Genomic DNA, 70,907 nt, shown 5'->3' with positions numbered 1-70,907 from the left:
AGTTCAGGCAAAAGTCAGGGATAACAAAGTCAAAAAGAGGTCATTACATACCCTCACAAAAGAAAATATTACAAGAAAGGAGGATGACTGCCTTTGCAAAATAAACTTCTGTTTTTTGAACCATCATAAATGTCAACGTCATAATTCCCAATTTCTTTTGGAGACTAAACACATAGTCAACTGAGCATAGGACTGGAGAACATCACGAAGATGGGGATGGGTACAAATAAACTTTGAGCCTCTATCTTTTGTTTCTTTAAACCGTGAACCAGGCCACGTTACAACCCTTAAAAGTCCTAACTGAAGCATGGTTAGTTCGAAAGCATACTGTTACCAAAGGTATCCCGACTCCTTAAGGTCTACTATAACTTTTGAGTTGATATCACTTTCTTACAAAAAAAAAACTTCGTTTTATTCAAAAAAAATGTTTTTAAACTTTCAAGACAAACATATGCACCCGCATCTTATGAATTTCATTACAAAGTACACTTGTCTATGTAGTTTCAGATGTTTAAACATCAGGGAGAAGTTGCATGGGGCATGGCTAATGGCTAAAAATCCTACTGACTGACGAAGTAGCTTTAAAAACTCGTCAAAAGAAGAAACATCCCTTACTCATGACTGGGATGGCTAATGTGTACACATGGCATAACTCGTCATTATCCCATTTGCATGGGGCAATCTAATCAAGATCCATTGGAATCTCTCAAGGACGCTGAATAGCCCATGGGGCAAGTCCATCACCTGGGGGCACGTTGCAAAGGTCACTCAGTATCAGATGGTGTCAATGTCAGTCTCACATCCTTTCCAGGAACCTTTATAGGATACTTCTCAACCTGTTCATATAGTCTTCTTTAAGACATGTTCAAATACTTCTCACCCTTTTTAGGAGCCTTTTTCAGACAGTCTTTTAAAGACCCACCTTCTTATCCTTTCTATTTTCAAACCCTTGCAGATAGTCTTCTCTAAGACATATTCCTTTCCAAGAACCTTTTCTAGGTAGTCTTCTGTAAGACATCTCTTAACCTTTTCCAGTTAGTCTTTTAAGACATATTCAAACTTCTCTTACGCTTTCAAGAACCTTGTCAAACTTTGTTTAAAGTACAGAGTCTTCTCTAAGACAATTCACCATCCTTTCTAGGGTAATCTTCTTCAAGATGTCTTTTCCTAAGTTTTGTTTAAAACGCCACAAAAACAGTCTCTATCCTCTATAGGAATATTTTGACCCTCTGCACAAACATACCTCTTCGAGCTTTGTTTAAAGCGCAGTCTTGTTTAAGACAATTTCCCATTCTTTCCAAGGACCTCTTCAGGTAGTCTTATAGAAGACATCATCTCATTCTGAGTACTCAGCAAATCACTGTCCGTCGGACGCGACCGAAACGCATGATTCATTCTGAAAAGCATCTACTTCACATTCAAATCAACACTTAGCATCAAGGAGACCTCCAAATTGGCCTAATCAAAGACGATCATTCCTGATAAAGACTCTTGAATGGGGAAGCCACGTCCAGAGGGTTTTCCTAAAACAGGGGCATACAATCAAGAACCCTATTGACTAGGGGCATATCTTTCAAGAATTCAAACGCTGGGACAATGCAAGACATGGTGAAACTCGAGTTCTCTCTAAGGGTCCTTCATTCAGATTAAGGAACACGTCTCTCAAAATCTCTGATATTCGGGAGTCACACTAGCATCATACAAAGAGCATTGTTGCATAATTGATCTTCCCACGCTTGTACTATTTACACCCCGCAGGGTGGGATAAGCATACATGCATAATTCTCATTTATTTTGAGAATCTCATTACATGACACATGCATCATGACATTGCATAAAACTAACGCTGCCTTTTCAGGTCACTTCATATTCAGAAGGATGTTATCATCCAATTACAGTGCAAATACGATCGTATCAACGATTCAATCTTAACAGATACGATTCCAATACCTCACTCCAAGTCTTTCTTCAAAGACAATCCAGAAGCAATCAAAGAATTCCTTACCTCTCCAGGTAGTCTTGTCCAAGACAATCATATCAACCTTTCCAAGCAGTCTTCTCTGAGACCCTTCGTGTCCTTTATAGGAACATTTTCTAGTTAGTTTTGTTTAAAACGTTACATGTCCTTTACAGGAACCTTTATAGGTAGTTTTGTTCAAAACATGCCATATCCTTTATAGGAACCTTTATAGGTAGTTTTGTTTAAAACATATTGCTCCCTTTATAGGAATCTTTCTAGGTAGTTTTGTTTAAAACGTATCATATCCTTTATAGGAGCCTTTCTAGGTAGTTTTGTTTAAAACATTCCACGCCCTCTATAGGAATCTTTCTAGATAGTTTTGTTTAAAACGTATCGTATCCTTTATAGGAATCTTTATAGGTAGTTTTGTTTAAAACATTTCATATCCTTTATAGGGACCTTTCTAGGCAGTTTTGTTTAAAATATCTCGCATCCTCTATAGGAACCTTTCTAGGCAGTTTTGTTTAAAACGCTTTCAAATCCTCTCTAAAGATTTCTTCAGGTAGTCTTCTTTAAGACATTCTTTTTCCAAAAAACCTCTTCAGGTAGTCTTCTTCAAGACATTCTTTTTCTGAGGACCTTTCCAGGTAGTCTTTTCTGAGACAAGCATCGTCATTTCCAAAAAAAAACCTTGCCAGGTGGTCTTCTTGAAGACAAATTTTCATATCCATCCCAGAAACCTCTTCAGGTAGTCTTATGTAAGACGTTACTTCTTCTCTCCTCAAGATACAATCAAATAATCCAGGGCTGAAAAGCATATGCTTTAGACAAGTACCTTACTAGGCGAATGGATGGCATCTATAAGCCCATCTCCCACAAATCTCCTTTCCTATGCAAGCAAATTTCAGGGCATTTTAGTGTCCAATCGTCTTCCACCTCTTCAGGTTCAAGAAGATTGAACAGGGGCAGCTGTCATACCCCAAAATTTTCCCTCCCATATTCCATTCACAATAATGCAAAGCTCAAGGTTCAGTCCCAAAGATCACTCACTCCAAAGTCCAAGATGATCCATAGTCAACTGGTTTGACCTAAAAAGTCAACCATCACCAGAGCATAGTCAAAGCTTCCCAATTTTGGTCAACATCTAGTATGTGAAGTACAACCATCATTTGATAAAAGATTGATCATGATTCCATTAATAGAAACTCAGAGATGAATAAATACACAAAGGTTCAAATTAGGGTTTCTTAGGAGAAAGTCAACCCAACTTTGACTGGGCATAACTTTCACATGGAACATCAAAAATTCCCCACTCAAAGCCTATGTTGAAGGAAATTGGATTATCTACAAATTTGTCTCTCACAAGCCAGGGCTAGAAATGATTCATTTGAGAGATACAGTGCAAAAGATTACAGGTCATTTTCAGGCATCCTCCAAAAGCAGTTTTTTGTCAAAGAGGATATGATCAAGATAAAAGCCCCAAATGAAAAATATGTTCCAAAGTGGCTTGTAGAGGACCTCTTGAGGTTTCCAAAAAGTATTAGAACTCCCTCATAGCTTAAAAATTGAGTGAGATGTGATCGATCAAAGTCGGGTGATTTTTGAGGACCAAATGTGAAAAAAGAAGTTTCAAATTGAGAAATTTTACAAATGGGCCCATGTTTTACAACTCAAACTCGATCCACAAGTTACCCAAACCCCATGCCACAAATTTTACTTTCTATTTAATTAATATATAATTTTATTTCATTTTTTAATGATTTAAAATAAGTTAATTAAAAGAAAATCAAATATTTTGTTGGAAAATATATTTTGGTGATTTCCAATTAATATTAATGACAAAATATATGGCAATTTTCGTGACAATTGGATTGAGAAAGAATAAGTGAGGTTTTGGCCAAAATAGAAAGATTATATTCAAAGAAAAAGTCAATTTCCACAAACTTGGAAAGATTGGATTCAAGGACCTTGGGCATTGTTTTTTAACCTAATTATGTTCTTTTATAAGTACTAAACACAAGCCAATGGAATAGGGGATGCAACTCTGGCCACAGAAGAACTTGCAAGAACACAAAAATTACCAAGAAAAGTGGATTTCGGTTTCAAGGATTTAGGGCTTCTCCAAGGGATTTGAAGATTTCAAAAGCTTCCCTGGAGCATTTAGAACGTATCTGGATCATCACGCTTCAACAACAACCCCAGAATACCTCCATATAGGCCCTGGTAAGTCGCACTGAACTTTGAATCGATTAGGCTAATCCTTGTGTTTTTGCGTGAAATTGTTTGTGTGTTATGCTTTGTTATCATGTGGGGATCGTTTCTGGATGATTTTGATTGAAATTGCATGACCTAATCGTGTTCTACCATTGATAGCCGAGTTAAGCTTTTAGGGTTCGATTTGGGGTTTTCTTTTAAAGGTAAAATTAGGTTAAAATGATGGTGTAATTGGATTCGTGTGATGAAAACGAAGAGAAGGAAAGGGTCGCGCCTTATTTATTTTGGTTTAGGTGCTGTTCGTTATTTTGGTAGATTCGTTTGCTACGGGCAAACTCGTAGCTGTTTCGTAGCAAATCTCCAGAAAATATACAGGTCCCATGGGGAAGATGACTGCGTGGCAATCCACCACTGGCTCGTTTGAATTTCGCGCGCGTGGTTTCCATTTAGTTGTATTGTTTTTATTTAATATATGGAACGTGTATATTAATCAAAGCGCGCATTTGGTTGAACTGGCTGGAGCGAATGTAAGTAAACGAAGGGACGAGGGTTTGATCCCTCGCTCCCATGTTATTTTTTAACAACAAAGCCTATTAGTGATCATGTGCGTGTGCGGTCCAAGATCATAGCGTGTGCCCTTCTGATATGGACCATTAAATCTCCCACAATCCATATCCCACGCTCCAGAATCAATCCCCATATTATGAGCCCTCAAGCCAACCATATTGAATCAAAATCTCTAACTAGTTTATTTATTTTAATTAATTTAAATATTTTGGTTAATCACATTTAATATTTATTTGTATAATAATTTATTTTTATAAATAAGTTAATATATCATAAAATGTTAAATTTCTAATTTATTGATTCGTTTCGATTAAATCCATTAATCGTGATGGGCGATAATCGATTTTCCTAAATAATTATTTAATTAAAATATCAATAATTTCTATTCAGTTAAATAGTTGCAACTATTTTATTAGTTGTGATGATTATTTTTCCCATTTTTTTCAATTTCCAATTTGTTATTATTTGTAATCATGTTAATCGATTATGAGGGGTAACAATACAAAAATAAAATTCATAAAAATAATAAAAACACATTAATTCATTATTAGTGATAATCGAATCAATCGATTTGAATTGGTAATGGTACAAAACCCCTAATCTTTTGACTATGGTGATCGAACCTATTGATCATTGCGGTTAATTGTGCCAAATCAGGGTTGTACGCCCAGAACATCTAAAACAACTTCAAAACACTTTTCAAACATCTTTCAAACTTCAAGTTCAAAATACAGATTTTTATCTACGATAGGCTATTCAAAGCCTTCAAACCTTCAAATCAAATTTCAAACCTTAAGGGCGTACAACCCGCGCCCGAACTACGTTGACTCTGATTCTCCCTAAGGAGATACGTAGGCACTTGGCAACAAGGCGAGTCCCCTTCCCTAAAATCTCAATTTTCCCCTTATTCAATTCTTTAGCTGTAAAACCTTAACTTTTAGCCATAAAACTTGACCCTTAGATTCAAAGCCAATAGGAAAGGGTTGAGGGTGCCTAACACCTTCCCTCGACCTGAATATAGTATCTTACCCTGATCTCTATACTGCGTAGGGTTTCCTATTCGCCCTTCAGAATAGGTGGCGACTCTCTAAGTTATAAATTTTTAGGCAGGTTGCTACAGCTGGCGACTCTGCTGGGGAACACTTAAATGGTGAATACTATGCTCCTATAGGTTTTAGGTTTTGGCAGGGTTTAGGTTTGACAACTTTTTAGGGTTTGGCTAATTCGCCTTTTTTAGGGTTTGCAATTATTTTGTTGTTTTTTGTCTAAAAAATATTTAATTGTTTATAATATGTTTATATTTAATTGTTTATGTTAATATATTTATATTTAATTGCCTAATTGTTATATTTTTATATACACTGCAGCAAGATAATGATCCTTGATCTATGACTCCTCTCCTATACAAGTTATCTTTTGTAGCTATTTTATTCTGAATAAGCTGCCAGACTAGACAAGCGACCTTTGACGGCACTGAAATATGCCATATCTTCATCCATGGGAGATCGGGAAAGCTAGCTCTAGGCTCCAAGATCTTCTTATAGATTTCTCTAACAGAGTATTCATTAGCAGTTTCTCCAACCTCTAAGTCTATATTATTCAAATCAGCCCACCAAATAGATCGCTCTCGTCCTCCACTACTAACAGACCTATTGCGCTCTCCGTATCTATTAGACAGGGCTTTGTACCAGAGACCACCTCTATCACATCTTATTTTCCAGACCCATTTAACCAAAAGGGCATCATTAAAGACTCTCAAATTTTTTAAGCCTAGACCCCCCCTTCTAAAGGTCTACATACCCTATCCCAATTAACCCAATTTATTTTCCTCTCCTCCTCTCTACCCCCCCATAGAAACTGTTTAAACAAAGATTCGAGTTTCGAAATGATACCTGACGGAGCCTTGAAGAAAGAGAGGTAGTAGACTGGGACGGCTGACAAGACTGATTTAATAATAACCACTCGACCGCCGATTGACAATTGGTTGTGCTTCCATCTCGATAATCTGGATCTCACGGCATCGATAACTGGATGCCATGTCGCTATTCGTCGTGGGTTAGCCCCAATCGGTAAACCAAGATAAATAAATGGGATCATTCCAACTTTGCAATTTAATATGTTGGCTGCCTCTTCTAACCAACCATGAGAGATATTAATCCCTATAAGCAAACTTTTATGAAAATTAACTTTAAGACCCGACAGAAGTTCAAAAAGAAGGAGGTTTGCCTTCAAACTCCTAATGTTACCCCATCCTTTTCTACCGATAATTAAAGTGTCGTCGGCATACTGTAGGTGAGAGAAACACTCATTGCCCTCTCCATCGAACCTGTATCCAGTAAAATGCCCCAGCTCTAAAGATTTCTTCATCAATAAATTAAATCCTTCTGCTGCTAACAAGAAGAGAAATGGAGATAACGGATCTCCTTGACGGAGACCTCGACCCATTTCAAATTCCTTTGAGGGACTTCCATTGATCAACACTGAGATAGAATTTGTTCGTAAGCATTCTTTGATCCAGTTCCTCCATTTCTCATGAAACCCCATGTTTTGCATGACAAAATTAAGGTAATTCCAATCAACAGAGTCGAAAGCTTTTTCAAAATCTACCTTAAACATCATTACCTCTTTTTTCTTTCTTTTTGCCTCATCCGCGATTTCGTTTGCAATAAGAATTCCATCCAATATTTGTCTTCCAGAAATGAAAGCTGATTGTGTTTCTGACACCACCGAAGCAATCACCTTTTTCAATCTGTTCGCTAGTACTTTGGATATGACTTTGTAAATGCACCCAATTAAGGAAATAGGTCTGAAATCTGACACTTTCACAGGGTTCTTTTTTTTCGGAATCAACACCAAAAACGAACAATTTGCACCTCTAACAAACCTGCCATTAGAGTGGAATTCTGTTAAGACGCGAATGAAATCACTTTTGATGTCTTCCCAGAATTCTTTTACAAAACCAAAATTCACTCCGTCTGGCCCTGGGCTTTTATAACTTTCGCAATCCCAGACAGCCCTGCGAATCTCGCTTTCTGTGAATTCTTTCCAGCTCATCATTTTCCAAGTTGTTGACTCTTTTGAAGTTCAAATTATATGGCAATGGTCTGACACTCCTAGCGGCGAAATGGTTTTGAAAGTGGCTGACTATCTCTTGTTTTATATCATCCACCTCGCTCAACAAGATGTCGTTGCTTTCTAAACTTAGGATTTCACTCTCTCTTCTTCTCTTGTTTATACAACCATGAAAATACCTAGTGTTTGCATCACCTTCCTTTAGCCATCTTGCTCTAGATTTTTGCCAATGGATACTGCAATTGAGATTTGATAATTTGAATATCTGTTCCCATCTTTGTCTCTTGGTTGAAGTCTCTTCCTCTGACAAGCCTTCTGTTTCTTCTTTGATTTCCAGCCTTTTCAGATCCTCCTTTGCTTCTTTGATTTTTTCTCCAAGATTTTGAGCATGATTTTTATGCCACGTTCTGAGGCTCTCCTTGATCCTCTTAAATTTTTCTTTTAAGACGAACATACCCCATCCCTCGACATTCAAATCTCTCCACTTTTCTCTGACGAAATTATGGTATCCTTCTATGTCTTTCCAACAACTTAGCATTCGAAATGGTTTCGGTCCCCAATTTTTCTTATAATCGCAAAGCATAATTGGGCAATGATCAGACAAACCTCTATCAAGGCACCATTGTTTGCAGTACGGCCAATCAACGATCCACGATTCAGAGATAAGAAATCTATCGATCCTGCTCATAGCGGCGCCACCAATTCTGGACCAAGTGAAATTTCTGCCATGTAACGGAAGATCATTCAATTCTGTCTCGCTGATAAAGTTATTGAAATCTGCTATCTCATCTCTGCGAATAGCTATACTTGAACCTCTTCGTTCTGTTTCAGTCCTTATAGCATTGAAATCTCCTAACAAACACCAGCGTGCGACACTTTTATCGGAGATTAAGGCTTTTAATTCTGTCCATAGGATGCGCTTTCTACTTGCTTCACAAGGTGCATAAACGTTTACAATATTGACAATTTTTTTCTCCTCCCCCCATTCCCCTTCAATCCAAAGGATGTGGTCTTTTACCGTTACTTGTCTAGCAACTAAGATATTGCTGTTCCAAATAGTTAAAAGTCCGCCTGATCTTCCTTGTGATGGTTTAAAAGCAAAATTGCAGTATGAGTTTCCCCACATCCACATGCACTGGCTTCTTTCTATGGTTTCCATTTTTGTTTCCTGAATACAAATTACGTCCGGCTTTTGGCTCTGAATTAATTGTTGGATTTCTTTTTTCTTAGCCAATCCACCTAAACCCCTGATATTATAACTTATTAACTTCATGGATATGATTTTAACTCCTACATCCACCAAGAGAATCTCTAGCGAGAAGTTCCCTCTCCTCCCTTCACGCCTAACACCAGTTCTTGGATGATTTCACCTTCCTCCCCTTTGTGCATTAATCCATAGTCTTTACCCAAATCCCAAACATCTTTAGCGACTTCCTTCGCATCACCATGTAAAAGTACCCACATCTTTCTATCTAATTCATTCTCTGTTAATACAAAATTGTGTTTGGCTTGTACCTGATTTTGCCTAGAACGTTTGCTGCAACTACATTTTGATGCCACGTTTTTTCCTTTTCGCCACGATTTCTTTTTCTCCCTTAAAATTTCGATCCTCCTCTTTCTCATATCCTTTGATGAGTAGTATTTTTTTTTTTTTTTTTTAAATTCCAGCAAGTATTTTTATAATAGAAAATTCTCTTTTAATTTATATATAGAGGTAAGAAAAAAAATTTGGTGCCCGTAAAATTATGGGGCCCTGGACTCCCGCCCCGCGAGCCCGTGCTCAGGGCCACCCCTGTTAGTAAAATTGTTTAATAAAATATTTTAAGTTCTATTTAATCATGCTAATGCAATAACATTAAAGTTATTGTTAATATGTGACAGTTATTTTAGATGTAGCTTGCAAGAAAGCAAAAGCACATAATATGGTAGGAAAAATCAATCAGAGATAAGAGGAGACTAGCAAAAAATGATTTTCCAAACTAGTAAACAGTACTTGTCACAAATCTCTCACACAGAGACATTAGTTTTCTTTATCGATTGATTTATCTTTGAAAATGAACCGTTAAATAAGACCCACTAAAATAATTATCAAATAAAAAAAACGAGAAAGATCCTTATCAATTCCTAATTCAATAATAATATTATTTAATTCACCAAAAAAAAATCGATAATATTATTTCAATAACCACTACCATTGCTAGTATCATTGTTCTATCTTACGATAAAAAAAACCGATCGAAGCGACGAATCAACCACCACTCTCTCCGCCGCACCATGTCGGAAGCACCGTCTCAGCCACCACTCCCCGCCACCGAGACACCTCCTCCTTACTGGTGCTACCACTGCGACAAACACGTCTCCGTTGAAACGGTCGCTAATGTCCCCGACGTCATCTGCGGCGATTGCAAAAACGGTTTCGTCGAATCCATCCCCACACCTTCTCGAACTCGCTCACCGTCTTCTTCCTCCGATGATCCTTACTTTGGTTCGCAATTTCTTCAGGTTCTTCGCCTAATCGCTGAATCGTCGCGTGAAGACGACGTGTCTCCTCCCCCTCCTCCGAGTCGTTCTCCGGAAGAGGATTTTCTTAGGATCGAACTCAGTGGTTGGAACCACAACGAGGAAGATGACGATGATGCGTTTCACACCGACGGTGAAGATGACGAAGGTAGCGTCGAGGAGGTTGAAGATCGACCTGGCAACGAGGATCCGAATATGGACGATGAAGATATGAGACGAAGGAGGCGCGATCTGTTACGGCATCGGATTAGGGATTTGGCGACGCGGACTCGAAGTATGCAGAATCGGATCTTGGATTGGGCGGAGATTTTGATGGGATTGGAAGATAATTCGATTGAATTTCGTCTTCAGGGACCGGAATTGGAGCGGTATGTTGGAAATCCTGAGGATTACGTTGACGCGGCGGATTATGAAGCGTTGCTGCAGACGCTGGCGGAGAGTGATGGAAGTGGGAGGAGAGGAGCTCCGCCGGCGTCAAAGTCTGCTGTGGAAGGTTTACCGACGGTTAAGATTGCGTCGGAGAGTGAAGTGGTTGCTTGTGCTGTGTGTAAGGATATGCTTGGTGTTGGAGACATGGCGAAGAGATTGCCGTGTGGGCATGAGTATCATGGAGATTGCATTGTTCCGTGGTTGAGTAGTAGAAATTCTTGTCCTGTTTGCAGGTTTGAGCTTCCAACAGATGATAAGGAGTATGAAGAAGAGAGAGCTTCGGGATCGGGGCGCGGTGGAGCTTCCGCCGTGTGAGTGAGTATGCTCTGTTGAATCATTGTAATATATTCCATACTTTCTATCTATCTTTTATGGACTTCCTTTTTTTTTAATTTTTGTTGTTAGTGTAATTTTATCAAAGCTTGCTCAATCACTGTTTTAATTATTCCAAGCTTTTGACACTAGTTGGTTTCTTAGCTCTGAGATGCTGTGATACTTGTAAATAGCTTTTGGATCAATGTGATCACATTATTTATATGGAATGTGCTGTTTATCACCACTTGGTTGTGTTCATTTTCATGCTGTCAATTGCAGATAGCATATATTGTTTAAACTCTGCTATGCAATAGTGTGCTATAGCGGCTATTTGACAATATTTTCTATTAAATAGCTATAGCGGTACAATAGCATATTGCAGAACAATTGCGGTTTGTTTAAATTCTGCAATGCTATAGTGAATGTTTAACAACATTGGCTCGTTTTATCTTTTGATTACTGGACTTGCTTTCACCGTGTGTTTAGTTTGTGGAATAACCCTACAGGTTTAGTGTGTCATTTGATCTTTGGGGTCCATAATTTTCCTTGAGAAGATTGATCTTGTTATTTCATAGATGAAATGTTGTTTAGCAATTAGGAAGGGAGACAGGGCTAGGCATAGCATCTTCTAGTCTCCTGATTTTTTTTAATTGAGTTACAACTGGTCATTTCAGTGGGAGTGCGTCAATTCGATAGCAATTTTTTTGTAATCATTATGTGAGTGGGCATTAAGAGGCCAAATATGAATATATCCCTGAAGAGAGGTATATGCAAATAATTGAGGTCCAAGATTTACAATCAACCGAGTCTCAAGCTTACATTCAATTGGCACCGTTGCTTGAGTTTAGTGATCTCTTAAAGGAGAGGCGCCAGTATTGCTTGAGATGAAGATAGTGATGGTTAATTATCATACACACGGCAGCAGTGTTGGCTAGTAATGGTGGTGTATTGCAGGCACTCAAAGTTTAAGTCCGGGTGTTTATGAAAGAGGTGAGTGAGAGGTTTTGAGTGAATACATACCGTTAGAAGAGGTGTAACATTCTTTATATACGATCTTGAGTCAGTAATAGCAGAGTAACCATTTCTGGTAAGACCTTGAGGTGACAGGCTGACAGCTAACGACTTCTATCTCCACAACTGTTCTTGAGTTGGCTGTTACTACCAATGTTTAGCGGGAGCTTCATTTTGGCTTCAAATGTGTTTGAGGCCGACCGGTGCAGAAATTTATGGTATGACAACACTTTGATGATTCTTTTTTCCTACTAGAGACCCTACTAAAAGAACGAGCAGAGCTCTGATTAAACATTCTAAACGGTGTATCTGCATTTTGGAGAATCATAGAGGAGTTTGGAATTGGTTCTACTAATAACTTCCGAGTCCTTCTCTCGTCTCAAGTTTTTGTTATATTTTGTAACCAATGTCTCGGAAAACACAGTTTATCTCATATTTTGTTAATCTGTTTGCCAAACAAGTTCCACTGATGTAGGTCAACAATCAGATTCCGTTTGAAATCTTTTACGTAAGTGAATGACTTGTAAATATCAATAATGAAAAGAAAGAAAAAACCCATGTCTTCAAAATATTCTGATCTATTTGATGTGTTTAATATAAATATTTGAAAAGATGATATCTTCATGTTTTCCACAATTTTGTCCTACCTAAAAGCAGCAAACCCAATTTTGTTAGTTTAACCAAACTTTGGTTTTGTGGAAGACACGTTGATCAACCGATCAATGGTGGCATGTTTGGTTGTCTCTCTACCTTTCGTTTCGTAAAATGTGCTCTTGTCATCTTCAAATATAATCCTAAACAGTATTACATTAAACAAACAACATTACTGACTATTCAAACTTAAAACAAAAATGCAAAGCTTATACTAATAATTTAGAAAGAAAAGTAGAAGGGTATAACATTTTCTTGGGCATGACAATAAAATCCATGCCAATAAAATCTGTATCTATGGGTATTCACCAGAATCTCTTCGAAGTTGACGGAGAAAATAGAGAGTTAGGATTTGGATTTTAGGTTTTTCTCGATTACAAAATATGGAGACGGATCGGGTAATGAGGACATTAGTTCTTATCCCGAACTCGTCCCGTTTTTTTCATTATGTATATTATTATTATTTATATTTGATAGTTTATATTATTAAATATGTGGTTAATGTTTTGATAATTTGATTTGACGGGTCGGGTAATGAGGACATTAGTTCTCACCCCGAATTCGTCCCGTTTATTTTATTATGTATATTATTATTTATATTTGATAGTTTATATTATTAAATATGTGGTTAATGTTTTGATAATTTAATTTGTATTTATTATTTAAAATATTTGAAATGTATGTATGCAATTTTTTGAGATTGTTTTGTTTTATTATTTATAATGTAATTTGACTTTGAAAAAAAAATATTTCTATAGAAAAATTAATTTTATTAAATGGATGATGGTGGGGCGGAGATACCCGAACCTAACCCGAACCCGTTTGAGTCTTAATTCTTCATTTCTGGTTGAATTCGGGGGCTGAGAACGCGAATTGTTTGAGAATTTGGGTTTGAGTTTGGAGGAGGTAAAAACCGTCTTCGATCCACCCCATTGTCATGCCTAATAGCACTGCCTTGCCGTTATTAAAAATTAATGTTGGTGGAAGTTTTGCCTTGAAGAAATTTGTTGTATTTTTGATCTGATTACTCATAATTTTTTCGCAATTGAATTGAGGATGATGAACCATATAGTACTTGATTATGAGATAAATGATAATTGATAGATGAATTAAGAAAGCCTTGATCGATGCGATAAAGTTTAAGGAAGTAACACATTGCACCCTTGTACATTCAAGTCCTATGCGAAATTCCTAAAATGTCTCATGTTTTTGGAGATGTATTTTCGAACGGACCAAATCGTTTTTGTTTCCCATATGGGAAGTAACACATCGTTTTTGTTTCCCATATTTCTGTCACATGACACATTGCACCCTTGTGGGTCATCGTTTGTTTTGATTTCCCATATTTCTGTGGTGTATTTTGATTTCTCGTCTTTGTGCGGGTATTTTGTTTTTCCGTTTTTGTGCGGTGTTCATTTGTTTCAGGTTGAAAGATTAGTTTCGATCTAGTGCAGATTCAATCAATGACTTTGGTGCCGTCAACGCTACAGATCCGAAAGCATGAATATTTCGGACATCTCAATACAATCAATACATTAATATTTGTAGGCATATGCAAGTTGCCGTTTTATGCTATTAACATGGATGCTGCGGATTTGTTTGCAGATTCATCCTTTTTGTTTTTGGCGATTTTGAATTTGTATTGCAACGATGTACTCTATCGATTTGAATGAATGAATATCATTTATTTTCTGTAAAAAAAAAAAGTGGTGCCGCTTAATAGGGTTCAAGGGCTTGACTCTTAAATTCTCATGAAAGGGATATAAGACACAAGGCTTTATTAAATGTGTCATATTAATAATTCGATTAATGGTACCGAGACTTCATGTGTGAGTTTTGAACACTTGTTCTAATAAATAATTGGTTAAAAGTTTGTCTACCAATCTATTCATGAATGAGTGAAAATTTAACTTACTAAGTAATGGTTCAAATCGTAAGATACCTTTATTTGAAACTATGCAATTTCTTGAATAATAGATTTAGATATATTTTGAAAATGGTGGGGGATTGTTAGTGAGATTTCCAAAATATTTAATTGATAAATAATATTGATTAAATTAATTTCATGAGTTTTTCCAATAATGAATGTAAATGTGGTGTAGTGGTTGAGGCGTTTGATGTTGAACTAAAGGTAATATGTCTGAATCTTGATTTGAACAATTTTTAGATTTATTTGGATAAAAGAAGCTTACCACCAGACCAACACAACTTATCATGAGAGTTTTGAACGTTATTCATATATAATTGTTCAGAAACGACTATGTTGAAAAAATCGAAACATTATTTCTCCTCACCAATTTGTACAAATTTCTCTATAGATAGAGACATTTGTTAGACATAAATGGGACACAAAAATTGCGTGTTTCAAGTGCCAAAAATTATATCTAATTCATTCTTTTATTTTTCTATTGCACAAGAATAAATGAGAGAACTTTATTTTGTAAAATATCAGTGATCGATATGCTTAATGTGAATATGCGATTCATGTTAAGGTTTCTAAAGTATTTTGAAGGGTATTTGCCAGATAACCTTTTTGTATCCAATTTGCCTAAATTGTGGGGGTGAATCGAACCTAAAGCTTAGTGTAAACACACGCTTTAAAATTTATTTTGTGCAACTTTCATCATACCATCTTCATCTTTTTCTTGTTCATGTTTTGCATTAGACACTCAACACAAGATCTAACAGACCTCTAAGGGTGGAGATCTCTGGGAGACGTGTGATTGTCGTCTCCGCCTCTAGAACCATGAGGGGGAGATTGGCGAGCCTGGGAGGGGGCGATGTTCTAGCGATTCGAGAGCCCTGCGGTGTTGCAAGATGGCGTCACTAAGTATTTTTTAAGGTGTGGCTTTGAGGTTATCATGTTGTACTACTTCTCGCTGTTTGTGACCTCTATATGAGTATGAGTCTATTTGTCTATTTCCTTCTCCTCGTAGGAACCTTTCAGCTTGGTGATATGCATTTTTTTTGTCGTTGCTCCAAATTGTAGATGTTAGTGATCGATTATTCACTCCTTGCATTTTATGGTTAGTCTGAAGCAACTGCTAAGAAGGCTGAAAGGGCGGAAAAATCAGGAAAGCGTTCAGATTGATAAGTGGAGAAGTTGGAGTTTGAGGACATGAGATAGTCGGAGAGGTTACTAGGACTAGACAGGCTCCACCCGCAGATAAGATGAAACTTCTAGCGTGGGAACGAGGACTGGTGCGGTGACTTCCTCTACAAAGACATTGCGATGAACGGATATTCGAGCTGACTTATAAGCTACCATTGTCGGTGAAAAGAGTTGGAAGACGGTCCCCACATATGACCTCACTATTGTGGTTCAGAATAGAAAATTGATGACATGTGAGTATGAGCTCTTTTGATGCGGCCGTGTTGATCTTCAGTATGGTAGAGCAAGGGTGTGTTTGCAAGGTTCGCGCTCTAACTTCCAAGTTAATGAAGTCAGAGAAGTGTAAGTTGCAAGAATGAATGGAAAACTTCATGTTATGGCACGTGAACGAGCTTATATAGGATGAACTGTTAAAACCACTCTCAATTGATCAGATGCAGAATGCGGGAGACCATCTAATTAAATCTGATAATTGAAGATGGGTGACTGGTTTGAATTATGTATGTGGTCCTCTAACGAAGGTCTACCACATGTTCACCTCCCTTCATGCAAGTGTAATCTAGATGGGGTTTTTGGTGTTGGACCTTGTGTGCCATTTGGCCAACCCATAACTCTTTTCAGTAAAGAAACAATTTAAGTTTTTTTCTTTTAAGTATTGTTTAGTGTGTCATTCAACATTATAGTTGGAAGGTTAGTTTTCTGATCCAGACAAACTTTTTCTTGAACATTACTATTTAGTCTGTCATTCATCTTTATAAGTTGGCACATTAAATTTTTCATGCCAGATCAACCTCAAAGTTCTGTTATGTAAACTAGTAAGTGACCCGTGCGTAAATAATTATGAAATAAAAAAATAGATATAAATGTCATAACCCTTAGATAATATCAAATACAAATGTAAAGTTTTAGATATAAATGCAAAATTTAAAATGATTTACTTTTTTTTTTTAAAAATGAACGGTAATCATATATATTTAATTATATTAAATAATCATACACAAAGAAGAAAAAATATAATTGTGAGATGGCGAAAAATTAATATTTAAAAACAAAGATTTTGTCTCTTAATTTAAAATAATAATTGATTAAACTAAAATAAATATTGTCTTGTTAGTGACCCGTGAGATAAATATATTTTTAATGTTATTAACATTAAAAAATATATTATACTATCATGCTATTAATATGGTATAAAATTATTTAAATATAAATAAATTTAAAATGAATTACTTAATTATTAAATAATTATACAAAAAAAAAATTGACCCATGAGACGAAAAGAGAATAAAAAGAATTTTAACATTTGAAAAAATAAATAAAATATGTATTCGGTTGATAGTGACCCGTAAAATATAGCTTAATAACACGTAGATTTATTTAATACTGTATAAAATATATTTAGAAATATATAAATTAAAAATGAATGATTTAATTATAAATGAATAATAATCATAAAAATTCATCTACATTAAATAACCATATAAAAAAATATGTGAGTTGGAAAAAAATGAAATCTATTATAATAATAAGAAATTATTATTACCACTGTTTTGAAATACTAATGAACAGTACATATACAAATTTTTAAACTTGTAATAATGACATGCACACAGTAACCAAAGCCATATCATTATATATAACACCTATTGGTATGTGAAAAACATAACATTGCAATCGTTTCTACGAGAAATAAGATACTACCAGTCTCTTCTATCTCTCTGTATTCAGTATTCTTAACACGTTATCATCACGATCGTTTCTATCAAAAGTGTTTACTACACTAGATATAATCATGTCCACTCTTAAGCATCAATTCAAAATTCTAAGCATAATGGGAAAACTTCATAACCTGGAACAACAATTTAATAGAGTACCTTTCATGTGAGGGACTTAACAAAATCCTTGAAGGAGACAATTCTGGAAAAACAACAGATGACCCAGAAGAAATGGAAAAGAAAAAGTCAAAAGTGAACAGAATAATAAAGCACCATCTTGATGATGGATTACAAACCGAATACTCAAATGCTAAGGATCCCAAGATTTTATGGGACAATTAAAGAAAAATTTGAACATCAGAAGAAAGTCCTGTTACTCTCATTAATGGATCAGTGGAACAAGTTACGGTTCCAAGATTACAAAACTATCATTGCATATTTATAATATGCACCATATTATAGCAAAGCTAGAATTTTGTGGCAAAACTATAACTGAAAAGGAAAAGTTAGAAAAAACATTTTCAACCTTCCATGCATCCCAGGTATTATTACAACAACAATATAGAATGAGAGAATACACTGAGTATTCTGATTTAGTTGCAGTCCTTCTGGTGGCATAACAAACTAACGAGCTCCTTATAAAAAACCACCAGGCACGACCCACAGGAACAATGCCATATCCTGAAATTAATGCCACGACCTTTAATCATGGGCGTGGTGGCTTTAATCGTCTTAAGAGACGTGGTGGTCATGTTCGTTTTGATGGTAATAATGGTCATGCTCGTTTTGATGGACACAATCAAGGAGGATATCATGGTCGAAATATTTTCCATGGTCGAAATTTTTTTCGTGGTAGAGGACGTGGACGAGGTCATGTGAATAATTATAGATCCCCCAGATATGACCAAAATAATTGGAATCGCAAAGGAAAGGGTAAGTATATTCAAGAAGGTCCCTCAAGGAATTATGAAGATATATGCTACATATGCGGAAAGAAAAGCCATTGGTCTAAGGTGTGTAGAACACCAGAACATTTGTGTAAAAGACCAATGTCATATGTTGAAGAAAAGGGAAAAGAAGTGAATTTTAATGAGATTGAACCCATAAACAATAATACCTATTTTGAGACTGCTAACTTTGTTGGAGGTGAAACTGATTAAGTAACTATTTAAAATATGTATTTGAATAATGTTTGGTGTGCTTGTTTTATATTTGAAATATGTAACAACTTAAGCATTTGTATGTTGTTAAGATGTATCTTATGTTTGCATGAAATAATAATGTTAAATATGTTGTTAATTTACTCTATTTAATCTTATGTCTATTTTAAGAAGGTTATACATGGAACATGTCAAAGACATTTGCATTCCGGACAATGGAACTACATACACAATCCTCAAAAGTAAGAAATATTTTACTGAAATAAATCCCACTAAAGGTATAATAAATACAATCTCAGGTCCTGCAGATTTGATTGAAGGAACAGGTAATGCTATGTTCATATTACCAAATGGGACAAAATTTGTCATTAACAATGCTTTATACTCTCCAAAATCAAAGCAAAATTTGTTGAGTTTTAATGACATATATCGTCAAGGATATGATACTGAAACTGCAACTGAAGGTTGTTGTGAATTCGATGCCAAAAACAAAGTATAATACAAGGGAAGAATAAAGGACAAGGAAGAAGAGGAACACAAGAATTGGTTATAACTGCTATTCTTTCACTTTCTCTTAAAACAAGATTACAAGTTTACAAGAATAACAAATAACCTCTCTCACCCCAAATTAGGATTTGCAGCTTAGCAATAATGAGAGACTAGTATGCTATTTATAATAAAACCTAACATACTAACTAATGGGCTTTTTCAGCAAGGCCCATTACACAAGCCAACTTAATAAACAAGCTAACTTAACAAATTAGGGTTTAAACACTAAAACCTAATTTAACATGCTAACAACCCTAGCATCTTCGACATCTGCACGCTAGACCCATCTTCGACTACAGCATGCACACTTCGACACCAGCATGTGAACAATCCTTCGACTTCATGCTTAACTCTGTCGAACTGTCGAACCAAGAAGCTACCATTCGACAATACTAGAGTTCGATCCAATATCTCACAAATCTCCACCTTGGACCTAACTCTACAATGTCAAGGAACAAACTAGCTTTCTTCATGCAGCTTTATCAACTACATACAGTGGAAAAACTTGCAACTCTGCAATGTCTTGGTGATTATATCAGCAGCATTGTCTTCAGTCGAAACCTTCAGCACTTGGACTTCTCCATGGTCGATTACTCCTCTGACAAAATGCAGCCTCACATCAATGTGCTTAGTTCGCTCATGATAGGCTGAATTCTTCGACAGGTGTATTGCACTTTGACTATCACATTTAACAGTGATACCTCGACCTTGAAGTTTCAGCTCCTTCGCAAAACCTTCAAGCCACAATGCTTCTTTCACAGCTTCAGTTAATGCAATATACTCCACTTCAGTGGTTGATAGAGCAACAACCTTCTGAAGTGTTGTTTTCCAACTAATTGCTGTGCCAAACATAGTGAAAACATATCCAGAAATAGATTTTCTGGAATCCATACAACCTGCATAATCAGAGTCGACATATCCTTCTATTACTGCTTTACTATCTTCACCCAAGGCTCCACCATAAATTAGGACTCTATTCAGAGACCCATTTATGTACCTTAAAATCCACTTCAATGCTTGCCAGTGAGCCTTTCCAAGATTCGCCATGTACCTGCTTACAAGACTTACTGCGTATGCTATGTCGGGTCTAGTACAGACCATAACATACATCAAAGAACCGACTATATTAGCATATGGTATGCTATTCATATAGGCTCTTTCGACATCAGTACTGGGACACTGATCAATACTCAGCTTGAATTGAGGGTTTGTTGGAGTCACAACTGGCTTCGAATTCGACATACCAAACTTTTCGAGAATCTTTCGTAGATATGCCTCTTGAGATAAGCATAACTTCGACTTCTTTCTATCTCTTTGAATGTCAATTCCAAGAATCCTGGAAGCCGCTCCCAGATCCTTCATATCGAACTCCTTATTGAGTTCAGCCTTCACCCTCGTCACATCTTCAACATTGTTGCTTTCTATGAGAATATCATCCACATAAAGCAACAAAATAACAAATGAATTACCAGGTCGAAATCTGAAGTAAACGCAGTGGTCGAACTGACTTCTAATGAAACTTATGCGTGCCATGAACTTGTCGAATCTCCTATTCCACTGTTGAGGAGATTGTTTCAGCCCATACAAAGATCTCTTTAACTTTCACACATAATCTTCCTTCCCCTTTTCGACATACCCTTCAGGTTGCCTCATCAGGATCGTTTCATCTAGATCACCATACAAGAACGCAGTCTTCACATCCATCTGTTCCAGTTCAAGATCGAACTTTGCCACCATGGCAAGCAACATTCGAATGGACCTATGCTTCACAACAGGAGAAAACACATCATTGAAGTCGACACCTTCTTTCTGAGTGAAACCCCTTGCGACTAACCTTGCCTTGTATCTTTTCGACGTCAGTCCTTCAATTCCTTCCTTAACTTTGAAAATACATTTACAGCTGACTAACCTTGCCCCAGCAGGTTTCTTGATCAGTTCCCAAGTATGATTATCATGAAGAGATTTCATCTCATCATCCATGGCTTTCAGCCATTCAGTCTTATTTCGACTCCTCATAACTTCCTTGTAGTCTCTAGGTTCTTCGTCTAGAACCTCACTTGTAGAGATTAAGGCATAAGCTATAAGATCTGCATATCCAAGTCTCTGAGGTGGCTTGATGACTCTTCTCGACCTATCTCTCGACAATAGGTAGTCATCGTCAGTTTCCTCAACTTCCTCAGCATCTTCTGCTTCTTCTTCGACTTCATCAGGGATATGCAATTCAGCATCAACATGCTCCACCTCAACAGGAATCTCTACCTGTTCCAGCTCTTCGTCAGATGTTTCTGTACTTCGATCAACATCATCAGTTTTCTTAAAAGCCATTTCAGCTTCATTGAAAACTACATCTCGACTGGTGATACACCTTCTGTGACCTGGCTCTAGGCACCATAGCCTATAAGCTTTGACTCCTTCTGGGTATCCCATGAACATGCATTTCAGAGCTCTAGGTTCGACCTTGTCTTGCCTAATGTGAGCATAGGATACACATCCAAATACTCTCAGTTTGTCGAGATCTGGTGGATGTCCCGACCAAACTTCTTCAGGTGTCTTCATATCTAACGCTGTCGAAGGACATCTGTTTATCAGATATGTTGCTGTCGAAACAGCCTCAGCCCAGAACACCTTCGTTAACCCCGCACTAGTCAACATGCATCTGACTCTCTCCAAAATAGTTCGATTAAACCTTTCAGCCAAACCATTTTGCTGTGGAGTACCTGCAGTAGTTCTATGCCTTGCAATACCAGAGGCAGCACAAAAACTGTCGAATGCCTCATTGCAAAATTCAAGGCCATTGTCGGTTCTCAACCTCTTGACCTTTCTGCCAGTCTGATTTTCAACTAGAGTCTTCCAACTTTTGAAATTCTCAAAAGTTTCATCCTTAGTCTTCTGGATGAATACCCATAATTTTCTGGAATAATCATCTACTATGGATAGAAAATACCTTGCTCCTGAATGTGATGGACACCTTGTAGGCCCCCAAAGATCAGCATGGATGTAATCAAGGGATCCATGTGTTCTTTGTTTGCCTTTGTTGAACTTCACTCTGCAAGATTTTCCAAGTACACAGGGTTCACAAAACTTCAGCTTTTCGACTTTGTCTCCACCAAGCAGATTTTGTTTCCCTAATTCGACCAGACCCCTTTCACTGACATGGCCCAATCTCATGTGCCAGATTTCTGTTTTCGACAAAGGTTTCGTGGATGCAACATTTGTCGAACCACTTACAACTTCAGCCTCAAGGGTATACAAGCCTTGTTTCTTCACGCCCCTCAAGACTTCCTTCGAACCCTTCATGACTCTTAGGATACTTTTCTCTCCTTGGAAAACATATCCTTTCTTGTCGAATTCACCAAGAGAAAGCAGATTTCTCTTCAAATCAGGAACATACCTGACTTCAGTCAACAACCTTATTGACTCATCATGGAGTTTGAATCTCATAGATCCAACACCTGCAATTTTGCAAGCTTTATTGTTTCCCAGCAGTACTGATCCACCATCTTGATCATATAATTCCTCGAACAAGTCTTTGTTTGGAGTCATGTGCCAAGTGCAACCTGAATCCATAATCCACTCCTTTCTAGAGTCACTGCTCGAAACCACAAGGACATCAGATGATTCGGAATCATCTTGAACAATGGCTGCATTACCATTATCCTTACCTCCATGATATTTCAGGCGTTCAGGACACACCTTTCTTGTGTGACCCTCCTTCTTACAATGATAGCATCGAATGCCAGATGCTTCGCCACTGTAAGACTTCGACTGGCTTTTGCCCTTCTTCTTGTCAAACTTACCATTCTTTTGTAAGAGTTTTCCTTTTACGGCCAAACCTTCGCCAACAGTCGAAGGTTTATGCTCCTTTCGTTCGTTCAAGTCCTTAGAATACAGGGCTGATTGAACTTCTTCAAAGGTCAGGGACTCCCTTCCATACAGGAGAGTTTCTTTGAAGTGAGCATGTGATCGAGGCAAAGAACACAATAGTAACAGTGCTTGATCTTCATCATCGATCTTCACATCAATATTTTCAAGATCAAGAATCAGCTTGTTGAACATATCCAACTGCTCAACCAACATTTTGTCTTCAATCATCTTGAATGAATACAAAGCTTGCTTCAGGTAGAGTCGATTTACCAGCGATTTGGTCATATACAAACTTTCAAGTTTCACCCATAACCCTGATGCCGTCGTCTCCTTTGATACCTGCCGGAGAACCTTATCACCAAGGCTCAACAAAATTGCGCTGTGTGCTTTCTCGATCATATTCGTCTTCTCCGCTGCCGTCAATTCTGCATTCATGGCTGCCTCTCCCTTCAACGCTTCCAAACAACCCTGCTGAACCAGTAGGGCTTTCATCTTCAAGCGCCACAGACCGAAATCATTCACTCCGGTGGACTTTTCAATCTCATACTTTGTTGAAGGCATCTTCTCCACGCTCACCGCACCAATTTGTTGTGAATTCGATGCCAAAAACAAAGTATAATACAAGGGAAGAATAAAGGACAAGGAAGAAGAGGAACACAAGAATTGGTTATAACTGCTATTCTTTCACTTTCTCTTAAAACAAGATTACAAGTTTACAAGAATAACAAATAACCTCTCTCACCCCAAATTAGGATTTGCAGCTTAGCAATAATGAGAGACTATTATGCTATTTATAATAAAACCTAACATACTAACTAATGAGCTTTTTCAGCAAGGCCCATTACACAAGCCAACTTAATAAACAAGCTAACTTAACAAATTAGGGTTTAAACACTAAAAACTAATTTAACATGCTAACAACCCTAGCATCTTCGACATCTGCACGCTAGACCCATCTTCGACTACAGCATGCACACTTCGACACCAGCATGTGAACAATCCTTCGACTTCATGCTTAACTCTGTCGAACTGTCGAACCAAGAAGCTACCCTTCGACAATACTAGAGTTCGATCCAATATCTCACAAAGGTAATATGAAATACATTAATATTACCTCTAATATTTTGGGAAAGAAGAAAATTTTAGAAAAGCTACCAAAACTGCCTTCTGGATTACATTACACATATTTACATGAAATTGAATGCAACTTAGTAGTAAAAGAAGATCCCAAAATTGTGACTTTATGGCATGACGGTCTAGGTCACCCTGGTTCAACAATGATGCGTAAAATAGTTGAAAGTACACATGCTCATCCATTGAAAAGTTTAAAACCTACAAAAGAAGATAAACCATGTGAAGCTTGCTCTCTTGGCAAACTAATAACAAAGTATTCACCAGGCAAGATTCAGGTAGAATCAACTACATTCCTTGAAAGAATTCAAGGAGACATATGTGGACCTATCCCTTCACCGTCAGGACCATTCAGGTATTTCATGGTATTAATTGATGCTTCTAGTAGATGATAATATGTATGCTTACTATCAAGTCGTGATATGGCATTTGCAAAATTTCTTGCACAAATAATTAAACTTAGAGCTCAATTTCCTGATTATTCTATAAATAAAATTAGACTTGACAATGCTGGTGAATTTACATCTGAATCATTTAATAATTATTGCATGTCAATTGGTATTACTGTTGAACATCCTGTTCCTCATGTACATACACAAAATGGTTTAGCTGAGTCATTAATCAAACGTCTTAAATACATTGCTATACCATTAATAATGAGAACTAAACTACCAGTTACAGTTTGGGGTCATGCAATTTTACATGCTGCAACACTCATCCATCTAAGGCCAAGTGCTGATCATAAACATACCCCTTACCAACTTGCAATTGGAAAGGAACCAAATATTTCTCATTTAAAGATTTTTGGGTGTGGAGTATATGTCCCAATATCACCACCACAAAGAACAAAGATTGGTCCTCAAAGGAGGTTAGGTATATATGTGGGGTATGAATCACCATATATTATTAGATATCTTGAACCTTTAACAGTTGATGTTTTTCAGGCAAGATTTGCTGATTGTCATTTTGACGAAACAATATTTCCAACTCTAGGGGGAGAGAATAAAAAATCAGAAAATGACATAACATGGCATGTACCTCAATTATTACATTTGGACCCATATAATAGATCGTGGGAAGAAAATATAAAGAAAATAGTTCACTTACAATATTTAGCAAATGAATTGCTAGATTCATTTACTGATTTGAAAAGAGTAACAAAGTCACATGTACCGGCTATAAATGTCCCAGCTAGGATTGAGATTTCAAATCAAAATAATGAAGCAAATACATCTAAGGCACACTTGAAACATGGCCGAACTTTGAGATCTAAAGACAAAAATCCCCGAAAAAGAAAGGGAATAGAAAAGGTGAATATGATTGAAAGTGATCTTGAAAAGACACTAGATAATGTTAAGTCCAAAATTGAAAAGCGTGCTCTCAAAGAAGCACAAGATGATGAAAATGAGATCATTGATAGTGAAACTAGAAATAAGAATGATCTTGAGAAATTAGATGAAATATTTTCATTTTCCATTGCATGTGAAATTATTAATGATGATCCAGAACCACGAACTATGAATGAATGTCAAAATAGACATGTCTGGAAAAATTGGAAAGATGCTATAGATACTGAGTTAAATTCTCTTAATAATCGAAAAGTATTTGGCTCTATTGTGGCTATACCTAAAGGTGTGAAACCTATTGGGTATAAGTGGATTTTTGTAAGAAAACAAAATGAGAAAAATGAGATTGTCAAATACAAAGCTCGTCTTGTTGCACAAGATTTTTATCAAAGACCAGGAATTGATTATGAGGTAACATATTCTCCTGTTATGGATGCCATTACTTTTCATTATTTAATTGGTTTATCAGTATTTAACAATCTTGATATGTATCTTATGGATGTTGTTACTGCTTATTTATATGGATCACTTGATACTGATATATACATGAAAATCCCAGAAGGATTTAAAATGCCTGAGACATCAAAACCTAGAGAAATGTATGCAATTAAGTTGCAAAGATCATTGTATGGATTAAAACAATCCGGGCGCATGTGGTACAATAGACTAAGTGAATATTTACTTAAAGAAGGCTATGAGAATAATCCTATTTGTCCTTGTGTTTTTATAAGAAAAACAACATCTGGATTTGTAATAATTGCTGTTTATGTTGATGATTTAAATATCATTGGGACTAATAAAGAAATCAAAGAAGCAAGAAATTATTTAAAGAAAGAATTTGAAATGAAAGATTTGGGAAAAATCAGATTCTGCCTTGGTTTACAGATTGAGTACACTAAAAATGGTATATTAGTATACCAATCAAATTTTACAGAAAGGATATTGAGAAGGTTCAACATGGACAAGGCAAATCCTTTGAGTAGTCCAATGATGGGTAGAACCCTTAATATCGAAAAGGATCCTTTAGACCTAAGGAAAGTAATGAAGAGGATCTTGGCGCAGAAGTTCCATACCTCAGTGCCATTGGGGAACTCATGTACCTTGTTAACTATACAAGACCCGATATAGCTTTAACAGTGAATTTACTAGCAAGAATTAGTTCAGGCCCTACTAAAAGACATTGGAAAGGAATAAAGCATATATTTTAATATCTTCGAGGTACATCTGATCTTGGTTTATTTTATTCTAACAATACAAAACCAATTTTGCTTGGTTATGCAGATGCAGGATATTTGTCAGACCCATATAATGCTAAATCACAAACTGGATATATATTCACATATGGCAACACTGCAATATCATGCAGATCTCAAAACCAAACTCTTGTAGCAACTTCTTCAAATCATGCAGAAGTAATTGCCCTTTATGAAGCAAGCAAAGAGTGCATATGGTTACGATCGGTAACTCAACATATTCAGGGAGCGTCTGGTTTATCAATTGATAATAATCCAACAATTTTGTATGAAGACAATGCGGCATGTGTTACCCAGATGAAAGAAGGTTACATAAAAAGTGACCGAACCAAGCATATCCCTCCGAAGTTTTTCTCATTCACACAAGAACTGGAAAGAAACAAAGAGGTTGATATTCAGTATATTCGTTAAAGTGATAACGTGACAGATCTCTTTACAAAGGCACTTCCTACATCAATTTTCAAGAAGCATGTATAAAATATTGGAATGCGTCACCTTCGAGATCTTTATAAAAGACCTACATGTGTTCTGTTGAAGGGGAGCATAATGTTGTACTCTTTTTCCCTTATTAAGGTTTTTATCCCAATGGGTTTTTCCTAATAAGGTTTTTAACGAGGCAACTTATGTTCCCATAGGATTCGTCTCAACAAGACTTCAACGGAGCACTGCGGAAAATATTTCAAAAAGGGGAGTGTTATAATAATAAGAAATTATTATAACCACTGTTTTGAAATACTAATGAACAGTACATATACAAATTTTCAAACTTGTAATAATGACATGCACATAGTAACCAAAGCCATATCATTATATATAGCACGGCTTGGTATGTGAAAAATATAACATTGCAATCGTTTCTACGAGAAATAAGATACTACCAGTCTCTTCTATCTCTCTGTATTCAGTATTCTTAACAAAACCTACATTTGTATTTGTTAAATTTCATTTTTTTAGATATAAATGTAAAAGTAGAAAAAGTAGAAAAAGTGAACAATTAGAGACTAACAATTGGCTTGTGGTTGTCGTAAAATAGAAAAAATGATATGTTATATTGTTAGTTACATAATTGTCTTTTTTGTTTGTAAATGATTTTGGAGTGAAGGGTAATTTAGTCAGTTTAGTTAATCTAATAGTAATAGTAAGATAGTAGATGAGAAATCAAATAAAAATAAACCATTTACAATTATAGAAAAACATATACATATTTTATCAAATCCTTAATGCTTTTGTTTTAAGGTAAGATTTGCAGTTTTTATAATTAGATAGTGAAAATTCAGTATGCAAAGTGAAGATCATAGGTTGTTTTCTTCAAAGAAAGAAAGATGTTGATGATCTATGTAAAAGAACAACAACTAGCTTTTTATATTAACAATACAATGTAACATATTTGTACATATTTGGAACCTCTGCAACTTCAAAAAATAATTGATGAAGCAGTAGGGATAAACAATTTGACTATTTCTACTTTTCTCTCTGAGATCGATAGATAGCCTGCTGGAGATATCTTAAAGCTTTCCGATAATTAAAAAAACCCATAAACCAGAAGTCAAAACCATCCACAGTAACTATTTCTATATACTTTTCCGAAGGTTTCTTCACATTTTGACTTTGGTTGACATGCTCTATCTTTTCATGTGGAATAGAGACCTGAAATAGTATATACAAATTGAGGTTAAGGCCGAAGACAGATAAAAGAAATTGCGAGCATTAACATAGACAATACAAAAAAAGTAAGAAAATCACCTTATAATGAACTCTAATAAATTCTCCTTTTGGAGAAGTAATCTTGATGGATTTCTCACTGCAAAAAGCAACTTTGTGAGTGGATATGAAGAGGAGGCCTGCTATAGGACCTGATGTCGTTGATAAGTAGCACTGTGATGCTTTCAACAACTTCTCTCCATCTTTAACACTAAAAAGTTGCATAAACACTTTCTCTACTCCTCCAACTTGAAGAATTCTCGTTCCCAACCTCAATTTCCCTTTTATAGTATCTGTCATCTTAGTTAGAACTGAATTTAATTTACCTGAAAAATATAAAAATGACCATGATCAATAAAATTAAATATGATGTAAGTATTTGATTGATGAAATACATATTTGGTAATGTAGACGTGTCCTACCCTTCTTTGACTTTGTGATAGACTTGCAGTATTTGCCAGAAGAATCAGGCAAGTATCTCTTTGAGGACTTCCCAGCTGGATAAGTTGAGCTGATAGAGATTCCATTAAGTAGCTCATGAAGAAATGAAGTATTCATTTTAGTGTTTTATCTTGTTCTTGCCTTTGAGGATTTTGTTTCTAGCTTGTAAAAAATATTGAAGAGGTGTAGGAATATGGTTGATGAATGATTGTATTGTAAATGAGTATATATATGATTAAAAGGAAACAAGGTGAGGGTTGAGCTTTTGGAGGATGAGTCAGCTAAGGATCATCATGAAGACTAAAGGAAAAAAAGAAATTCAAAAGTTGAAGATTGCATGTCTAGTTGTCTTCCGGAAACAAATAATAATAGTTTTGTTTGATTGGTCAATACCATGTGGCTATGATAAAACATATGCTAATAAAAGGGTGTGATTAAAGCTTTCTGAGCTGGAATGAAGCCTTTCTGATGCAATACAGTCATGGACAAGGGATAGAGAAATTGGATATTTAGGTGAAAAGAAAATAGTCAAATCACTCCCACAGAAAAATAAACATTTGCATAATAAGTAATTGAGCCTAATAACTTTTTCAGTAATTGGGTAGCAATGCTTATAAAAGAATGCCAGTTGCCAGTCTTAACTTTGTGATGACACCCTTCTTTAACTTCTCTTTTGATAAGATCACATGTATAATTATATTATATTCTTCAACCATAAGATGGTCATAGAGCACTATGCATATCCATCTGGCTGTCATTGTTTGCAAACAGCATACTGCTCAACTTAGTTTTCACTGCTACAAAAATTTCACATGAGATTTCAAGATTTTATTCACTATATAATCAATTGAAGTACAAAATTGACTTATAACTAAACACAAGTAAAGGCTGAATAGAGTAGACAGCACACATGAGACTGATATGTTTAGATTTGTTTAGACATCATAACCACTTTAATGTTACTTATTTTGGGATGACCTTAATTTGAAGAAATTGGGAGGACCACTAACATTGCATTTTAAGATAATTGACTATTGTATTTTAGAGCCTTGCATTTCTAGTTCTACCAGATAAAGTGAGCTTACTGGATAAGGTTATGGAACATAACATTGTGTTGGTAGAAACTAGAAATGGATTGGTAACTGAAATCTGGCCTCCGGTCAGCTACTGACATATTATGCTGACAGCTGACCTATGTAGCATTGACATTTCGTATCGAAGGCATATTATACATTTCAATTACTTTGATTTGCTTAAAGTATTGTATCGGTATTTGTGTAAGTGCTTAGTTGCACCTGCCTTTCAAGTTTAAGGGAAAAAGGAGATTGGCAAATCATTACCACATCATCCTAAGTGATGGTGGTGCATGATGCCAACAATTTGTTTACTCATACAAGATATTTCTTAACTTTTTTTGCTACCTTCAAGAAAAATTAGAAAAGTTACCATATCAGAAAGTTAGAATGCCACAAAAGTTAGAATGCCAGAAAGTTAGAATTCCACTACTCGGATATTTTTGTACCATCTTTTTCAGAAAGAAGCTAAACACACCATGATGTCAAAATATTATCTTGAATAAAAAGCACTTCAAGTTGGCATGCCAGTAGTGTCTTTATTACATCAACAAAGATCATGGTTGAGTCATCCCACAAGATTCACTTCCAAATCTCAATGCCTTTAAGTCATACATTCCTTAGAATACAAGGGATAGATCAAACGAAGTTAACATAGCTTTGTTAGCAATCTAGCAGACAATTCCTCTTTCGACAAAACACATACCTTATTCATGAGATAGATGTAGGAACTCCAACTCAATAAGTTTTTCCTATAAAATAACAAGTCAAAACACCGCATCTAAAAGCCTAAAAAGACTCATGAGTGGTTGAGAAAACTACGCAAACGAAGGTTCCAATAAGATTAGATGGCTGGCAAATAGTTAAACAAAATCAAAAGTATAACATAGTATGACACAGGTGATGGATACTTAATCTTTTAACTATTAGTCCAGTATCAATCCCTGACATGCATATATGTAAAAGCAGTAGCACATTTGGTTAGCCAAAAAAGGGAAATAAAAGCGTAGGCTGAAACCGTGTGACTGATATGGCCACTTTCTGTTGCCCTTCCAGCAAGTAGGGAACACACTTTTAGTTGTTTAATTTATTTTGGAATAATAACAGACTCAGCTTAATATCAAGAAATTGAGAGGACATTAAGAGATGGCACACATGTTTCTGAAAAGGGATTCGCCCCATCATTTCCATGTGCATCCTTGTCATTCTAAATGGATCTGCATGAACATTTTTTTTTAATAGGCAATAATATTAGAAATCGCACTAGGGGTGCAACTCTTACATCGAAAAAACTCTAAGAAGAGTTGAACTAGTTCAAAGGTAATTTATACCAATCATAAAAAATTAGCCTAGTATCGGAAACACTATTACACATCCATCTCCAAGAGTAAAACATTATGTTGGATATTACCGCTTCGAAGCTAAAAGGGGCATTATCAAAGATAATAGCATTTCTCATTAACCATATGCTCCAAATTAAAGCCAACCAAATTAAGATGTGCAGCAATTGTATATTATCATTCAGATTTTTTCGAGTTTGACTGTATTTGGAAAAACGACAAGTGAAAAAAGAACATAAACAACTCATTTTGCTTGCTTACCATTATAATTTGTTTAATATTCATACATACCATACATGTTCAAAAATATAATATAGTAAGAAAATGAAGGTTGAGCAAACTGTAAATGGAAACACTATGTATATAACATATAAGTCAGTCACATGCTTGCTTAACTGCAAAAGAAATCATAAAGCCAACTCATAAAGCTCTGCTGATGCATTCTCACAAAAGTATATCCTTCTTCACTTATACCCATTTTCCCGAAACAGTGTAATTCTCCAAAGAGTTGGCCGACAACATGTCATCTGCATACCATGGGATCTTGCTCCTAAAGATATATGACCCTTTTTCTCCTCACCCTCTAAAAATAAACCCTTTTAAGTTTTTTTTATTAAAAAGCTAACTTATATCTTTCTTCTTTACCATATCTTTCTAAAAGCAACCAAACAATCCATGATGTCAAAATATTATCTTGAATAAAGTCCTTCAAGTTTCCATGTCAGTAGTCTCTTTATTACATCAACCAAGATCGTGGTTGTGTCATCCCACTAAAGGCTCAAGATTCATTTCCTATTTTTCATCCCTTTAAATACAACCTCTTAAGAATACAAAAGGACTGATCTAACCAAGTGAGTCCAACTTCCTTGAAATCTACTAGCTTTCCCTTTCAACATGCAGACCTCACTTCTTCACGAGCTAGTTGTTGGAACTCCAGTCATATATGACCAGTTTCAAAAGTTGGATAACAGATACTTGCTTGATTACGGCTCACATCAATTTCAATATCCATCTAAACATCAAAGAAAATGTAAGAATTTCTTTTCCTTCTTTACAGATATATATTCATTAAGTATTGATGGTTTTACTAATATAGAGTGCTTCAATGTTTCAGGTAGAGCAAATTCTAACCAGAAAAAACGCAGCAGGAAAGTCAATAGTAATTCTGAAATTTCAGTGAGACCAGGGACAAACATATCTGAAACTATTAAAAGGAAGTTGAGCTTAGGGGCTCGCATTCTTCAAGTTGGTGGAGTGGAGAAAATGTTCATGCAATATTTTAGCGTGACAGAAGGGGAGAGGCTGTTGAAAGTTTCCCAGTGTTATTTGTCCACCACGTCTGGCCCTCTAGCTGGTCTCCTCTTCATCTCAACTGAAAAGGTTGCGTTTTGCAGTGAAAGATCCATAAAAGTCTTTAATCAAAAAGGTCAAATGTGTAGGATCCGCTATAAGGTAAATGTAAATCCTGAACTAATATACTGTACACAAACAAACCTCTCCTTATATCTCAATTTCCCTAATCCAAGATTTGTTATGTGCAGGTTGTCATTCCTGCGAAGAAGATAAAGTGTGTGAATCTGTTAGGATATTGGTTTGGGCCTTAGTCCAAACCAAATAAATAGGAGTTGGCTCAATTAGTTAGTTTTTATTCCCCAAATAATTAGGAGTAGCTCAGTTAGTTAGTTTTTATTCTCCAAATAAATAGGAATTGGCTTAGTTAGTATTCCCCATATAAATAGGAGTGTATGGGGCAGTAGCTAGTATCATTATTATTACTTTCTGTTTTCAGATTAGGGTTGGGCAGTGAGAGAATTCTTTCTCTGACTGAGGAGCAGTAGCTCTGGAAATTCATTCTGTTTTCACATTTATTTATAAAATAATTTTCTCTATCATATTCTATCTTACCTCTGTTCTATCAATTGGTCCGACCTACCGTTGTTGATGCCCAGAGCTCCTAAGATGGCTGACCGTGTTTCTGCAGTGGAAGGACGATTGGGGAGTGTTGAGGCTAGCATCGTTGCATTACGAGAGTCCATTGGTGTTGAGATTCAACGTGCAATGGCTAATCACGACGTTGCCTTACGAGAGTTCATTGGTGTTGAGATTCAACGTGCAGTGGCTAATCGCGATGTGTCGCAGCCAAACGGTGTGACAGTTACCTCACCGCTGGATGAGTTTCGTTTATCTGCGAAGAAGGTGGAGTTGCCGGCATTTACCGGTGAAGATCCGGTTGCATGGATCACTCGGGCAGAGACGTACTTTGAGGTACAACGAATTTCAGAGGATGTTCGTATTCAGTTGACGAAATTGAGCATGGAAGGCCCTACTATCCATTGGTTTAACCTATGGCATGATTCAACCGAGGAACTGTCATGGGAGAACCTCTGTGAGGCGCTGATGGCTCGATTTGGTGGTGGGCGTTTGGAGAATCCTTTTGAGGAGTTGAAGGAACTAAAACAATCAGGATCAGTAGAGGAATACATTGCTGAATTTGAATTGTATTCTTCACAGTGTGGTCGTTTGCCAGAGCAACAGTTTCTTGGTTATTTCATTGGTGGGTTGCGTCATGATATTCGCTCTCGGGTGCGTACCTTCAAGCCTCGTAACCGTTACTCAGCAATGCAATTGGCTCGTGATGTTGAAAGTGAATTTGCAGTGGCTTCTGGTCAAGGGTCTGGATCACGTTACAAACCGGGTCATGGCTCTTGGGCAAAATCTCAAAAACCTACTTGGACTTTTCGCGAAGGGGAAGGGAACGGATCTGCAATTCAAAACCAGACTAATAACTATTTGGGCCGAACGCCTACTGGTTCGGGATCTCAAGCTGGGTCAACACACCCTACCAATTCTACAGCATCTTCCCGCCCAAATTTAGGTGACGATTCGCGCCGTCACTCTCGTGGTGTTCGCCATTTACCAAGTGCAGAGTTTAACGAGCGTCGTGCGAAAGGACTCTGTTTTCGTTGCAACGAACGATGGGATCCTCTCCATCAATGTGCAACAAAACAGTTACGGTTGATTATCTTGGGGGATAATGAAATTGTCAACAATGAAGGAGAGATTGTGGTGTTGGAGGCTGAGTCGGAAGAAGAGCTCGCGCAAGAGGAATTAGAATGTAACACCATGGGACTGTTTGGTGTATCCACTAATCCAAACCAGGTCCGGACGATGAAGTTGGAGGGATGTTTACAAGGTGCATCTATTTTGGTTCTTATTGACAGTGGAGCCACACATAATTTCATATCCCCTAAGGTGGTTGAAGCCCTTGGATTGCCTATGGTGCCTTCTAATCCTTTGGGTGTTAAGTTAGGAGACGGTCATCGTGTCCTAACTAGGGGTAGATGCAATGGAATTCAGGTGAACGTGGGAGCGGTGCAAATTTGTTTTGATGCTTATGTGCTGGAGTTAGAAGGTGTGGACTTGATTTTGGGAGTTGTGTGGCTAGAAACTTTGGGGAAGGTGACCATGGATTGGAAAGAAATGTCTATGGCGTTCAACCATAAGGGCAGTATGGTGAAATTACTTGGTCAGGCTATAGATGATAAGATGGCTATTTTCCAAAGTATTATCACTCCTTCTCGAATGATAGCAGGCTGTGAATGGCCTACCTTGATGGAGGTGCTAAGGTCACAAGTGTCGTGTGTCTCTGATCAACAGACCGAGGAGTTGGAAGGATTGTTGGATCGTTTTGCTATTTTGTTTAAAGCAATTCAGGGGTTTTCTCCCTCGAGAAACACTAGTCATTCAATTGATCTTTTACAGGGCGCTGGTCCGGTAAGTGTGTGGCCTTACAGATATCCCCATTTACACAAGGATGAAATTGAAAAAGAAATTCAGAGCCTATTGCAGCAAGGGGTGGTTAGAATAGTTTTAATTGAAGATATAGTAAATAGCTTGGTCAAATTCCTTGGAATTGTAAAAGACACGACCCTTGATATATTGCATGCTTCTAAAGAGTTTTGTATTTTTCTTGCCGGAGTTACGATTGATTATGCCCAAGCTTCTAGGGGTTTTAAGGAGAAAAGCTGTAGGTTGTTATCTAGAGATAGTGAGAATAAAGATGTGCAGCAAGTCGATTGTATGAAGTCACCTCATCAAGTTCTCAACAATGGGATCCGGAAGATACAAAAGCTACAGTCGTGCCGGTGTTGTGTTTCAAGAAAATGAACTCCAAGTACAGTTTGTGGTTTGCTGAACTGCAGAATTGGTCTTGTTTTAGACCCACCATTATCTTGCAAGGGAAGTGTTTGGCGTTATATGTTGAAGGACATTTTCTCATTTCAACCTTGAGGACAAGGTTGTATTTCGGGTTGCCGGTATTGTTAGGATATTGGTTTGGGCCTTAGTCCAAACCAAATAAATAGGAGTTGGCTCAATTAGTTAGTTTTTATTCCCCAAATAATTAGGAGTAGCTCAGTTAGTTAGTTTTTATTCTCCAAATAAATAGGAATTGGCTTAGTTAGTATTCCCCATATAAATAGGAGTGTATGGGGCAGTAGCTAGTATCATTATTATTACTTTCTGTTTTCAGATTAGGGTTGGGCAGTGAGAGAATTCTTTCTCTGACTGAGGAGCAGTAGCTCTGGAAATTCATTCTGTTTTCACATTTATTTATAAAATAATTTTCTCTATCATATTCTATCTTACCTCTGTTCTATCAGAATCAAAGTCAAAATGTTGTGAAACCAACACAGAAGTACATAAATATAGTTACAGTGGATAATTTTGATTTCTGGTTTATGGGCGTCTTCAAATATCAGAAAACTATAAAATATCTCGAGCAAGCAATTTCACAAGTTTAGATGAATCTTCCTTTCCAAGTCCACCATATGTGCATAATATAACTAGACGATGCTCGAAGAAAGCTTCATGTTGCGATTACAAACATTAAGATTTAAGATATAAAACTTTGAAAAAATGATAACCAACAAGACAAGCTATGGAAAAGATATACCAGGCTGTGTTTGAAAACGGGGGACTTTGTGGATTGTATTGATCATTCAGAAGCAGAAAACATATTGCGGAATTCGGGCTTTCGGCTTTTCCCCCATGATTGACTAGTGAACACATGCACATGGTTCATTCATATCGGCTCAGATGCAGACATGGTTGTCAACATAGTGTTTGTAAAATTATGGATGCAAGAGATCCATGGATGGCAGCAAACAAGATCGAAGGACTGTAAATAGAAAGATTGAGGAAAACTATCAGAAGTTTATTTTCAAGCACAATTATTTAACATGTTTTCAAGAACTTTCGAAATGTATTTAAACCATAAAAATTCTTTAATAAAAATTTGTGTATAGTTATGCAAATGTGAATCTAATTTTAATCAGTCAGTTTAAATAATTCTTTCAAATTACATCAATAAAGAGATTGTATACTCTCAAGTGTTGGAGCATTAGGATAGGATCCTTCAACAGAGGAAACATATACAATTTTTCCACGTTTCACTCTCCAGAAGAACATACCTAACTAATTACTTTCGAACATCAAAGGATCACATCAATTGCCATCTCTATGTGTGGGGAATAGTTCCAAAAATGAATTTTTAGAATATTATAGAAAAATATTTGACATTTTTTGAAAAAATAATTTTGTATTAAATCATAAAAGAATATATATCATTACAATATTTTTAATTTTTCAAATACTATAACGACATAAAATATATTTTGAAAATTAATGTAAGTCCTCCAAAAAGGACATCTCTAGAAGAGCCTACCTTTACTGCGACCATTCTTGCAAAAAAACCATACGAGCTTCACAACCACAATTCCTTCCCCGACAACATCTCACAAAGGATGGAGACATGCTCATGGGTTTTGAAGCAGTAGTTCTGGAATACGACATCAACCTTGCTTTGATGATGACAAATTAAGTTTGTGATTGAGGAAGCTTCGAATGCGACTGGTTACAAAAAAAAGGAATTATGGCACAAAGAGGACGAAGAGGAACGTTGATATGCGTCTGGTACAAAGATAATTGACGTTAATAATGACTTGTAATTGATTTACACATGTGGAAATTAGTAACTGTCCAATTATTCAAAAAAAATTCTCAAGTCACCGTCCACGTAAGCAACCGTTAAGTGAAATAGACGGCAGATAGGGACGGAAAACTTTATAAAGACGATTCTTTGAACGAAAAATAAAATGTTCTGGAGACTAAAACTAGATTTTGAGATATTTATAAGGACCTGTAACATATTTAACCCTTTAAATTTGTTTTCTTAAATATTGTATAGTGTGTCATTCAGCATTATAGATTATAGTTGGAAGGTTAGCTTTCTGATCCGGACAAACTTTTTCTTAAACATTACTATTTAGTCTGTCATTCATCTTTATAAGTTGGCACATTAACTTTTTCATGCCAGACCAACCTCAAAGTTCTGTTATGTAAATGAGAAATCAAATAAAAATAGACCATTTACAATTATATAAAAACATATACATATTTTATCAAAGCTTTAATGCATTTGTTTTAAGATAAGATGTGCAGTCTTTATTATTAGATAGTGAAAATTCATTATGAAAAGTGAAGATCACAGGCTGTTTTCTTGAAAGAACAACAACTAGCTTTTTATATTAACAATACAATGTAACATATTTGTACATATTTAGAACCTCTGCAACTTCAAAAAATAATTGATGAAGCAGTAGGGATAAACAATTTGACTATTTCTACTTTTCTATTTGAGATCGATAGATAGCCTGTTGGAGATATCTTAAAGCTTTCCGGTAATTAAAAAAACCCATAAACCAGAAGTCAAAACCATCCACGGTAACTATTTCTACATACTTTTCCGAAGGCTTCTTCGCATTTTGACTTTGGTTGACATGTTCTATCTTTTCATGTGGAATAGAAACCTGAAATAGTATATACAAATTAAGGTTTAGGCCGAAGACAGATAAAAGAAATTGCAAGCATTAACGTAGAAATTACAAAAAAAAGTAAGAAAATTCACCTTATAGTGAACTCTAATAAATTCTCCTTTTGGAGAAGTAATCTTGATGGATTTCTCACTGCAAAAAGCAACTTTGTGAGTGGATATGAAGAGGAGGCCAGCTATAGGACCTGATGTTGTTGATAGACTTTGTGATAGACTTGCAGTATTTTCCAGAAGAATCAGGCAAGTATCTCTTTGAGGACTTCCCAACCGGATAAGTTGAGCTGATAGAGATTCCATTAAGTAGGTCATGAAGAAATGAGGTATTCATTTCAGTGTTCTTGCCTTTGAGGATTTTGTTTCTAGATTGTAAAAAATATTGAAGAGATCTAGGATTTTGGTTGAAGAATGATTGTATTGTAAATGAGTATATATATGATTAAAAGGAAACAAGGTGAGGGTTGAGCTTTTGGAGGATGAGTCAGCTAGGGATCATCATGAAGACTAAAGGAGAAAAAGCAATTCAAAAGTTGAAGATTGCATATCTAGTTGTTTACAGGAAACAAATAATAATAGTTTTGTTTGATTGGTCAATACCATGTGGCTATGATAAAACATATGCTAATAAAAGGGTGTGATTAAAGCTTTCTGAGCTGGAATGAAGCCTTTCTGATGCATTACATTCATGTAGAAGGGAAAAAGAAATTGAATATTTAGGTGAAAAGAAAATACTCAAATCACTCCCACATCATCCCAATGCTCCCACATGGAAAATTGCATTTTCCTAATAAGTTATTGAGCCTAATAACTTTTTCAACAATTGGTCAATAATGGTTATAAAAGAATGGCACTTGCTTATCTTATTATGTGTAGATGAATCATCAAAGCTTGTTATTTGAGATATAGCCTCCATTCTTAAATTTGTGATGTCACCCTTCTTTAATTTCTCTTTTGACAAGGTCACATGTATAATTATACTATATTCTTCAACCATAAGGTGGTCATAGAGCAGTATGCATTTCCATCTGGCTGTCATTGTGTGCAAACAACACATGCTCAACTTAGAAAAGTTTTGTAAATTCCGCTGCGAGTTAAAAATGTTTATTTTGATAAAATGATTTCGAAGATTAATTAAATTATCGTTTTAAATTCCTGTGCTATGTATCTATATGAAGGTAAATAAGCCGTAATTATTTTTGAATGACGAATATGTGATACCTCAAATCAATTTGTTTGGAATTTATACTCTGATTTTCCGTATAATTTATCGGGTAGATTTGGAGTGTTACATTAGTGGTATCAGAGCAGGTCGGTCCGTCCGGCCAGAGTCGCCTAATTGTTGTTTATCCCTTAGTACGCGACAAGTGTGTACAACACTGTCGGTACTTGTTGTTTTCTAATTTTTTGTTGCAGGAGTTGGCTTGAAGCTAAGTGGGGGAGAAGCTGTGCTTCTCGGTTATGCTTCGGTTGTAAGTTGTTGGTGCAATATACTGCTTAAGGAGACAGTGCAAGTAATGTTGGAGCTTGTTGACATGGAATTAAGATTTTGGTTGTTAATTAAGTTGGAGCATCTTGAAAATAAGATTTGTGTTGAATGATTAGTATGTTAGATTTAAACCTTGCTGAGTTCGGTTGTCTCGAAGGAATAGTACTTAGAGTGTTGTCAAGCACAACTGGGAGATCGGAGAGTTGGAAACTAGAAGAAGTTAAGGATGGTGGTGTCGGATGAATTTTCGAGGACGAAAATCTTTTAAGTGGGGGAGAGTTGTAACGCTCGGAAGTTCCATTATTTGCTTAATTTAGACATTTGTAGCGTTTAGTGAAATTTTCGCATTTTGGGACGATTTAGTCGATATTAGTTCGCAATAGCGGATCGATAATTAACCGAGATTTTTAATATTTTTTTAGTATTAGAAATATTTTTAGAGTGTCGTGTATTATTTTGGGAATTTTCAGAGCAAATTAAATTAGAACGTAAAATATGAGGTAAAGAATAAATGGGGAGTTTAATGAAAATAAATTAGATGGGCTGAGTGTTATGTTGTACGTGTAATCTGGTTTTGGCCCAAATTAGAAGAATTGAGAAGTGAGGATACACCTAGCTTTTTAGAAAGTGTTTCATAACATTTGGGAAAAAGAGAATGACGGCTGAGAGAATAGGAAAATTGGAAAAAGAAAAGAGATACAAGAAGTTTGCCGTGAAGAGAATAACGGAAGGATTACGCGAAGCCAGAAAACATGGATTCGACCGGAATTGTAGAGCGGACTCTGAATATAGGGTAAGGGTGGGGTTCTTGCTCTATAAACAGGGATATGATGGACCGTACGTGGGGTTAAGGAATTAATATTATCTCTCTGTATTGATATAGTTTTTGGTGTTAGTGATGTTATCTATCATTGATAATGAATATCTAAATCGCATGTTTTCCTAAGTGAATGTGAATTTAATACAGTAGCGTCACTTCTTTCTTTTAACTAAATTCAAGAATCAAATTATAAATTACATAACATATGTTAAAACCATGTCAATGCACAAAACAAACATGAGAATGTGCGTACTGTAGCGGTATTTGAGAATCTAGTTTAGTATTTCATGAGAAGCTAATCCTAAATGTAGCGTCGTTTAATATTTTGTATACTGTAGCGTTAGTTTAATTAAGAGTGACAATGTATATAATGTATATTTCATTATAATAATAATAATTTTTAATAATAATAATAATAATAATTATTTAATATTTTAGGAGTTGAGTTAAAGATAAATATTAGGGTTAATTGGCTAACTTAAATTATTTTCAACATGTTAGAGTTGTCAATATGATTGTCAGAGTTGCTTTCGAGTTGCTTAGAGTAAAATCTGATAAACTATAAATTAAAATTGAAGGTACTTGACCCTTTAGAGTTGTTTTATTATTACTTGAGTCATACTATTAGTCAATTTGGTGCATAAGAGTTACCCTTATATGTAATAAGAATTGTCAGTAGGATATTTTTGGGCACTTTAGAGTTGTATGAATTATTGTAGAGTTGTTTAGAGTCCCTTTGAAACTCTGTCGAATTATAATTATATATTATTATAATTTTTATGAGTTAATAATATAGAAGAAGTTAATGAAAATAACAGTAGCACTTTGTTGCCCATCAGTGTAGTGATCAATTTCGTAACAGAGACATTATATAAGTAGCAGAGGAATATAATAATAGACAGAAAGATATATAGTGAGTTGAATAATATTAGGAGTGTTCGGGAATAATCTGATAACTGTTATGCTTGCGGTGTTTTAGGTAATGTTGCGACGTGACGTATTCTTGTGAGTTTTGTGAAGTATGACAATGTTTGCGTGTATTATCTGTGATGAATTATTGTTGTTGATTTGTCATGTGATATATTGCGATGTTGTGATGAGTTTTTCTTTTTGTGAATTATTGCGAAGTGCAGGATTTAAGGTGACGATTGTTTATCAATAATTATTGATATATTTTGGCGATGTAGGCGAATGCCTTTGTGACAATGTTTGGCGACGTGTTTGTGATATAGGCATATGCCTCGCGACGTTGTTTTGCGATGTTTGTGATTTGTTGCATTTCATCAGTGTCTCATGATTTGCATGTTTTAGCGACGGCCTGGATTGGCAAACAGCGACGAAGGCTTATGCCTGTTTTGATGCCTCTATTATCTGGCAATTGGCGATGGGGGCTGTGGGTACCACATGCATGTGCATTTTTTTTAGAGTTGCATTTCATTTGCGTGATTATGATGTTATGTGTTTTGATGTGTGAATTTATGTGACTTGTTGTGAACTTTGAATATGACCTTAGGTGAGATATTGTGACCGGTGTTGTTGATTGAAATAGTGAAGTAAACTAGACGGTAACAATTATACCGCAAAGCGATAATTATTGTAACTTGAACCTGAATATACTGTTTATCATCACCCTGTTTATATGGTTTGATATCTCACCCCTTTCTTTTGTTTCGCCGTTACCTTTATACTGGTAACGTGCAGGTGATAGCTTTGATGAAGATTTAGACGCTGTGAGTCGAGTCGGTGGTCACTCTGATACGTAGCACTCGGGGGGATAAACGATTGCTTTATTATTTGTTATGTTTGCTGAATTTTAGTGATGTTTTAATTTGGTTGTGACTCAAAGTTATTTGTGAAGATGCTATGATGATTAAACTGAAAATAGAAAAGTTTTGTAAATTCCGCTGCGAGTTAAAAATGTTTATTTTGATAAAATGATTTCGAAGATTAATTAAATTATCGTTTTAAATTCCTGTGCTATGTATCTATATGAAGGTAAATAAGCCGTAATTGTTTTTGAATGACGAATATGTGATATCTCAAATCAATTTGTTTGGAATTTATACTTTGATTTTCCGTATAATTTATCGGGTAGATTTGGGGTGTTACATTAGTGGTATCAGAGCAGGTCGGTCCGTCCGGCCAGAGTCGTCTAATTGTTGTTTATCCCTTAGTACGCGACAAGTGTGTACAACACTGTCGGTACTTGTTGTTTTCTAATTTTTTGTTGCAGGAGTTGGCTTGAAGCTAAGTGGGGGAGAAACTGTGCTTCTCGGTTATGAAAATATACTATATAGGAATATCTAATCGTATCTATTACAAGATGAAATCCCTCAATTGAGTAAATAACTTAAAAATAAGAAAAAATAATTTAACTAGTTAATGAAGTCACTAGCATTTCAGTCATATATATGTTACATAGAGTGAAAATGAAGGTTGAGCAATCTGTAAATGGCAACACTATGTATATAACATATAAGTCAGTCACATGCTTGCTTTACTGCAAAAGAAATTATAAAGCCAACTCATTAAGCTCTGCTGATGCATTCTCACAAAAGTATATCCTTCTTTACTTGAACCCATTTTCCCAAAACAGTGTATTTCTCCAAAGAGTTGGCCGACAACATGTCATATGCATACCGTGGAATCTTAATACTCAAGATATGTAGCCCTTTCTCTTACCCTCTAAAAATAAACCCTTTTTAGTTTTTTTTCTTACAAAAAAACTAACTTATATCTTTCTTCCTTACCATCTTTTTCTAAAAGCAACCAAACAATCCATGATGTCAAAAATATTATCTTAAATAAAGTCCTTCAAGTTGCCATGTCAGTAGTGTCTTTATTACATCAACCGAGATCATGGTTGAGTCATCCCACAAAAGGCTCAACATTCCCTTCCTACCTTTCCATCCCTTTAAATATTACCTCCTTAGAATACAAAGGGACTGATCTAACCAAGTGAGCCTAACTTCTCAACAAAACACAAACCTTATTAATCATTCAACATGCAGACCTCACTTCTTCATGAGCTAATTGTTGGAACTCCAATCATATATGACCAGTTTCAAAAGTCGGATAACAGATACTTGCTTGATTCTGCCTCTCATCAATCTCAATATCCATCTAAACATCAAAGCAAATGTAACACTTTCTTTTCTTTCTTTATAGAAGAATCACAATTATCTAATCTAATTTCATTAAGTATAGTTGCTTTTACTAATATAGAGTGCTTCAATGTTTCAGGTAGAGCAAGTTCTAACCAGAAAAAACGCAGCAGGAAGGCCAATAGTAATTCTGAAACTTCAGCAAGACTTGGGACAAACATATCTGAAACTATAAAGAGGAAGTTGAGCTTAGGGGCTCGAATTCTTCAAGTTGGTGGAGTGGAGAAAATGTTCATGCAATATTTTAGCGTGATACAAGGGGAGAGACTGTTGAAAGTTTCCCAATGTTATTTGTCCACCACGTCTGGCCCTCTAGCTGGTCTCCTTTTCATCTCAACTGAAAAGGTTGCCTTTTGCAGCGAGAGATCCATAAAAGTGTTTAATCAAAAAGGTCAAATGTGTAGGATCCGCTATAAGGTAAGTCCTAAACTAATATACTGAGCAGAAACAAACCTCTCCTTATATCTCAATTTCCCTAATTTAAGATTTGTTATGTTCAGGTTGTGATTCCTGGGAAGAACATAAAGTGTGTGAATCAAAGTCAAAATGTTGATAAACCAACACAGAAGTACATAACTATAGTTACAACGGATAATTTTGATTTCTGGTTTATGGGCGTCTTCAAATATCAGAAAACTATAAATTATCTTGAGCAAGCAATTTCACAAAATATAACTAGACGATGCTCGAAGAAAGCTTCATGTTGCGATTACAAACATTAATATTTAAGATATAAAACTTTGAAAAAATGATAACCAACAAGACAAGCTATGGAAAAGAGATATTAGGCTGCGTTTGAAAACGGGGGACTTTGTGGATTGTATTGATCATTCAGATGCAGAAAACATATTGTGGAATTCGGGCTTTCGGATTTTCCCCCATGATTGACTAGTGAACATGCACATGGTTCATTCATATCGGCTCAGATGCAGACATGGTTGTCAACATAGTGTTGGTAAAATTATGGATCTCTTGGATGGAAGCAACCAAGATCCAAGGACAGTAGATAGAAAGATTAGAAGTTAAATTTCAAGCACAATTACTCAACATGCTAATTACGTGCATGTTTTCAGGAACTTTCGAAATGTATTTAGACCATGATAATTCTTTAATAAATATTTGTCTATAGTTATTCAAACGTGAATCCAATTGGATACTTTCGCGTGTTGGAGTGTTAGGATAGGATCCTTCAACAGAGGAAACATAAACACCTTTTCCACTTTCAGAAGAACATACCAAACTAATTGCTTTCAAACAACACAGGATCCAAATAGGACAGAATGGATCCTGTTCCACTAAAGCAGCAGCTACTCTATTTCTCTTAAATTTAAATCCACATTTTTCTCTCTTCATTATGTTCCATTCTCTCGAATTAGTCTCTAAACTTAGTTAATTTAACAATTCTGACACCATGTTTCTACCTTTCAATGATTTTTCTATCATGAAGTTAGTGGCATAATGGTACAAAAGAGAAACAAAAAAGGGATGCAGTTAATCAAAAGAAATTGTGGTTGATTGCAGTTATTGGCTTATTGTAGTGTGGATTTTGATTAACAAGAGTTTTAAATACAATGTTGAAAAACAGTTAATGTTCAGATTTTTCATTACCTCACAAGTAAAATGAGTTTTGGGGTTATGAAATTATTAGTTTTTATAACAATACTTAAAGAAACATGGAGTTCCTAATGCGGCAGAACATGTGATTTTTAAATCACAATGCAATTGCGGTCTGATGCGGCTGCGGAGGCTACCGTATCAGCAACATTGCGGCCACAATTGCAGTTGCGGATTGCAATTTAGAACCATAGATGAATCCAATTAAATCTATATTTGGGATCTCTGCTGGGAAATTTATAGGGTTTCTGCGTGTATAACAAGGGTATTGAGGTGGAAAGAATAAGGCTAAGGCATTTTGTGTCACCACTATTATGAAAATGCATCAGTCTTTTGTTTATCTTTTGTATCTTATAATTGATTTCTATCTCTTTTAGTTAACTATATTTGGATCATGTGCTGATTGAAAGTAATGATTAGGTATGATCTTCTTGAGAGTGAAAAATTGTATCTGTTTTGTCTGTTGCAGGATCCTACACTAAATAAATACTACTACAACACATGAGTATTCAATCTCATTATTGATATAATCTTTGAGAACATGGACGTAAATAATTCGTCAAGTAATTGAGTCTGGAGCTAAAATTCTGACAGTTTTCTTCACTCTTTCTATTTACATATCTAACAGTCACTTTTTCATGCCAGACCAACCTCAAAGTTCTGTTATAAAAATAAGATATCTAATAAAAATAAGGAGACCATTTGCATTTAAATAAAAACATATGCATAATTTATCAAATCCTGAATGCTTTTGTTTTAAGATAAGATTTGCAGTTTTTATAATTAGGTAGTGAAAATTCAGTATGAAAGGTGAAGATCACATGCTTAGTTTTCACTGCTATAAAAAAAAAAATAAAGAATTGAATTTATTAAGATAAATTATGCTAAAACAGAATTATTTATTAATTAAAAAACTATTTAGTAGATAAAAGAAAAACAAAAATATGTAAATGATAAGCATTGCTGTTAAATTAAAAATTAAAATTTAAAAATGTTTGATTGACTCGCATAATAAGCTGTTGTTTTTAAAAAAAATTATAAAATATTAAATGAAAAATATTAAAAATAAAACATTCACAATACATAATACTAAATACGTGTAGTTTGTTGAGATAAATGTGAAAGCAACTCATTACTTGATCAATAAGTTGTTAAAATTTAAAAATAAGTATAAGTTGTTTTAAAGAATTAGGTTACTTAATCAATAAGGAATCTTTGAAGGTATAAAAAAAGTTTAACCTGAAACTCAGTCCCCTAACCTTCTCCTTAGGTAGCAAAGGTGATGGCCAAAAAAAGGAAACAACCTCAACAAACCCTAACCCTAACATCACCGCATCCCAGCGGTTCTCTTCCGTTCGATTTGGTGGTTGAAATACTCTGTAGACTCCCTGTCAAACACCTCCTTCAACTCCGCTGCGTCTGTAAATCATGGAATTCTATTATCTCTAGAGATTCCGAGTTTGCCAAGAAGCAATTCCGCTTGTCAACCTCCAGCCACGACCGCCACCACCTCATCCTATCTTCATCTAAGTTCCTTCTTTCACATTCCTCAATTTCCTCTATATTCACCTCCACATTCACTACTGCTACTTCTACTGTCAAACAGTTCGGTTACGGTAAAAGAAGTATTCTTAACAAAATAGCAGATCGGAATAGCGCTTCCACATGTGACGGCATCCTATGTTTTAAGATACATGATACTTTGGCTCTGGTGTGTAACCCTTTCATTCGAAAATTCAAAAGATTGCCTCTTCTGAAATTTCCACACCAATTCCATACCTCATATACCTTAGTGTATGATCGTTTCACTAATAGTTATAAGATTATTGCTGTTACTAATAGTTATAAGATTATTGCTGTTAATACGAGTAGAATGAAATACGAAGTCAGCGTTCATACATTGGGTACTCGTTGTTGGAGAAGGATTTTGGACTTCCCAGGTCCTGACCTCATTCCAAATTCTGGATCAGGAACTTTTTTGAATGACTCCGTTAATTGGTTGACACGTGATTCTATTGATCGGGCGTATTTAATTGTTTCTCTTGATTTGGAGAAAGAGTCCTATCAAAAGCTTTCACTGCCTGTAGTTGATGTGGAATTCCCAATTTCTATTATGAGTACCTTAGGGACATTGAGGGGTTGTTTGTCTCTCCTCTCTCCCAGGGACACGTTTTATGATGTTTTGATTATGAAGGAATACGGTGATGAAAATTCTTGGATTAAATTGTTCAGTGTTCCTCAAACGAATCCATGGGGTGATTGTCACTATACCAAGGTATTATATATTTCAGAAGATGACCAAGTGTTGATGGAGTTTTGAAAGGGTTGGACTGAGACGAAATATAGTTTGGTGGTTTATGATTCCATAAATAATACATTCAAGATTCCGAAATTTCAAAACAACATCCATGGTCATATGGTGGCAAAAGAAATCTATGTTGAGAGCTTGATTTGTCCTTTCTAGATGTTGTGCTATGTGACCTGATTTAGAGTGCTCATCTTGTTATTTGTTTTATGCTTATTTTGATTACTAGTGGTGACTTATTTGGTTACTCTTAGTTTATGTTATTTTTATTTGTTTGTTAGTTATTAGAGCTGTCGGTTTTGTCATTGCACATTACATATTTAATCTAATATTCTCAATTTTGTTCGGTGTATCATTAGTTGGTTTCTATATTCCGCTACAAATAATATTCACTTGCATGTACAAATATTTTTAGTACAAAATATATATTAATATATGTTTTTTTTCTAATATATATCTTTAAATAATACTTAAATATTTAGTATACATTTTTAAAAGAATACTTAAAATATTGATGACATGTGAGTATGAGCTCGTCTGACGCAACGATGTTGATCTTCGGTATGGTAGAGCAGGGGTGTGCTTGTAAGGTTCGCGCTCCAACGTCCAAGTCAGTGAAATCAGAGAAGTGTAACTTGCAAGAATGAATGGAAAGCTACATGTTATAGCGCGTGAACGAGCTCATATAGGATGAACTGTTAAAATCAGTCTCAATTGATCAGACGCAGAATGCGGGAGACCGTCTAATTGAATCTGATAGTTGAATATGGATGACTATTTGAATTATGTATGTGTTCCTCTAGCGAAGGTCTACCACATGTTCACCTCCCTTCATGCAAGTGTATTCTAGATTGGGTTTTTGGTGTTGGACCTTGTGTGCTATTTTGCCAACCGATAACTCTTTTCAATAAATAAACAATTTAAGTTTTATTCTTTTAAATATTGATTAGTGTGTCATTCAGCATTATAGTTGGAAGGTTAGCTTTCTGATCTGGACAAACTTTTTCTTAAACATTACTATTTAGTCTGTCATTCATCTTTATAAGTTGGCACATTAACTTTTTCATGCCAGGTTCTGTTATGTAAATGAGAAATCAAATAAAAATAGACCATTTACAATTATACAAAAACATATACATATTTTATCAAAGCTTTAATGCATTTGTTTTAAGATAAGATGTGTAGTCTTTATAATTAGATAGTGAAAATTCAGTATGAAAAGTGAAGATCACATGCTGTTTTCTTGAAAGAAAGACAAATGTTGATGATCTATGTAAAAAAACAACTAGCTTTTTATATTAACAATATAATGTAACATATTTGTAACTGATATGGTTACTTGCTGTTTGGATTTGATTAGATATCATCACCACTTTAATGTTACTTAATTTGGGATGACCATAATTTGAAGAAATTGGGAGAACAACATTGTATTTTAAGATATGGCACCCATGTGTTTGGAAAAGTAAATCAGAAACTCATTTCCATGTGTATCCACGTTGACTACTGAATTTTCCAAATGGATATATATAAAGGGGATTGGCAAATCACCACATCATCCTAAGTGATGGTGGTGCATGCTACCAACAATTTGTTTACACATACAAGATATTTCATAACGTCGATATAGTTTACATGGTAAACATGGACACCATATTACCTTTTTTCCTACCTTACTCAAGTGAAATTAGAAAAGTTGTTGGAGCATTTGGAAGATGAGAAATGACATTATATTCAACAATGCAAAGTTGGATGTGGATGAATTATTTTTTATGATTTTGAATTTTTTTTGGTGGTGGTTAGCCATAGAATCTAAGGAAAGAATCCTTTGTAGTTTTTATGAGTGGTTTAAAAATCCTCTGGTGTGTCCTTGAATTCTCAAGTGTGTAGGCTTATCAGTTCGTTCTTGTAAGGGTTGGAATACCCCTAGTACTCCTTTCTTTAATCAAGAAGTTGCTTATAAAAAAAATGTGTAATTAGAAAAGTTACCATATTAGAAAGTGAGAATGACACATAAGTGTGGCAATGTACTATGAAATGTTGTTCCTCTTGTAGATGTACAAACCTTTCTCTAAGCCTCTAAAAATAAATCCATTCAAGGATTTCATTTCAGAACTTTTGAAAAAGCTCATTGGGATGTTTTTGTACCATCTTTTTCAAAAGCAACTAAACACACCATGATGTTAAAATATTATCTTGAATAAAAGTACTTCAAATTGCAATGCCAGTAGTGTCAATATTACATCAACCAAGATTATGATTGAGTAATCCCACAAAAAGGGTTAAAAACTCACTTCATATGATCTCAACCCCTTTAAATAATACATTCCTTAGAATACAAGGGATTGATCAAATCAAGTTAGCATAGCTTCCTTAGCAATCTAGCAGACAATTCCTCTTTCAACAAAACACATATACCTTATTCATGAGATAGATGTAGGAACTGTCACAAATTCCGGCGTGATTCTTTCTCATTATTATTTCTTGTATATATAGAGATTACAGGGCTATACAAGTAATTGCACTAAAAATTACATTTAATGAGAACAAACCCTTATTCTAAGAACAAACCCTTATTCTTATTCACACCCCCCTCAAATTGATGCTGGTCAATGAGCATCAATTTGCTAACAAGAAACTGATGACGTGGACGCGGAACAACCTTGGTAAGAATGTCTGCAACCTGCAACTGAGTACTAACATGAGGAAGAGATATTAGTCGGTCTTCATACGCGTCCCGAATTGAGTGACAATCAACTTCGATATGTTTGGTGCGTTCATGAAAAACAGGATTTGCAACGATTTGGATGGCACTTGTATTGTCAGCATAAAGAGAAGTTGGCTCTATTTGAGGAAATCCAAGTTCAGCCAAAAGACCACGAAGCTAAATTATTTCAAAACAAGCAGCTGACATGGCCCGATACTCAGACTCAGTAGAAGATTTAGAGACTCTCGCTTGTTTCTTACTTTTCCATGAGATCAATGAAGAGCCAAGAAACATGCACCAACCAGTAACAGATCATCGAGTATCAGGACACCCTGCCCAATCGGCATCACTATAAGCATTCAATTTAGGAGCAACTCCATTAGGAAAGATTAAACCACGATGAGAGCTTCCCTTTAAGTAACGAATTATGCGACGAACTGCTGCCAAGTGAAGATGGTGAGGAGAGTGCATGAATTGACTTACTTGTTGAACAACAAAAGATATGTCTGGTCGAGTAATAGTCAAGTAATTAAGGCTACCCACGAGTTGACGATACAACAAGGGATCATGTAAGAGATCACCATAATCACGATGATATTTAACATTAAACTCAAGAGGAGTATCCACTGGATTAGCCGATTGGAGACCAACCATAGAAATTAAATCTGTGACATACTTATGTTGATGGAGGAATATTCCCTTGGACGTAGAATGAACCTCAAGACCAAGAAAATAGTGTAGATTACCAAGATCTTTCATGTGAAATGATGCCTGTAGCTGTTGCTTAAGTCGTTGAATGGAAGCATGATCAGAGCCAGTAATAACCATATCATCAACATACAAAAGAAGCAGATCAATTCCCGCAGATGTGCTATGAATAAATAAAGAGGAATCATACTGACTCTGAGTAAAAGAGAACCCAAGTAGAGTGGAGCGGAATTTCTCGTACCATGCTCTGGGTGCTTGTTTCAAACCATATAAAGAGTGTTTAAGCTTGCAAACACCCTTGGATGAAGAGAACAAACCTTGAGGAGGTGTCATATAGATATCTTCAGTCAGATCACCATGAAGAAAAGCATTCTTCAAATCCATTTGATGAAGAGACCATCCATTAGAAGCAGCTATAGATATTAGAGTCCGAACAGTTGTCATTTTGGCAACTGGTGCAAATGTCTCATCATAATCAATTCCATATTCCTGCTTATTTCCTAAGGCAACCAGCGAGCCTTGAAACGGTTTAGGGACCCATCGGAATTCAATTTCACAGAATACACCCATTTGCAGCCAATAGATTTAACATTAGGAGGACAAGAGACAATATCCCATGTGAAATTATCTTGAAGAGCTTGAAGTTCCTCATTCATTGCTTTTATCCAACACACATCTTTAACAGCCTGTGAATAACAAGTAGGAACATATATGCTAGAGAGTGTGGCGGTCAGAGAAGTATGTGAGGAATCATACCTGTCTGGTGAATATCTTTCTGGTGCTCGAGATATTCGAACAGAACGTCGTGGTTCAATCGTGACAGGATCAGGTGACGGTTCAACATCGGGAAGGGGTGTAGGAACCTATTCTTTGTGTTTTCTAACATATACATGACCTGGTTTATAACGTTCTATAGATTGAGGCATAATAGAAAACTTAAGAAGAGAAACAACATCATTCATGACAGGAGACACACATGGAAACATAAACTGATTATCAAAAGATGTCACATTCTGAGAAATGCGAAAACGATGGTTTGTGACATCATAACACACAAATTCCTTATGAGAGTGACTGTACCCCATAAATGCACATTGAACAAACTGGGCTCCAAGCTTATGTCTTTCAAATGGAAGTAAATGAACAAAACACACACACCCAATCAGGATGAATTTTAAAAATATGAAAGAAAGGAGAATCAAGATCAATAATCGTAGAAGGAGGACGATTGATCAAGAAGACAGCTGTGGAAAGAGCCTCCACTCAAAATCGGGATGGTACAGAAGCTTGGAGAAGTAAGGCGCGTGTTACATCAAGCAAATGACGATTCTTACGTTCTGCCATGCCATTTTGTTGAGGGGTATTGGGACAAGACCGTTGAGACAAAATGCCTTTGTGTTGTAGGTATTCCTGAAACTCACAAGACATGTACTCACCACCAGATTCAGATCGAAAAATTTTAACACTTGCTTGAAATTGAGTTTCAACATATGTCAAATATTTCTTAAACATAGAAAATACTTCAGATTTAGTACGGAGAAAATATATCCAAGTAAAGCGACTATAATCATCTATAAATGTGACAAAATATTTATAGTGAGCATGCGAAACTACAGGAGAAATTCCCCATACATCACTATGAATCATCTCTAAACAACTAGAAGCACGCTGAGCACCAGACGAAAAAGGAAGTGTTTTACTTTTAGCCAATTTGCAAACAGAACATGAAATAGAGGCATTAGAAATAACATTTTTATTTCCCAATAAACCAATTTTACATAAATGAGACAAAATAGAAGAGTTTGGATGACCCAATTTTCTATGTCAATCCTCATAAGAATTCAAAACATTATTACAAGCAAGAGATAATTGATTAGAAATAAACTGGAGTGGAAACAATCTTCCCACTTTAGGCCCCTTCGCGATCTCCTTCCCCGACACCTGCTCCTGCACAAGACAACCAGATCGAGAAAAATTAACATCACAATTGTTGTCCACCAATTGGCCAACAGACAATAAATTGAAAGCAAGACCAGGTGATACAAATACATCCCGAAAATCAAAGTTTATGTCACCAACATTAGTGATTAATAGGTTATTACCATCAGCAATTTGAATTTGTTGATTATCACGATAAAACCGTAAATTGTGCAAGTTTTCAGAGGAACCCGTTATGTGATTAGAAGCACCAGAATCAAGAAACCATGGATGTAAAACATTAGAAGACTTACCTTGAATTCCCAAAGCGGAAAGAGCGGAAAGTACCATTTGTTGAATCATTTCAGGTTGTAGAGTACCAACATTAGATGCACTAGTAACAGAAGGACCAGGGGTAGAATTTGTAGTTACATGAAATGCCTGCACCGGACGTTGTGTTGGTCGTGGAGGACATGTGGGACAATCAGATATAATATGACCTTGCTGCTTGCAATAATTACAGAACTTCTTACTGCAACTCCGAGAAATGTGGCCAAATTGTTTGCAAGAGAAACATTGAACCTGTCTCACATTACGACCTTTACCTCTACTCTGAGCAACATATGCAACCGTCGTAGGCTCAGAAACAACAGCTTCATGAGACATGACTCCTTGAGTAATGAGACGTTGTTCCTCTCTTAGAAGTTCGTCAACACATGTATCCAAAGACGGAACATGATTTCTATTAAGCAAAGCACCTCTAACAACTTCAAATTCTGGACAAAGTTTCATGAGAAACTGATCTCGACAACTTGTGTTATAGACCTCTTGGACAACCGCGAGAGCAATCTTGGGAACATCAGTATGAATAAGAGCAGAGTGTTCTGTCCACAGATTCAAAAAATCAGAATAATACTCTTGAATGGATAAAGTACCTTGTTTGTAATTGGCTATTTCGAGCTCCAATTGAAAATGTTTAGCTGCATTGTCTTGGTTGTAAATACGCTTCAAATGATTCCACATTTCTTGAGCAGTTGAAAATGAACGCAAGTTATTGATCATTTGAGGATCAATGGTGCTAAGTATCCAAGTAATTATTTGAGCATCTTTGATTTCACACGCATCTAATGCAACCTTTTCTGTAGGTGCCTTAGAAGTATCGTTGAGGTGACTCCATAATCCCTTTCCCTTCACATAATTTTTGAACTGAAATTCCCCAGTTGGATAATTCTTACCGGTAAAATGCACACAAAACAATTTTTTTTGTTTCCCATATCCATGACTATATTTCAATTCTGTGAGCACGTGCAACAAATTTTTGTTTTAATAGTAACAATTGAAGAAATATGAAACTTGGAGGAGTAATACCAAACCACCACCAAACAGTAGCAAAACCAGAAACGAACGAACAGGAACCACAAGAACGAATGCGAACCACAAACGAACAGTAGCGAAACTGTGATAAATAAAGCCACAGACAATCGACACAAAACAAAACCACAACTGTCTAACACCGAAGAGTCACCGATCACAGAACAGAATCGCCGAGAGTACAAAATCGTAAATCACAATTGAATCAAGATTACGAAAGTGCAACAGTAACGAACTTACGAAAGATCACGACGGCAGTTTCAATACAAATACGAACGCGGAATACAATTTCGAGAGCGACCCAGTGGGGTGTCGATGTTCATCCAAAATAACAAGGATTCACTGGTTTGATCGAACCCTTCTGATCACAAATTCCGGCGTGATTCTTTCTCATTATTATTTCTTTTATATATATATATATATATATATATATATATATATATATATATATATATATATATATATATATATATATATATATATATATATATATATATATATATATATATATATATATATATATATATAGAGAGAGAGAGAGAGAGATTGCAGGGCTATACAAGTAATTACACTAAAAATTACATTTAATGAGAACAAACCCTTATCCTTATTCACAGGAACTCTAACTCAATAAATTTTTCCTATAAAATAACAAGTCAAAACACCGCATCTAAAAGCCTAAAAACACTCACGAGTGGTTGAGAAAACTACGCAAAAGTAGGGAACATATTTGGAATAATAACATACTCGGCTTAATATGAAAAAATTGAGAGGACATTAAGAGATGGCACGGATGTTTCTGAAAAGGGACCTGCGTGAATATGATCCTTCAATTTATAGTTTCTACATTTAAAAATAACATGTGCAGCAATTGTATTTTATCAATAATAGTTGACGTAATCACTAGCATTTCAGTCATACATATGTTATAGAATGTGAAAATGAAGGCTGAGCAATAGTCTATCTTAGATATAAATCACTCACAGGGTAAACACGACCATCATTTTTATCTAGCATCATAAAGTTATAATGCCAAATCATAAAAGGACATTACCATTTTCTTCAACCAAATCTTCATCCCATATGAATAAATCACAAGTTTCTTCACTTTACCAAAAAGGACATCTCTAGAAGAGCCTGCCTTTATTGCGACCATTCTTGCAAACATATGAAACCATACGAGCTTCACAACCGCAATTCCTTCGTCGACTACATCTCATGAAGGACAGAGACATGCTCACGGATTTCAAAGCACTAGTTGTGGAATACGACATCAACCTTGCTTTGAGGATGACAAATTAAGTTTGTGAGTGAGGAAGCTTCGACTGCGAGTGGTTACAAAAAAAGAGGAATTAGGGCACAAAGAGGACGAAGAGGAACATTGAAATGTGCCTGGTACAAAGATAATTGACTTGTAATTGATTTACACACGTGGAAATTAGTAATTGTCCAATTATTTTAAAAAAGAATTCTCAAGTCACCGTCTATGTAGACATCCGTTAAGTGGAATAGACGGAGAGACGAAAAATAGGGATGGAAAATTTTATAAAGACAATTCGTTGAATGAAAATGTTCTAGGGACTAAAACTAAATTTTGGGATATTTATAGGGACATGTGTTTAACCCTTTAAATATTTTTTCTTAAATATTGTATAGTGTGTCATTTAACAATATAGTTGAATAGCATTATAAGCATTATAGTTGGAAGGATAGCTTTCTGTTCTGGACAAACTTTCTTAAACATAACTACTATTTAGTCTGTCATTCATCTTTAAAGTTGGCACGTTAGCTTTTTCATGCCAAACCAACCTCAGTTCTGTTATAAAAATAATAAATCAAATAAAAATAAAGAGACCACTTGCAATTAAATAAAAGCATATACATAATTTGTCAAATCCTTAATGCTTTTGTTTTTAAGATAAGATTTGCAGGGAACAACTTTGTCTGTTAGATCATGGAACCAAAAGTTTAAGAAACAACTAACTTTTTATATTATCAATATAATGTAAATATTTGTACATATATAGAACCTCGGCAACTTCAAAAAATAATTGATGAAGCAGTAGGGATAAACAATTGGACTATTTCTACAACTTCTCTCTATGAGATTGAGAGATAGTCTGTTGGAGATATCTTAAAGCTTTCCGGTAATTAAAAAAACCCATAAACCAGAAGTCGAAACCATCCACAGTGACTATTTCTATGTACTTTTCTGAAGGCTTCTTCGCATTTTGACTTTGGTTGACATGTTGTATCTTTTCACGTGGAATAGAGACCTGAAATAGTATACAAATTAAGGTTATGGTCACATACTGCTAAAGTCATAAAACAAGATAAAAGAAAGTGAGAGCATTAACATGGACATTGCAAAAATGTAAGAAAATCACCTTATAGTGAACTCTAATAAGTTCTCCTTTTGGAGAAGTGATTTTGATGAATTTCTCACTGCAAAAAGCAACTTTGTGAGTTGATATAAATAGGAGGCCAGCTATAGGACCTGATGTTGTTGATAAGTAGCACTGTGATGCTTTCAATAACATCTCTCCATCTTTAACACTAAAGAGTTGCAAAAACACTTTCTCAACTCCTCCAACTTGAAGAATTCTTGCTCCCAACCTCAGTTTCCCTTTTACAGTATCTGTCATCTTAGTCAGAACTGAATTTAATTTACCTGACAAAAACAAAAAATGACCATGATCAGTAAAATTATATTTGAAAGACTTGTTTGAAAAAATACATATTTGGAAATGAAGATGTGTCATACCTTTCTTTGATTTTGTGATAGACTTGCAGTATTTTCCTGAAGAATCGGGCAAGTATCTCTTTGAGGATTTTCCAGCCGGATAAGTTGAGCTGATAGAGATTCCATTAAGTAACTCATGAAGAAATGAGGTATTCATTTTAGTGTTCTTGCCTTAGAGGATTTTGTTTCTAGCTTGTAAAAAATGTTAAAGAGGTGTAGGAATATGGTTGATGAATGATTGTATTGTAAATGAGTATATATATATTAAAAGGAAACAAGGCGAGGGTTGAGCTTTTGGAGGATGAGTCAGCTAGGGATCATCATGAAGACTAAAGGAAAAAAAGCAATTCAAAAGTTGAAGATTGCATGTCTAGTTGTGTACAGGAAACAAATAATAATAGTTTTTTTTTAATTGGTCAATACCATGTGGCTATGATAAAACATAGTTTTGATTAAACAAATGCAAATAAAAGGGAGTGATTAAAGCAACCAAACAATCCATGATGTCAAAATATTATCTTAAATAAAGTCTTTCAAGTTGCCATGTCAGTCGTGTCTTTATTACATCACCAACATCATGGTTGAGTCATCCCACTAAAGGCTCAAGATTCCCTTCCTACTTTTCAATCCTTTAAATACTACCTCTTTAGAATACAAAGGGACTGATCTAAACAAGTGGCCATAGCTTCCTTAACATTCTACCAACAAAACACAAACCTTATTCATCATTCAACATGCAGACATCACTTCTTCACGAGCTAGTTGTTCCAATCATACATGACCAGTTTCAAAAGTCGGATAACAGATACTTACTTGATTACGGCTCACATCAATTTCAATATCCATCTAAACATCAAAGAAAATGTAAGAATTTCTTTTCCTTCTTTACAGATATATATTCATTAAGTATTGATGGTTTTACTAATATAGAGTGCTTCAATGTTTCAGGTAGAGCAAATTCTAACCAGAAAAAACGCAGCAGGAAAGTCAATAGTAATTCTGAAATTTCAGTGAGACCAGGGACAAACATATCTGAAACTATTAAAAGGAAGTTGAGCTTAGGGGCTCGCATTCTTCAAGTTGGTGGAGTGGAGAAAATGTTCATGCAATATTTTAGCGTGACAGAAGGGGAGAGGCTGTTGAAAGTTTCCCAGTGTTATTTGTCCACCACGTCTGGCCCTCTAGCTGGTCTCCTCTTCATCTCAACTGAAAAGGTTGCGTTTTGCAGTGAAAGATCCATAAAAGTCTTTAATCAAAAAGGTCAAATGTGTAGGATCCGCTATAAGGTAAATGTAAATCCTGAACTAATATACTGTACACAAACAAACCTCTCCTTATATCTCAATTTCCCTAATCCAAGATTTGTTATGTGCAGGTTGTCATTCCTGCGAAGAAGATAAAGTGTGTGAATCTGTTAGGATATTGGTTTGGGCCTTAGTCCAAACCAAATAAATAGGAGTTGGCTCAATTAGTTAGTTTTTATTCCCCAAATAATTAGGAGTAGCTCAGTTAGTTAGTTTTTATTCTCCAAATAAATAGGAATTGGCTTAGTTAGTATTCCCCATATAAATAGGAGTGTATGGGGCAGTAGCTAGTATCATTATTATTACTTTCTGTTTTCAGATTAGGGTTGGGCAGTGAGAGAATTCTTTCTCTGACTGAGGAGCAGTAGCTCTGGAAATTCATTCTGTTTTCACATTTATTTATAAAATAATTTTCTCTATCATATTCTATCTTACCTCTGTTCTATCAATTGGTCCGACCTACCGTTGTTGATGCCCAGAGCTCCTAAGATGGCTGACCGTGTTTCTGCAGTGGAAGGACGATTGGGGAGTGTTGAGGCTAGCATCGTTGCATTACGAGAGTCCATTGGTGTTGAGATTCAACGTGCAATGGCTAATCACGACGTTGCCTTACGAGAGTTCATTGGTGTTGAGATTCAACGTGCAGTGGCTAATCGCGATGTGTCGCAGCCAAACGGTGTGACAGTTACCTCACCGCTGGATGAGTTTCGTTTATCTGCGAAGAAGGTGGAGTTGCCGGCATTTACCGGTGAAGATCCGGTTGCATGGATCACTCGGGCAGAGACGTACTTTGAGGTACAACGAATTTCAGAGGATGTTCGTATTCAGTTGACGAAATTGAGCATGGAAGGCCCTACTATCCATTGGTTTAACCTATGGCATGATTCAACCGAGGAACTGTCATGGGAGAACCTCTGTGAGGCGCTGATGGCTCGATTTGGTGGTGGGCGTTTGGAGAATCCTTTTGAGGAGTTGAAGGAACTAAAACAATCAGGATCAGTAGAGGAATACATTGCTGAATTTGAATTGTATTCTTCACAGTGTGGTCGTTTGCCAGAGCAACAGTTTCTTGGTTATTTCATTGGTGGGTTGCGTCATGATATTCGCTCTCGGGTGCGTACCTTCAAGCCTCGTAACCGTTACTCAGCAATGCAATTGGCTCGTGATGTTGAAAGTGAATTTGCAGTGGCTTCTGGTCAAGGGTCTGGATCACGTTACAAACCGGGTCATGGCTCTTGGGCAAAATCTCAAAAACCTACTTGGACTTTTCGCGAAGGGGAAGGGAACGGATCTGCAATTCAAAACCAGACTAATAACTATTTGGGCCGAACGCCTACTGGTTCGGGATCTCAAGCTGGGTCAACACACCCTACCAATTCTACAGCATCTTCCCGCCCAAATTTAGGTGACGATTCGCGCCGTCACTCTCGTGGTGTTCGCCATTTACCAAGTGCAGAGTTTAACGAGCGTCGTGCGAAAGGACTCTGTTTTCGTTGCAACGAACGATGGGATCCTCTCCATCAATGTGCAACAAAACAGTTACGGTTGATTATCTTGGGGGATAATGAAATTGTCAACAATGAAGGAGAGATTGTGGTGTTGGAGGCTGAGTCGGAAGAAGAGCTCGCGCAAGAGGAATTAGAATGTAACACCATGGGACTGTTTGGTGTATCCACTAATCCAAACCAGGTCCGGACGATGAAGTTGGAGGGATGTTTACAAGGTGCATCTATTTTGGTTCTTATTGACAGTGGAGCCACACATAATTTCATATCCCCTAAGGTGGTTGAAGCCCTTGGATTGCCTATGGTGCCTTCTAATCCTTTGGGTGTTAAGTTAGGAGACGGTCATCGTGTCCTAACTAGGGGTAGATGCAATGGAATTCAGGTGAACGTGGGAGCGGTGCAAATTTGTTTTGATGCTTATGTGCTGGAGTTAGAAGGTGTGGACTTGATTTTGGGAGTTGTGTGGCTAGAAACTTTGGGGAAGGTGACCATGGATTGGAAAGAAATGTCTATGGCGTTCAACCATAAGGGCAGTATGGTGAAATTACTTGGTCAGGCTATAGATGATAAGATGGCTATTTTCCAAAGTATTATCACTCCTTCTCGAATGATAGCAGGCTGTGAATGGCCTACCTTGATGGAGGTGCTAAGGTCACAAGTGTCGTGTGTCTCTGATCAACAGACCGAGGAGTTGGAAGGATTGTTGGATCGTTTTGCTATTTTGTTTAAAGCAATTCAGGGGTTTTCTCCCTCGAGAAACACTAGTCATTCAATTGATCTTTTACAGGGCGCTGGTCCGGTAAGTGTGTGGCCTTACAGATATCCCCATTTACACAAGGATGAAATTGAAAAAGAAATTCAGAGCCTATTGCAGCAAGGGGTGGTTAGAATAGTTTTAATTGAAGATATAGTAAATAGCTTGGTCAAATTCCTTGGAATTGTAAAAGACACGACCCTTGATATATTGCATGCTTCTAAAGAGTTTTGTATTTTTCTTGCCGGAGTTACGATTGATTATGCCCAAGCTTCTAGGGGTTTTAAGGAGAAAAGCTGTAGGTTGTTATCTAGAGATAGTGAGAATAAAGATGTGCAGCAAGTCGATTGTATGAAGTCACCTCATCAAGTTCTCAACAATGGGATCCGGAAGATACAAAAGCTACAGTCGTGCCGGTGTTGTGTTTCAAGAAAATGAACTCCAAGTACAGTTTGTGGTTTGCTGAACTGCAGAATTGGTCTTGTTTTAGACCCACCATTATCTTGCAAGGGAAGTGTTTGGCGTTATATGTTGAAGGACATTTTCTCATTTCAACCTTGAGGACAAGGTTGTATTTCGGGTTGCCGGTATTGTTAGGATATTGGTTTGGGCCTTAGTCCAAACCAAATAAATAGGAGTTGGCTCAATTAGTTAGTTTTTATTCCCCAAATAATTAGGAGTAGCTCAGTTAGTTAGTTTTTATTCTCCAAATAAATAGGAATTGGCTTAGTTAGTATTCCCCATATAAATAGGAGTGTATGGGGCAGTAGCTAGTATCATTATTATTACTTTCTGTTTTCAGATTAGGGTTGGGCAGTGAGAGAATTCTTTCTCTGACTGAGGAGCAGTAGCTCTGGAAATTCATTCTGTTTTCACATTTATTTATAAAATAATTTTCTCTATCATATTCTATCTTACCTCTGTTCTATCAGAATCAAAGTCAAAATGTTGTGAAACCAACACAGAAGTACATAAATATAGTTACAGTGGATAATTTTGATTTCTGGTTTATGGGCGTCTTCAAATATCAGAAAACTATAAAATATCTCGAGCAAGCAATTTCACAAGTTTAGATGAATCTTCCTTTCCAAGTCCACCATATGTGCATAATATAACTAGACGATGCTCGAAGAAAGCTTCATGTTGCGATTACAAACATTAAGATTTAAGATATAAAACTTTGAAAAAATGATAACCAACAAGACAAGCTATGGAAAAGATATACCAGGCTGTGTTTGAAAACGGGGGACTTTGTGGATTGTATTGATCATTCAGAAGCAGAAAACATATTGCGGAATTCGGGCTTTCGGCTTTTCCCCCATGATTGACTAGTGAACACATGCACATGGTTCATTCATATCGGCTCAGATGCAGACATGGTTGTCAACATAGTGTTTGTAAAATTATGGATGCAAGAGATCCATGGATGGCAGCAAACAAGATCGAAGGACTGTAAATAGAAAGATTGAGGAAAACTATCAGAAGTTTATTTTCAAGCACAATTATTTAACATGTTTTCAAGAACTTTCGAAATGTATTTAAACCATAAAAATTCTTTAATAAAAATTTGTGTATAGTTATGCAAATGTGAATCTAATTTTAATCAGTCAGTTTAAATAATTCTTTCAAATTACATCAATAAAGAGATTGTATACTCTCAAGTGTTGGAGCATTAGGATAGGATCCTTCAACAGAGGAAACATATACAATTTTTCCACGTTTCACTCTCCAGAAGAACATACCTAACTAATTACTTTCGAACATCAAAGGATCACATCAATTGCCATCTCTATGTGTGGGGAATAGTTCCAAAAATGAATTTTTAGAATATTATAGAAAAATATTTGACATTTTTTGAAAAAATAATTTTGTATTAAATCATAAAAGAATATATATCATTACAATATTTTTAATTTTTCAAATACTATAACGACATAAAATATATTTTGAAAATTAATGTAAGTCCTCCAAAAAGGACATCTCTAGAAGAGCCTACCTTTACTGCGACCATTCTTGCAAAAAAACCATACGAGCTTCACAACCACAATTCCTTCCCCGACAACATCTCACAAAGGATGGAGACATGCTCATGGGTTTTGAAGCAGTAGTTCTGGAATACGACATCAACCTTGCTTTGATGATGACAAATTAAGTTTGTGATTGAGGAAGCTTCGAATGCGACTGGTTACAAAAAAAAGGAATTATGGCACAAAGAGGACGAAGAGGAACGTTGATATGCGTCTGGTACAAAGATAATTGACGTTAATAATGACTTGTAATTGATTTACACATGTGGAAATTAGTAACTGTCCAATTATTCAAAAAAAATTCTCAAGTCACCGTCCACGTAAGCAACCGTTAAGTGAAATAGACGGCAGATAGGGACGGAAAACTTTATAAAGACGATTCTTTGAACGAAAAATAAAATGTTCTGGAGACTAAAACTAGATTTTGAGATATTTATAAGGACCTGTAACATATTTAACCCTTTAAATTTGTTTTCTTAAATATTGTATAGTGTGTCATTCAGCATTATAGATTATAGTTGGAAGGTTAGCTTTCTGATCCGGACAAACTTTTTCTTAAACATTACTATTTAGTCTGTCATTCATCTTTATAAGTTGGCACATTAACTTTTTCATGCCAGACCAACCTCAAAGTTCTGTTATGTAAATGAGAAATCAAATAAAAATAGACCATTTACAATTATATAAAAACATATACATATTTTATCAAAGCTTTAATGCATTTGTTTTAAGATAAGATGTGCAGTCTTTATTATTAGATAGTGAAAATTCATTATGAAAAGTGAAGATCACAGGCTGTTTTCTTGAAAGAACAACAACTAGCTTTTTATATTAACAATACAATGTAACATATTTGTACATATTTAGAACCTCTGCAACTTCAAAAAATAATTGATGAAGCAGTAGGGATAAACAATTTGACTATTTCTACTTTTCTATTTGAGATCGATAGATAGCCTGTTGGAGATATCTTAAAGCTTTCCGGTAATTAAAAAAACCCATAAACCAGAAGTCAAAACCATCCACGGTAACTATTTCTACATACTTTTCCGAAGGCTTCTTCGCATTTTGACTTTGGTTGACATGTTCTATCTTTTCATGTGGAATAGAAACCTGAAATAGTATATACAAATTAAGGTTTAGGCCGAAGACAGATAAAAGAAATTGCAAGCATTAACGTAGAAATTACAAAAAAAAGTAAGAAAATTCACCTTATAGTGAACTCTAATAAATTCTCCTTTTGGAGAAGTAATCTTGATGGATTTCTCACTGCAAAAAGCAACTTTGTGAGTGGATATGAAGAGGAGGCCAGCTATAGGACCTGATGTTGTTGATAGACTTTGTGATAGACTTGCAGTATTTTCCAGAAGAATCAGGCAAGTATCTCTTTGAGGACTTCCCAACCGGATAAGTTGAGCTGATAGAGATTCCATTAAGTAGGTCATGAAGAAATGAGGTATTCATTTCAGTGTTCTTGCCTTTGAGGATTTTGTTTCTAGATTGTAAAAAATATTGAAGAGATCTAGGATTTTGGTTGAAGAATGATTGTATTGTAAATGAGTATATATATGATTAAAAGGAAACAAGGTGAGGGTTGAGCTTTTGGAGGATGAGTCAGCTAGGGATCATCATGAAGACTAAAGGAGAAAAAGCAATTCAAAAGTTGAAGATTGCATATCTAGTTGTTTACAGGAAACAAATAATAATAGTTTTGTTTGATTGGTCAATACCATGTGGCTATGATAAAACATATGCTAATAAAAGGGTGTGATTAAAGCTTTCTGAGCTGGAATGAAGCCTTTCTGATGCATTACATTCATGTAGAAGGGAAAAAGAAATTGAATATTTAGGTGAAAAGAAAATACTCAAATCACTCCCACATCATCCCAATGCTCCCACATGGAAAATTGCATTTTCCTAATAAGTTATTGAGCCTAATAACTTTTTCAACAATTGGTCAATAATGGTTATAAAAGAATGGCACTTGCTTATCTTATTATGTGTAGATGAATCATCAAAGCTTGTTATTTGAGATATAGCCTCCATTCTTAAATTTGTGATGTCACCCTTCTTTAATTTCTCTTTTGACAAGGTCACATGTATAATTATACTATATTCTTCAACCATAAGGTGGTCATAGAGCAGTATGCATTTCCATCTGGCTGTCATTGTGTGCAAACAACACATGCTCAACTTAGAAAAGTTTTGTAAATTCCGCTGCGAGTTAAAAATGTTTATTTTGATAAAATGATTTCGAAGATTAATTAAATTATCGTTTTAAATTCCTGTGCTATGTATCTATATGAAGGTAAATAAGCCGTAATTATTTTTGAATGACGAATATGTGATACCTCAAATCAATTTGTTTGGAATTTATACTCTGATTTTCCGTATAATTTATCGGGTAGATTTGGAGTGTTACATTAGTGGTATCAGAGCAGGTCGGTCCGTCCGGCCAGAGTCGCCTAATTGTTGTTTATCCCTTAGTACGCGACAAGTGTGTACAACACTGTCGGTACTTGTTGTTTTCTAATTTTTTGTTGCAGGAGTTGGCTTGAAGCTAAGTGGGGGAGAAGCTGTGCTTCTCGGTTATGCTTCGGTTGTAAGTTGTTGGTGCAATATACTGCTTAAGGAGACAGTGCAAGTAATGTTGGAGCTTGTTGACATGGAATTAAGATTTTGGTTGTTAATTAAGTTGGAGCATCTTGAAAATAAGATTTGTGTTGAATGATTAGTATGTTAGATTTAAACCTTGCTGAGTTCGGTTGTCTCGAAGGAATAGTACTTAGAGTGTTGTCAAGCACAACTGGGAGATCGGAGAGTTGGAAACTAGAAGAAGTTAAGGATGGTGGTGTCGGATGAATTTTCGAGGACGAAAATCTTTTAAGTGGGGGAGAGTTGTAACGCTCGGAAGTTCCATTATTTGCTTAATTTAGACATTTGTAGCGTTTAGTGAAATTTTCGCATTTTGGGACGATTTAGTCGATATTAGTTCGCAATAGCGGATCGATAATTAACCGAGATTTTTAATATTTTTTTAGTATTAGAAATATTTTTAGAGTGTCGTGTATTATTTTGGGAATTTTCAGAGCAAATTAAATTAGAACGTAAAATATGAGGTAAAGAATAAATGGGGAGTTTAATGAAAATAAATTAGATGGGCTGAGTGTTATGTTGTACGTGTAATCTGGTTTTGGCCCAAATTAGAAGAATTGAGAAGTGAGGATACACCTAGCTTTTTAGAAAGTGTTTCATAACATTTGGGAAAAAGAGAATGACGGCTGAGAGAATAGGAAAATTGGAAAAAGAAAAGAGATACAAGAAGTTTGCCGTGAAGAGAATAACGGAAGGATTACGCGAAGCCAGAAAACATGGATTCGACCGGAATTGTAGAGCGGACTCTGAATATAGGGTAAGGGTGGGGTTCTTGCTCTATAAACAGGGATATGATGGACCGTACGTGGGGTTAAGGAATTAATATTATCTCTCTGTATTGATATAGTTTTTGGTGTTAGTGATGTTATCTATCATTGATAATGAATATCTAAATCGCATGTTTTCCTAAGTGAATGTGAATTTAATACAGTAGCGTCACTTCTTTCTTTTAACTAAATTCAAGAATCAAATTATAAATTACATAACATATGTTAAAACCATGTCAATGCACAAAACAAACATGAGAATGTGCGTACTGTAGCGGTATTTGAGAATCTAGTTTAGTATTTCATGAGAAGCTAATCCTAAATGTAGCGTCGTTTAATATTTTGTATACTGTAGCGTTAGTTTAATTAAGAGTGACAATGTATATAATGTATATTTCATTATAATAATAATAATTTTTAATAATAATAATAATAATAATTATTTAATATTTTAGGAGTTGAGTTAAAGATAAATATTAGGGTTAATTGGCTAACTTAAATTATTTTCAACATGTTAGAGTTGTCAATATGATTGTCAGAGTTGCTTTCGAGTTGCTTAGAGTAAAATCTGATAAACTATAAATTAAAATTGAAGGTACTTGACCCTTTAGAGTTGTTTTATTATTACTTGAGTCATACTATTAGTCAATTTGGTGCATAAGAGTTACCCTTATATGTAATAAGAATTGTCAGTAGGATATTTTTGGGCACTTTAGAGTTGTATGAATTATTGTAGAGTTGTTTAGAGTCCCTTTGAAACTCTGTCGAATTATAATTATATATTATTATAATTTTTATGAGTTAATAATATAGAAGAAGTTAATGAAAATAACAGTAGCACTTTGTTGCCCATCAGTGTAGTGATCAATTTCGTAACAGAGACATTATATAAGTAGCAGAGGAATATAATAATAGACAGAAAGATATATAGTGAGTTGAATAATATTAGGAGTGTTCGGGAATAATCTGATAACTGTTATGCTTGCGGTGTTTTAGGTAATGTTGCGACGTGACGTATTCTTGTGAGTTTTGTGAAGTATGACAATGTTTGCGTGTATTATCTGTGATGAATTATTGTTGTTGATTTGTCATGTGATATATTGCGATGTTGTGATGAGTTTTTCTTTTTGTGAATTATTGCGAAGTGCAGGATTTAAGGTGACGATTGTTTATCAATAATTATTGATATATTTTGGCGATGTAGGCGAATGCCTTTGTGACAATGTTTGGCGACGTGTTTGTGATATAGGCATATGCCTCGCGACGTTGTTTTGCGATGTTTGTGATTTGTTGCATTTCATCAGTGTCTCATGATTTGCATGTTTTAGCGACGGCCTGGATTGGCAAACAGCGACGAAGGCTTATGCCTGTTTTGATGCCTCTATTATCTGGCAATTGGCGATGGGGGCTGTGGGTACCACATGCATGTGCATTTTTTTTAGAGTTGCATTTCATTTGCGTGATTATGATGTTATGTGTTTTGATGTGTGAATTTATGTGACTTGTTGTGAACTTTGAATATGACCTTAGGTGAGATATTGTGACCGGTGTTGTTGATTGAAATAGTGAAGTAAACTAGACGGTAACAATTATACCGCAAAGCGATAATTATTGTAACTTGAACCTGAATATACTGTTTATCATCACCCTGTTTATATGGTTTGATATCTCACCCCTTTCTTTTGTTTCGCCGTTACCTTTATACTGGTAACGTGCAGGTGATAGCTTTGATGAAGATTTAGACGCTGTGAGTCGAGTCGGTGGTCACTCTGATACGTAGCACTCGGGGGGATAAACGATTGCTTTATTATTTGTTATGTTTGCTGAATTTTAGTGATGTTTTAATTTGGTTGTGACTCAAAGTTATTTGTGAAGATGCTATGATGATTAAACTGAAAATAGAAAAGTTTTGTAAATTCCGCTGCGAGTTAAAAATGTTTATTTTGATAAAATGATTTCGAAGATTAATTAAATTATCGTTTTAAATTCCTGTGCTATGTATCTATATGAAGGTAAATAAGCCGTAATTGTTTTTGAATGACGAATATGTGATATCTCAAATCAATTTGTTTGGAATTTATACTTTGATTTTCCGTATAATTTATCGGGTAGATTTGGGGTGTTACATTAGTGGTATCAGAGCAGGTCGGTCCGTCCGGCCAGAGTCGTCTAATTGTTGTTTATCCCTTAGTACGCGACAAGTGTGTACAACACTGTCGGTACTTGTTGTTTTCTAATTTTTTGTTGCAGGAGTTGGCTTGAAGCTAAGTGGGGGAGAAACTGTGCTTCTCGGTTATGAAAATATACTATATAGGAATATCTAATCGTATCTATTACAAGATGAAATCCCTCAATTGAGTAAATAACTTAAAAATAAGAAAAAATAATTTAACTAGTTAATGAAGTCACTAGCATTTCAGTCATATATATGTTACATAGAGTGAAAATGAAGGTTGAGCAATCTGTAAATGGCAACACTATGTATATAACATATAAGTCAGTCACATGCTTGCTTTACTGCAAAAGAAATTATAAAGCCAACTCATTAAGCTCTGCTGATGCATTCTCACAAAAGTATATCCTTCTTTACTTGAACCCATTTTCCCAAAACAGTGTATTTCTCCAAAGAGTTGGCCGACAACATGTCATATGCATACCGTGGAATCTTAATACTCAAGATATGTAGCCCTTTCTCTTACCCTCTAAAAATAAACCCTTTTTAGTTTTTTTTCTTACAAAAAAACTAACTTATATCTTTCTTCCTTACCATCTTTTTCTAAAAGCAACCAAACAATCCATGATGTCAAAAATATTATCTTAAATAAAGTCCTTCAAGTTGCCATGTCAGTAGTGTCTTTATTACATCAACCGAGATCATGGTTGAGTCATCCCACAAAAGGCTCAACATTCCCTTCCTACCTTTCCATCCCTTTAAATATTACCTCCTTAGAATACAAAGGGACTGATCTAACCAAGTGAGCCTAACTTCTCAACAAAACACAAACCTTATTAATCATTCAACATGCAGACCTCACTTCTTCATGAGCTAATTGTTGGAACTCCAATCATATATGACCAGTTTCAAAAGTCGGATAACAGATACTTGCTTGATTCTGCCTCTCATCAATCTCAATATCCATCTAAACATCAAAGCAAATGTAACACTTTCTTTTCTTTCTTTATAGAAGAATCACAATTATCTAATCTAATTTCATTAAGTATAGTTGCTTTTACTAATATAGAGTGCTTCAATGTTTCAGGTAGAGCAAGTTCTAACCAGAAAAAACGCAGCAGGAAGGCCAATAGTAATTCTGAAACTTCAGCAAGACTTGGGACAAACATATCTGAAACTATAAAGAGGAAGTTGAGCTTAGGGGCTCGAATTCTTCAAGTTGGTGGAGTGGAGAAAATGTTCATGCAATATTTTAGCGTGATACAAGGGGAGAGACTGTTGAAAGTTTCCCAATGTTATTTGTCCACCACGTCTGGCCCTCTAGCTGGTCTCCTTTTCATCTCAACTGAAAAGGTTGCCTTTTGCAGCGAGAGATCCATAAAAGTGTTTAATCAAAAAGGTCAAATGTGTAGGATCCGCTATAAGGTAAGTCCTAAACTAATATACTGAGCAGAAACAAACCTCTCCTTATATCTCAATTTCCCTAATTTAAGATTTGTTATGTTCAGGTTGTGATTCCTGGGAAGAACATAAAGTGTGTGAATCAAAGTCAAAATGTTGATAAACCAACACAGAAGTACATAACTATAGTTACAACGGATAATTTTGATTTCTGGTTTATGGGCGTCTTCAAATATCAGAAAACTATAAATTATCTTGAGCAAGCAATTTCACAAAATATAACTAGACGATGCTCGAAGAAAGCTTCATGTTGCGATTACAAACATTAATATTTAAGATATAAAACTTTGAAAAAATGATAACCAACAAGACAAGCTATGGAAAAGAGATATTAGGCTGCGTTTGAAAACGGGGGACTTTGTGGATTGTATTGATCATTCAGATGCAGAAAACATATTGTGGAATTCGGGCTTTCGGATTTTCCCCCATGATTGACTAGTGAACATGCACATGGTTCATTCATATCGGCTCAGATGCAGACATGGTTGTCAACATAGTGTTGGTAAAATTATGGATCTCTTGGATGGAAGCAACCAAGATCCAAGGACAGTAGATAGAAAGATTAGAAGTTAAATTTCAAGCACAATTACTCAACATGCTAATTACGTGCATGTTTTCAGGAACTTTCGAAATGTATTTAGACCATGATAATTCTTTAATAAATATTTGTCTATAGTTATTCAAACGTGAATCCAATTGGATACTTTCGCGTGTTGGAGTGTTAGGATAGGATCCTTCAACAGAGGAAACATAAACACCTTTTCCACTTTCAGAAGAACATACCAAACTAATTGCTTTCAAACAACACAGGATCCAAATAGGACAGAATGGATCCTGTTCCACTAAAGCAGCAGCTACTCTATTTCTCTTAAATTTAAATCCACATTTTTCTCTCTTCATTATGTTCCATTCTCTCGAATTAGTCTCTAAACTTAGTTAATTTAACAATTCTGACACCATGTTTCTACCTTTCAATGATTTTTCTATCATGAAGTTAGTGGCATAATGGTACAAAAGAGAAACAAAAAAGGGATGCAGTTAATCAAAAGAAATTGTGGTTGATTGCAGTTATTGGCTTATTGTAGTGTGGATTTTGATTAACAAGAGTTTTAA

At 35.7% G+C, this 70,907-nt stretch overlaps 8 protein-coding genes and 2 pseudogenes across 8 annotated transcripts; 6 read left to right on the top strand and 4 right to left on the bottom strand.

Moving 5' to 3' along the window:
- Positions 1-9,986: 9,986 nt before the first annotated feature.
- On the top strand, positions 9,987-11,321 carry LOC131649197 (E3 ubiquitin-protein ligase CIP8-like). Its single transcript, XM_058918953.1, has one exon. It carries the CDS (start codon positions 10,088-10,090, stop codon positions 11,075-11,077), a length of 990 nt encoding a protein of 329 aa, XP_058774936.1. The 5' UTR covers positions 9,987-10,087; the 3' UTR covers positions 11,078-11,321.
- Positions 11,322-28,215: 16,894 nt separating this feature from the next.
- LOC131645901 (GEM-like protein 4) lies at positions 28,216-29,594 on the bottom strand. Its single transcript, XM_058916094.1, has 3 exons — positions 28,993-29,594; positions 28,613-28,896; positions 28,216-28,516 (listed from the first exon to the last, which is right to left on the bottom strand). The coding sequence occupies exons 1-3, from the start codon at positions 29,126-29,128 to the stop codon at positions 28,331-28,333; spliced, it is 606 nt and encodes a 201-aa protein (XP_058772077.1). The 5' UTR covers positions 29,129-29,594; the 3' UTR covers positions 28,216-28,330.
- Positions 29,595-31,846: 2,252 nt separating this feature from the next.
- Positions 31,847-33,103, top strand: LOC131649194 (GEM-like protein 4). Its single transcript, XM_058918950.1, has 3 exons — positions 31,847-32,454; positions 32,539-32,876; positions 32,966-33,103. The coding sequence occupies exons 1-3, from the start codon at positions 32,319-32,321 to the stop codon at positions 33,026-33,028; spliced, it is 537 nt and encodes a 178-aa protein (XP_058774933.1). The 5' UTR covers positions 31,847-32,318; the 3' UTR covers positions 33,029-33,103.
- A 4,842-nt stretch (positions 33,104-37,945) lies between these two features.
- On the bottom strand, positions 37,946-38,946 carry LOC131645900 (GEM-like protein 4). The gene is made up of 2 exons (XM_058916093.1): positions 38,392-38,946; positions 37,946-38,293 (listed from the first exon to the last, which is right to left on the bottom strand). The coding sequence occupies exons 1-2, from the start codon at positions 38,623-38,625 to the stop codon at positions 38,108-38,110; spliced, it is 420 nt and encodes a 139-aa protein (XP_058772076.1). The 5' UTR covers positions 38,626-38,946; the 3' UTR covers positions 37,946-38,107.
- Positions 38,947-43,560: 4,614 nt separating this feature from the next.
- LOC131645898 (GEM-like protein 7) lies at positions 43,561-45,114 on the top strand. The gene is made up of 3 exons (XM_058916092.1): positions 43,561-43,760; positions 43,863-44,200; positions 44,284-45,114. The coding sequence occupies exons 1-3, from the start codon at positions 43,625-43,627 to the stop codon at positions 44,503-44,505; spliced, it is 696 nt and encodes a 231-aa protein (XP_058772075.1). The 5' UTR covers positions 43,561-43,624; the 3' UTR covers positions 44,506-45,114.
- Positions 45,115-46,671: 1,557 nt separating this feature from the next.
- Positions 46,672-48,046, top strand: LOC131645897 (F-box/kelch-repeat protein At3g23880-like; annotated as a pseudogene).
- An 8,264-nt stretch (positions 48,047-56,310) lies between these two features.
- Positions 56,311-57,390, bottom strand: LOC131645896 (GEM-like protein 4). Its single transcript, XM_058916091.1, has 3 exons — positions 57,170-57,390; positions 56,793-57,076; positions 56,311-56,681 (listed from the first exon to the last, which is right to left on the bottom strand). Exons 1-3 carry the CDS (start codon positions 57,303-57,305, stop codon positions 56,493-56,495), a joined length of 609 nt encoding a protein of 202 aa, XP_058772074.1. The 5' UTR covers positions 57,306-57,390; the 3' UTR covers positions 56,311-56,492.
- Positions 57,391-57,806: 416 nt separating this feature from the next.
- Positions 57,807-58,661, top strand: LOC131649193 (GEM-like protein 4). Its single transcript, XM_058918949.1, has 3 exons — positions 57,807-58,012; positions 58,097-58,434; positions 58,524-58,661. Exons 1-3 carry the CDS (start codon positions 57,883-57,885, stop codon positions 58,584-58,586), a joined length of 531 nt encoding a protein of 176 aa, XP_058774932.1. The 5' UTR covers positions 57,807-57,882; the 3' UTR covers positions 58,587-58,661.
- Positions 58,662-63,493: 4,832 nt separating this feature from the next.
- Positions 63,494-64,539, bottom strand: LOC131645895 (GEM-like protein 4; annotated as a pseudogene).
- Positions 64,540-69,118: 4,579 nt separating this feature from the next.
- On the top strand, positions 69,119-70,672 carry LOC131645894 (GEM-like protein 7). Its single transcript, XM_058916090.1, has 3 exons — positions 69,119-69,318; positions 69,421-69,758; positions 69,842-70,672. The coding sequence occupies exons 1-3, from the start codon at positions 69,183-69,185 to the stop codon at positions 70,061-70,063; spliced, it is 696 nt and encodes a 231-aa protein (XP_058772073.1). The 5' UTR covers positions 69,119-69,182; the 3' UTR covers positions 70,064-70,672.
- Positions 70,673-70,907: the final 235 nt, after the last annotated feature.

Source organism: Vicia villosa, linkage group LG2 (genome assembly GCF_029867415.1).
Source record: "Vicia villosa cultivar HV-30 ecotype Madison, WI linkage group LG2, Vvil1.0, whole genome shotgun sequence".
NCBI classification, from domain to species: Eukaryota; Viridiplantae; Streptophyta; class Magnoliopsida; order Fabales; family Fabaceae; genus Vicia; species Vicia villosa.
Note: the sequence above shows the minus strand (reverse complement) of the source record. Positions and strands in the feature narration are given on the sequence as shown.

Excerpts from the sequence above, each read along its gene's own strand:
- LOC131645896 (XM_058916091.1), bottom strand. The coding sequence starts at position 57,305 with ATGAATACCTCATTTCTTCATGAGTTACTTAATGGAATCTCTATCAGC. Across the intron at positions 57,077-57,169 it reads TATCACAAAATCAAAGAAAG|GTAAATTAAATTCAGTTCTG; the intron begins GTATGACACATC and ends TGTTTTTGTCAG. Across the intron at positions 56,682-56,792 it reads TTATTAGAGTTCACTATAAG|GTCTCTATTCCACGTGAAAA; the intron begins GTGATTTTCTTA and ends ATACTATTTCAG.
- LOC131649193 (XM_058918949.1), top strand. The coding sequence starts at position 57,883 with ATGCAGACATCACTTCTTCACGAGCTAGTTGTTCCAATCATACATGAC. Across the intron at positions 58,013-58,096 it reads ATCTAAACATCAAAGAAAAT|GTAGAGCAAATTCTAACCAG; the intron begins GTAAGAATTTCT and ends TCAATGTTTCAG. Across the intron at positions 58,435-58,523 it reads TGTGTAGGATCCGCTATAAG|GTTGTCATTCCTGCGAAGAA; the intron begins GTAAATGTAAAT and ends TGTTATGTGCAG.
- LOC131649197 (XM_058918953.1), top strand. The coding sequence starts at position 10,088 with ATGTCGGAAGCACCGTCTCAGCCACCACTCCCCGCCACCGAGACACCT.
- LOC131645900 (XM_058916093.1), bottom strand. The coding sequence starts at position 38,625 with ATGACCTACTTAATGGAATCTCTATCAGCTCAACTTATCCGGTTGGGA. Across the intron at positions 38,294-38,391 it reads TTATTAGAGTTCACTATAAG|GTTTCTATTCCACATGAAAA; the intron begins GTGAATTTTCTT and ends ATACTATTTCAG.
- LOC131649194 (XM_058918950.1), top strand. The coding sequence starts at position 32,319 with ATGCAGACCTCACTTCTTCACGAGCTAGTTGTTGGAACTCCAGTCATA. Across the intron at positions 32,455-32,538 it reads ATCTAAACATCAAAGAAAAT|GTAGAGCAAATTCTAACCAG; the intron begins GTAAGAATTTCT and ends TCAATGTTTCAG. Across the intron at positions 32,877-32,965 it reads TGTGTAGGATCCGCTATAAG|GTTGTCATTCCTGCGAAGAA; the intron begins GTAAATGTAAAT and ends TGTTATGTGCAG.
- LOC131645898 (XM_058916092.1), top strand. The coding sequence starts at position 43,625 with ATGCAGACCTCACTTCTTCATGAGCTAATTGTTGGAACTCCAATCATA. Across the intron at positions 43,761-43,862 it reads ATCTAAACATCAAAGCAAAT|GTAGAGCAAGTTCTAACCAG; the intron begins GTAACACTTTCT and ends TCAATGTTTCAG. Across the intron at positions 44,201-44,283 it reads TGTGTAGGATCCGCTATAAG|GTTGTGATTCCTGGGAAGAA; the intron begins GTAAGTCCTAAA and ends TGTTATGTTCAG.
- LOC131645901 (XM_058916094.1), bottom strand. The coding sequence starts at position 29,128 with ATGAATACTTCATTTCTTCATGAGCTACTTAATGGAATCTCTATCAGC. Across the intron at positions 28,897-28,992 it reads TATCACAAAGTCAAAGAAGG|GTAAATTAAATTCAGTTCTA; the intron begins GTAGGACACGTC and ends TATATTTTTCAG. Across the intron at positions 28,517-28,612 it reads TTATTAGAGTTCATTATAAG|GTCTCTATTCCACATGAAAA; the intron begins GTGATTTTCTTA and ends ATACTATTTCAG.
- LOC131645894 (XM_058916090.1), top strand. The coding sequence starts at position 69,183 with ATGCAGACCTCACTTCTTCATGAGCTAATTGTTGGAACTCCAATCATA. Across the intron at positions 69,319-69,420 it reads ATCTAAACATCAAAGCAAAT|GTAGAGCAAGTTCTAACCAG; the intron begins GTAACACTTTCT and ends TCAATGTTTCAG. Across the intron at positions 69,759-69,841 it reads TGTGTAGGATCCGCTATAAG|GTTGTGATTCCTGGGAAGAA; the intron begins GTAAGTCCTAAA and ends TGTTATGTTCAG.